This window comes from Clarias gariepinus, chromosome 4, assembly GCF_024256425.1.
Source record: "Clarias gariepinus isolate MV-2021 ecotype Netherlands chromosome 4, CGAR_prim_01v2, whole genome shotgun sequence".
NCBI classification, from domain to species: Eukaryota; Metazoa; Chordata; class Actinopteri; order Siluriformes; family Clariidae; genus Clarias; species Clarias gariepinus.
The window spans coordinates 11,996,769-12,068,857 of record NC_071103.1 but is presented as its reverse complement, the minus strand read 5'-3'; the positions used below and the strand labels follow the sequence as shown (position 1 = coordinate 12,068,857).

The 72,089-nt window shown below is 40.1% G+C and overlaps 1 protein-coding gene across 1 annotated transcript; it reads right to left on the bottom strand.

Moving 5' to 3' along the window:
* Positions 1-37,549: 37,549 nt before the first annotated feature.
* On the bottom strand, positions 37,550-47,493 carry LOC128520030 (carcinoembryonic antigen-related cell adhesion molecule 5-like). The gene is made up of 7 exons (XM_053494039.1): positions 47,328-47,493; positions 46,350-46,667; positions 45,953-46,231; positions 45,554-45,820; positions 38,893-39,210; positions 37,967-38,248; positions 37,550-37,836 (listed from the first exon to the last, which is right to left on the bottom strand). Exons 1-7 carry the CDS (start codon positions 47,374-47,376, stop codon positions 37,550-37,552), a joined length of 1,800 nt encoding a protein of 599 aa, XP_053350014.1. The 5' UTR covers positions 47,377-47,493.
* Between the last annotated feature and the right edge of the window lie 24,596 nt (positions 47,494-72,089).

The window sequence follows — 72,089 nt, the reverse complement described above, 5'->3', positions numbered from 1 at the left end:
GGAAAGACATTCCGACCAAAGTCCTGCCATGCAGTGAGTGCTCTCATGATACATTGTGGATCCAACACGATACTAACCAGGTTCAAATGTGTACAGTGAACAGTTGTGCACTTTAAACCACTTTTAATTTATTTATTAATGCATTTATTACATATAAAGTATATGGAGTGTTCAAGTCAAATCAGAAGCTTTGGTGAAATGTCTTCTAAATGAAGGTATAAATCTGAATGACATTTACAGAAGACTTCAAGCATCATATGGTGATGAGGCTCTTAGCCGCAGTAAAACATTTGAATGGTGCAAACATTTTAAAGAAGGCCATATATCCATGAATGATGAACCTGTCTCGGAACTCACTGCGATTGTTCCCGCAATCATTCAGCAAGTAGAATGCCTGACTGTCCAGTGACTGGTTGCCAACTTCAATTCAATTCAATTCAATTTTATTTGTATAGCGCTTTTAGCATTTTTCATTGCCGCAAAGCAGCTTTACACAGTCAAAAGAATTATTTAAGTTTGTATGAAATGTGAATTTGTATGAATCAAAATGGTCAGTTTGTCCCTGGTGAGCAAGCCGAGGGCGACAGTGGCAAGGAAAAACTCCCTGAGATGGTAATAGGAAGAAACCTTAAGAGGAAACAGACTCAACAGGGAACCCATCCTCATCTGGGTAAAAACAGAAAGCAGTAAATGATCTGCATTTATACAGTGAGTAGGGTGGGAGGCAGTTCAGCTATAATAGCTGATGTTAATTGATGTTAATATGGAGTCCAGGTAGTTATTGAAGACCCAGGTAGACTTGTAGGAAGTTCCAGTTATGAACTATCAAACTGTCAAGTCCCCAGAGAAACAGTTGCCAACACCAGTCAAGGCCAGAACCAATTACTAGGTAGAGAGAATCATTCCCAGACACCAGACGCATCCCAGAGAGACACACGGGGCATCCATGTGACGAGATCTTCAGCCAGAAGCGGGGCACCAGGATGGGTCAGACAGGTCCGGAGGGCAGAGGGAGTCTGGATCACTGGCAGCTCAGGAACGACATGTGTAGCTCGACAGAGAGAGAGAGAAAGAGTGAAAGGGGGAGACAGGAGGAGAGAGGAAAAAGAAAGAGGTGGGGAAAGAGAAGAAGAGGAGAGATGGCAGTTAGGTATGGTCACAGTCACACAATGTATAATGTAAATGTATATTAACTGTAGAGTGCAAGCAGAGACTCCGGCAGGACTAACTATGACAGCATAACTAAAAGGGAGAGCCAGAAGGAAACACAAACATGAGGGCTTCCTGACATGTAAAGCAAACAATCACCTCACCGTCAGCAAACCTGAGTGATCAATGAGAGTGAGGAAGACAGCATCCAAACATACCAGTTCACCATAATACTCTACGTCCATGAGTCCCCCAGATCTGCTCCTTTACCTATGGCAAATCTATTTATAACTTGAAGAGACGCATCTGTCTGTGGGTACTGTACACACAATCATTCACAAAGATCACTTGCACATTACAGGAACTCAGCTGGGAGTTATTGCCACATCCACTGTACAGCACTGACCTCACTCCAAGCCATTTCCACATGTTTGAACTGTTAACGGTCAGAATTGAAGTCCAAATACATTGCTCCAACATGTTAAAAAAACTTTTTACTTTGACTTTCTACTTTGATGGTGTCCAAGCACTATAAAAAGCTGCAATAATATAGCATGCAAAACTGTTTTGTTACTCTGCACAGTCAAAAGTTCCTGAACGTTCCTCTGAGTTTTTATCCTAAAAACACTGAGACAACTGGAAATTTAGAAGAAATATTCTAAGTCTAACCTTTTTTTCTTTTTCAACAAATTCCTTCAATTTTCCTTCAGAATATAGACAAAACGTAGACAGCTCTGCTAGGAGCCAATTCTCTGGGAATTTGTGTAAGTAATGTTGATCATAGGTGACATGGATAAGATCCACATCTGCTCCATGCAAACTATCCACGGTGTCCCACAAGACTTAGTACTCGGTCTTCCTCTTTTCTTGCACTATACTTCATATCTTCACATGAGTTCGCATACCACTGGTTTGTAGATGACACTTAATTCATCACCTCCTTCCGCCCCTCATACACTTCTGCTCAGATCTCAGCACGTCTGGCAGACGCCTCATCATGGATGGCAGTTTATCAGCTAAAAGTTAATCAAAGCAAAATTAAGCCGCTGTTCATCCCAGGTAATTTATTTCATGTCAGGACAATTTGACCAACATGGACAACTCTCAGCTTTTACCCTCTTCTTACCCAAAACCCTAGGTTAACCAGGGACTATGAACTGAGCTTTTACTTTCATATCATTCATTTGACATGTCCATGTCAATTTCCCCTCAAAATCACCAGAAGATTACATCCATTTCTACCCACACAGGATACTACAGTATATTGTTTTTCAGGACTGACCCACTGCAACTTGCTCCTGGCAGGTCTGCTTCTGTAACTTATGCTGGATACAGCTGCACGACTTGTTTTTAACCTTTCTATGTTCTCCCACACCACCCCATTGTTACACTCCCTCCTCTGGCTTCTGTAGCTCCCTGCATCAGATTTAACACACTGATGCTTGGCTACAAAGCCAAAAACGAACAAGCACCCACTTACCTCAAAGCACTTTTCACACCCCGCACTGCACCACTCTAACACTGCTCATCTGGTCCCACCATCATTCAGGGTACAAAGAAGACATGCCTTAGGACGTTTCTTTATTCTTTATTCTAGGACGTAAGTGTACTGTATTACTGCGGTTTTTTATGTATATAAATTATGTCTAAAAATCATGATTTTATTCAAAACCTATTTTAATGAAGAATCATAGGGGTCATTGCCCCAGAAGTTGTTTTGATAGACTTACTGTATGTTTTGTAAATAAAATTCAATATAACAAATGTGTATAAAGAATTTATACATAATGTAGCCAGATCATAATCAGATCTTTCCACTATGAATTGAAATAGAATCACGTTGTTGGATGCCTAGAAATGATTTTTGTTGCAGGGTTTTCTTTACATCTATGAGAAAAAAGTTTGTGGTAGGAGGGAAATCATACCTCGTCTGTTTCAGCAGAGCGCCGTGTGGACCACACAAACTCCATCACCGCCACAAACACTGAGATGATCAATCCACAGATCAATACCACAAAAATCCCACCAATATTCTCCATTCCCAGACCTGTACCACACAAAGACACTCAGACACCTTATTAATCCTACCCATCAGAAATATTTGTGGAAAAGACATTAGTATAAATAGCATTTATTTGAACTGGAGCACCAAATACACAATTGTTATTTACAGAGCCAAGACCTGAATTAATTATCGGGAAACAATTTGACATCATGCTGTGTAGAGTATATGGTATGATTATGTGTGAGAAATGTCAAACCTTTAGCTCTGTGATCCTCTTCTTTGGGGCACTGCCCTCCTTCCCACCACCTTCGCTTCAAAATCTCCAGCCTGTTATTCTCCTGCAGCTGTAGAACAGCCAGACTGATCTCATCTCTAAAGGGAGAGCCTGAGAAAAAGAGGAAGTGTGTGTGAGTGATGGCAATATGTAATTCAAAATACATTGCTGAGACAGGGAGAAATACTTTTTTTTTTTTGCTTTGGCTTTTGTGGCATGTCTCTATTATCGTCTCGCTATGTTTATGAATATTTGAATAGTGCATTGGCGTGGATTCCTTTACCCATGGTGAAATTCATCTGGTCATGGTTGAGCAAATACATTATGTGTGTATAGCAGTGTGTGTGAATGTTAAGATGATCTCTTTTAACTCCTCTAAAATAAGATATTTCTTTGCATACCTTATAACACTCTCACTCATTCTCTTCACTGCTTATCCTGAACAGAATTATAGGCCTAGAGCCTATACCAGGGGACCCGGGGCATTAAGCAGGGTACATCCTGGATGGTGTGCCAGTCCATTGCATGGCACACAAGCACACATACTCAAACACCACGGGCAATTTGGAGACACAAATTAGCCTACTCTGCACGTGTTTAGACTGTGAGAGGAAACTGGAGTATCCAGAGGAAACCCACCAAGCACAATTCCAACACATAGACCCGGGGGGTGGCGTCTAACCCTCAACCCTGGAGGTGCAAGGCCACAGTGCTAGTCACCACACCACCATGCACACAACAAATGGCATAAAAATACACTGGCACTGTATTAGATAGCAGATAGACAAACCCTATTTTAATATTATTCAAAGCTTTGTTTGAAGATAGACATCCAAGCCTCCTCTTAATAAAAAAAACTGTGTAATGTTTGATATATACTGTACAGTCATTTCCAAAAGTAGAGAACTTTTTTAAGAACTATTGGAGAGAGGCAAGCTATTTAAAATCTGACAAAAGAGGGGAAATCGATCAGAACCATTGCACAAGAATTGGACACAGCCAATACAGCAATTTCAAATGTCCAGGAAAAAAAAGAAAGAAACTACTGGTGTACTAACAACACCTTTGAACAAGTTGGCTGAGGAAAACAACAGCAGTTCACGATAGGAAAAAAATAGAAAATCAACATTGTTGACCAACAATTTCACAGTTACCACAACCCACCATTCGAAGAAATCTACAGAAACATTCTTTCTGCCAGTGTACAGAGTAATGCATCCACTGTAATTAAAACAAACTTCATTTATCTTCACTACCAAGACAACAAAGGACTTCATAAGAGGAAAAATGGAAGGTTTTAGACTGGCCACGTTAATCACCAGACCCTAACCCAACTGAGAATATATTTCACCTACTAAAGAGGAGACTGAAATGAGAAACATTAATACTAAAGAATCTGCAATACAAGTTTGAGAAAGCTTTACAAGTAAAAGGAATGCAACAGCTTGTTAAAAGTGAGGGATATAAAAAAATATTAAGGGCCTCTTACTTTAAGACTATCTGTTCCAAAATTTTTGCTCACCCAAAATTAGGTGGTATGTCACGAAACATGGTGTGTTCTAAGTTGTTTAACACAACAAATATAAATTCAGTAAGTCTCTGACTTACAAACCTTCGAGTTACGAATTTCGAAGTCATGAAAATAGCTCACGTGCATTGTACAAAAAAATAAATCATGCAATGCACCAGATACCAATATTTACAATTATATATAATATTTTCATGAGTAAATGAAATGGATAAAATGTCTTTAGTCTGTGTGTACTGTATGTGTGTATGGACATGCGGGAGAAATGCAGGAACACGATAATAAAAAAAGTCTGTCCTGTGAGGCTGTCCTGATAGTGAATAATCCTAATTTCAGAAAATCCCTATCAAGACAGAGAGTTTACAGTCTGAAACAACACAGAGACAGAATGGCGTCTGGTCAAGCACGCAGTAAACACCATTTAGCGTTACCCTCCCCCTGACGTCTTCCTGTGTTCCTTTTAAACAAGGTTAGCAGACCCCGCTGCGTCACCGGGATTCCCCTTGAGAGAGTATAATGCAGAACCAAAACACCAAACCTTTGCCAGACTTACAAATAAATCTGACTTACAAACAACATGACTCCCGGAACGGAACATGTTGAAATTTGTCTCATGTTTATCTTCTGATCTCAACCCCAAATGTCTCCAGTGTAAAGCAAAAAGAACATAACTGATCTTCCTGTCATTCCAATACTTTTGGTTACATCATGTTTACATCATGTTTCATTTTTAATTGATTTTATCATAAACTGGATATGTACAGGGATAAACCCTTATCAAAATATTATTAAAAACTCATTGCTATAGTTCCTGATTAATGGTATAACAGTGTTTCTCTCAGTCTCACCCAGAGGCATGCCAATGCCGTAGCCCTTGGTGTCCAGGAGGCCCCCGATCTGTGTGAGATTGCAGTTGAGACTGCGATGGTACTCATTCATAGTGCTCTCCAGCAGAAAGGCGTATTTGGAGTTCAGGACACGGGCAATGCCTTCCTCCGTGATTTTCACAAACACACTGGGCTGCTTGGAGTACATGTAGTTCCACATCTGCTAATATGTCTGATAATGTGAGTTCTAGAACAAAGACAGAAATGAAGAGTAACTGAGATGGACATTTGTCCTGCATAGTTTTAGCAACTGTGCTCTTTTTTCCAACAGTCCCTTAGCTGTTTGACACATGATACAACAGGTTTTTGCCCTTATAAAGCAGAAACGCTAAATGATTTTCTTCATATATTCATAAAATATTCATCAACTGTACCACACTATGGTATATGGTTCTATCATGGTACATACTGTACTTTGATATAGCAGTATGTGTACTATATTTGGCAGGATGAGGCTCCACATACTTACACCTAATTGGTTACTCAATTTATTGGTTGTCCTATGATGGGGCAGTGGGGAGATATATAAGTACAGATCTGGCCTTTAAAAACGCACGTTTTGAGAAAAGGGATCCCGCGACTTGCCGCGACAAGCTGTGAAAATGCCCTTCTTTACCTGTAGGGGCAGTCGTGTTTCAGTCTGAAGTATTGTGTGTCTACTGAAGCCAAAAAATGTGTTATGTCTCTTAGGCGCCCATTGACACCAAACGACAGAGCTCATAAACGTGTCAAGCTCAAACTGATATGTATTTATTCTTCATTTTCTTCTCTCCTTCAATGATGGTACTTCTTTGACTGCATTTTCTCCATTCAGAATTATTATCATTATTAGTAGTAGTTCCCTGAATTTATTATTGTTATTATTATTATTATTGTAACGCACCCGCGTGTGTGTGCAAAAGGACTACAAAGATGTATGCTATGTTAGCCTATAACATTATTGTTTTATTGTTTTTATGCGCTTTAAATATACACGGGCGCTGGTGGCTCAGGGGTAGGTGATTCGCCTGCCATGCGGAAAGCCTGGGTTCGATTCCCAGCCAGTGCCCAAAGTGCCGGTGTTATGCGCTAAAATGCCCCCCTGCCACGATATAACCATGCCATTACATTATCAAGTTATGCTTCGGTACTAAATGCATGTTTGCAATTGAGAATTTTTTTTTTTAAGCTATGAAACACATTAGCACTCACCTCACAGTTGCTATAATTTAATGATAATCATAAGCAAAAAGTGTAAAACAAAGGATTCACATTTATTACATTTTCACCCAGAGCGGGATTCGAACCAGGGTCTGGACGATTTTATACTATTATTTAAGCAACGCCACACCACGTGGAAAGCCGCAAAAATGCTTAAATTTCATTGGCTGTCACTGAGTGACAGCTATTGACGACTGGCCCCCGCAGAACGCAAAATCCCCGGGCTTTGACTGCGCTTTCTTTATTCATTATTACCAGGTGCGGACTGGGACCAAAAAGTGGCCCTGGACTTCCTGGCCCACAGCAGCCCACACCATAATACATTGGCTCATTAATGTGGAGATACATTTTTAACACCAGTTACTAGTATAAAAATATAACACAATCCAGAAATCAATGCTATTTAAACATATTATTTGAAGTATCACTGAACGTATATTGGGTCATATTAGTAAAACAAAGAAACGAAGAAAAGAACATTAAGACAAACAACATATAAACCTATAAAGACAATATTTTAAAAGGAATGGAAATAAAACTGAACAGGTAAGCTGAAATAAAATCAGTAGCAGCATTTGCTTCCGCTAGTAAACTACTTAATTATTTTAATAAGGGGGGGGAAGGGGGTTAGAAGTGGCGCTGACGGGGGGGCGCCAGGAGGGAGTCTCGCCCGGGAAGCAATTCAGTGTAGAACCGCCACTGCCTGTTCTCCACCGCATCACGTACTTCCCGGACCTCGGACTAAACTTTGCTTTTATAATGTGGAGCAAGTACGAGATCATATTAACATTAATTATCGCCAGTCGGAACAAATAGGTGGCTCTGTCTCTTTGCCGCCTATTCAGGGAGCCTACGGAGTGAGCGAGTAGCAATAGTAGATTTGGGCGCACACACACCACAGGCACACGCCGTGCCAGATCATCATAATTTTCTTTAATAGTAAATGATGACTCCCGTTGCGCTGTACCACCGCTGGCAAAACCTTATGAAATACAAGTTAAACATTAAACGAATTTACAAAACTTTATGCGTGCAGTTAAGCGCTGATTCAGTAGGAAGCGCTGACGTACAGTAGGAAAAAAAAAGAGAAGCAGTGGCGGACTGGCCATCTGGAGCACCGGGAGTTTTCCCGGTGGGCCGCTGGCCAATGTGGGCCAGCCCAGTCAGTACGCAAATATATGTATATTAAAAAAATGATGGAAACCATAATATTGCATCTCTTTTCTACGCATATGGATGCACAAGTGCGCCGCCGTCAAAGAGCGTGTGTTCATGTTACCGCGGATGCGGATGTAAAAAATAAAAGTATCACTGAACATATATTGGGTAATATTTGTAAAACAAAGAAACAAAGGAAACAACAATAAGACAAACAACATATAAAACTACGTATAAAGAAAATATTTTCAGTGTCTAGTAGCACCAGTCTCACAGAGACCCAGGAGGCTTATAAACAGTTTGACAGCAAAAAGAGCCATTTTCGCAGTATTGAGATTGAGATTTTTTTTTTTTTTAAAGATGCACGACAATACTGCTAAAATGTATAATTTACAGGCTGTTAAAAAAATATTCAGTGCATTGTCTCTTATTGAATCATAAGGGTGCTAAAAAGCATTCATCATTCAAAGTTATTTATATAAGTGTAAAGTGAGTGTGATTTTGAAAGTGCTATAACTCCACCTGGCACAGTTCCATCCCAGTGGAACAATCTGACTACATGTGCAGTGCCATGAAAACGTATTTGCCCCTTCCTAATTTTTTTCTTTGCATATTTGTCACACTCGTATAGGTGGAATTTCACCTAAACACTTTATGTGGAAAAGACAAATTGGCCTTTTAGATTAAAAACAATGCAATTTATGCTATCATAAGGAAAATATCAATTTCTTCCATTCCAAGGATTAAAAACGGTAACAATGTCAACTTTAGAATCTAGAATCCAGAAGATTAAATTTACACAAATTTAAAAAGAGGCCTTAAATCACTGAAAGTCTTCAGAAGAGTCTCAGATTCAAGAGGTTTTTAAAGTGTGGAGAGGTGCATTATAGTTTCTCTGAATGTATAGGTGAGAACAGATGATTCACATTTGGGGAGAGTGAATAATTTGCATTTGAATGTTGTCTGGCATTGTAAAGCTCACACAGTGACACTAAAAGAACAATAGGATTAATAGGAATAGGAGGCAATAAAGAGGAGGATTTTACTATAAAAGACTATAAAAAAAAATTAACCTGCGTCTATTTTTAGGCATGCCAGCTTTTTTTTGTTAGAAGTTTTCAATACAAATCTTATAATGCCCACATGACATGACGGAATTGGTGAGCTATCCTTGCTAATGATCCTGGGCTTGCACCCCGCGCTATAAAATACGAGTACGACGGCCATCCGCGGGCAGCAGCTCCTGCCTCTGTCCTCTTGCGCTGGCTCTTCTTTGAAGTCCCTGGGGCGCATTTCATTTGCCCTGCTTGCATGCTCACTCACACCGCGTAGTAAAATCCGCTGTAAACCAACAAACTCCGAGTATTTTATAGTGCGGGGTGCAAGCCCGGGATCATTAGCAAGGAGAGCTCTCCAGCCGTGCCTAATTCCCGAGCCTTGCTCCTTCGCATATCTGAAGGGGAGGCCGCCTAACTAGTGAGTGAGGAGCGATATTGATTTGGGCGCACGCCGTGACAGGCTGTAAAAACTATTGTCCTCAAAAATTTAACAGACAAGGACTCAGATTAATGTGCAAAAACTATATAATAAAACTATATAAGACTACATAGCCTCTATAAGACTCAACTTTTATTTAACTCACAATAACAAAAAAACTTTGGGATTTTGTAAATGTTTGAAAGCAAATAAGGTGCGCTGTTCTGTATTGTTTTTGGTGAACTTGAGCGCATCAGAAAATGAACGCAAACGTTTTTTAAAAATGTTCAGAGTCAGTCTGCTTGCTGTTTTCCCTCATAATCATTAGCCTACTTCTGCCGGTGCGCTCTGAAAAACTTTATGCATGCGGCTGAGCACTGAGTAAAACTATGTAGTAAATTAAAGAGGGGGATCACGATGCCGAATCGAAGTCCTGAGCCCAAACCTTATTTAAATTAAATTAACAAATATTATAAGTAAAAAAAACAATAGCCCACGTTTAGAAACCGTTTATAAATTCTTTCCGACATGAGTTGGCCCGGTGTTATGCGCAAAGCGCCGGGAGATTTCCTGAAGCTCCGAAATCGCTGGGGCATTTTTTCTAAATAGATGCTATCTTTAATAACTGATGGAGGTTTTGAGCTGTATACGCCCGCATTTTTGAGGGGTTTGAAACTAATTAATAAGTCCGAGCAGACCTACATGAAAGGTGAGAAGTGGGATTACGGTAACCGAGCGCGCTGTCTCGTTGTATAAACTGTACAACACGCATTTATCAACCTTTTGATAAAAACGCTGCCTTTTGTAAAGTGAAAGTACTTTACAAAAGACAAACAGCTTTATTTCAGTCATAAATTCACAATCACATCACATTCCAGCCATTATTTCCGGCCGTGGTTAAATAATGGATGAAATAATTACTCAATAATGGACACAAACAGCAAATATGATGATTATTGTAAAAAACCCGAAGAACTTTGTGTTCATAAAATAATATTTACTTAATATGATAATATATATATTGTTCATTCATGTCTTCTGATGATGTCAACACATTTTTACGTTTTAAATAAGATATGTTGGCATATTCATGAATCAGGACATTCGCATAGTTAAGACTATCAGGAAATTAAATTAATTTCAACACCATTTAAACAGAGGCATTGCCATGTCTTTCACTGTTTTGTCCCTGTTAAGACATTACAAAAAATATATACTGTAAGAAACTTATTAGGAATTTTAAAGCACGAATTTGGGCCTCTCATTTCATTATTATGAAAATAATATGAAGCACATATACACACATTCATCATGAAAGATCTGTTGTAAAACAAAATAAAATTCATGTTTGCTTCAGCATTGGAAAAAATATTGTTTTAGGCCAGTGGTTCTCAAACATTTTCTGCTATTCCCCACTTAAGGGGGTGGGCGAATTTTTAAGCCCCACTTGTCAACAAAATGATAACGAAAACGGCTTAGTGTACTATTTATTGAACTATCAATTTCTAAACCAATAAGATCAAATAACACCAAGTTCAAAACAAATAAAATACACGTGCTATTGTTATAACAGACTTACTTCGTCACTTATCTAGAGCTTTCTTTCAAAGAAGTTGAGTGGCTTATTAACGTGACTGGGGTGTGTTGTCTCTAAGTGTCTTCCTACCTTGTTGGGTCTCATGCTGTCTGCTGCCAGCGGTTTAAGACACAAAACACACATGGGTCTCTCCTCTGCCCCACCATGAATCCAAGCGCAACATAGGCTTCATCATGTTTTCCTTTCGGCTGACTTTTTGGTTAATTAGGCTGATAGTGCTGAATCACCTGCTTTTTTGTGGTCCATGTAACAAATATATCCATTGACGTTATTGTGCTCATTACACACTGCGCGCTACTGACCCGGTGTTATGCTCTAAAATGCCCCCCCCCCCCACATAATCTCTTTCAAATAATATATTAGAACATAAATTAATAGGTTTATGGTTTACAAATTATAACAAATGAATTTTATTATAAAATAAGCAATATAAAAATGCATAGGGAAAAAAATATATAAATTATATATTTTTTTTCATATGCAACATGTATATTTTTATATTGCTTATATTATAATAAAAATCGTTTTCTGCAATTTTTCACCACAAACAATATTTATTTAGTGGAATTTGTGATAAATAATTTGTTATTTGTACATTGACAAACCCCTACAAAATAAATGTGCCATAAAATAATCATTTTTGGGGATTTGTATTAATCGTCTCGATGGCTGTCACGTGCCTAGGGTTAATTATAATAGTAATAATATATTTGATAATAATAAACCTTTGAATGTATGTCCTAATTTAATATTTGATAGAGACTATGTAAAGGGGCAATCCGTGGCAGGGGGGCATTTTAGCGCATAACACCTGTTTGTGTCCGCGGTAAAGTTAGTTTGATATTCGCATCTCCGAATTCAATAGCTGCGTAAATAACCCTACAAATAAGATACTCACATATATTTTCTCTCTACATTGTCTTTAAGCAACATCCGCCTTAAGTTATAAATGTTTAAAAGCATAAACACCATTATTCTCTACGGCACAACGAATGATTTAGGGATCATCGCAGAAACATTAGCATACACATTGGAATAAATGAAATTACATATATAATACCAAATGTTTTCCTATATATTGTTCCTCTGCAATTAACATGCCGACGTTAAACCGTTATTGTTGCACTATGGTTCCACTTTTACTCTAATTTTATTTTAATTTACTTGTATTAATGCCATGAAAGATACGCATCAACATATGAACCAGTAAAGTCTCTTATTAGAGTTATATATGGGCGAGTTAGTGATATCCTTGATGACTGTGTCCAAATATTCATTCTTGTCTGTTGTTGCTAGGAAATGCTGTTAAATTTAGAAAACCTTTGGTTAAATATAAATAACATTCATAAATTTCATTAGACACAGTAAAGTCACCCATTAACTGCTTCAAGAAAATTTCTGCATTTGGAATAAAAGAGAACGTTGTTTAGTGGCATTACACATTGTCATAATTTGTTTAAGGCTTGCTTCCTTCTTGTGCCCTTTTCTTGTTGAGGAAATTAAAATTAGTTGTTGCTGCTGCTGTTTTATCTATAAAGTCAATATAGTTTTGTTTAAACAGAAATGCATTTATACAACATAGCGGACATGAATCGTTGTCACATATAATCTGTACAAATGTTTGTCCGGTCAATTGTGTCAGGGGAAAACTGGTCGAAGTCAGTCAGTCAGTCAGTCTCGTCTGTATCAGAAGTGGGATGCTGCTCTCAAGCAGATTCTCATATTTAATTTGGAGCAGCCGAGTGTTCAACGCTGCGCAATTTGGTATCCAATTTATGCCAATAGTTGGTTATTTTCCAATAAGGATTTAATTTCTTTGTACTCTTGTTACTATTGGATGTTGGGTTCTCCTTTCTTTCTGCCTTCTTTTTCGGTACTCATGTTTTGGGAATTCTCGTGCGATGGTTCAAGTGATACCATGTGGTTTTGCCTTTCACTTGAATCACTGTTGGAGTGGCTACCACAAATTTGTGGGGCCCCTTCCTCCTGGGCTTGTGTCACTTCCTCCTGAACACTCGCAGATAGACCTGGTCTCCTGGAGTTGTGGGACACGGAGCGTCTTTTCCTTCTTCGTCTCCTTGCTCTTTTTCTGCACATAGATGGGCTTCATGTATTGCGGTTAGTTTCTTTACATAAGATTGTTGCAGTTGTTTTAGCGGTGGGCCTTTATATGGCTTCTACAGAATGGCACAGGCATGGGTCGACCCATAAGCATTTCATGCGGGGTTAGGTGTGTATTTCTGTTAGTTTGCATGCTTGTTAGCTCATTGGTGCAAAAAGTGAAGCCTCAACCCAGTTAAGCTTTGTACTACTACAACTATTATTAATCTTGGCTTTGAGATTGCCATTCATACTTTCTATCTTCTCCTGGGACTGTGGACATACCCAAATCTTTGCTTTGTTCCCAACCGTTGTAATACCTGCCTTCCTTTTTTTGCATGAATACTGATCCATTATCGTAACTGATCTCTAACGGAATTTCAAATCTCGGTATCACTTCCCTTGTGATTTGATAACTGTTCCGGCTCCTTCATCTGCAGAAGGTATTGCTTCTACCCATCTACCAAACCTGTCAGTTATTACAAGCATGTACCTTTCGCCTGTACGGTTCACAACTAAGTGCTTAAATGGTTGTTCTGGTACCAGTATATGGCCTATAGGTGTCGCTGTTTCCTTCCTGACATTATGCTTAGCACATATCTCACATAAAGCTAGGAACTCATCAACCATAGTATGCAGATATAAAGACCAATACCCTTGTTGCTTGATTTTGCTCACAACCTCTCCTCTTGCACAACAGTCAAATCTATGAGCATCTGAAATCAAAATGTTTAACAGTGCTGTTGTTCATGTGAATGCCAAATAACCTGTGCATCCTTCTGAGCTCCCCTCTGGAGCCACATCGAGCGCTCGTAAGGACTTGCTTGATGTTGAATACAAATAATATCCTCCAACTGAGGCTGCGGTTCTATAAGGACTATTGGCACCTGCACTGCCAGTTGACACTTGGATGCTTGCTTTGCTTCTAAGTCTGCTATATTGTTACCCTTAGTGACATAGTCGTTTCCCTTTTTATGGGCCTGACATTTAACGACAGCCAATCGTCCTGGTAGCATCAGAGTAGACATTGGGTTACTTATTTGTTCAGCATGTTAAATGGGAGTCCATACACTCCTTTTAAACCCTTTTTGCTTCCATACTGCTCCAACCAGATGATCTGGTCTTCCTGCCATGGCTACCCAAAGTTTTTGGCATGACTTTTTTCTGTTGTTTTTTCTCCCCCTTTGTCCATCTAGGAGCTTCGTACTATAACAAAAAGGAAAGCTCTATTTAATTATATATCGTTTTGAGGAAATTTATTAGTTTGTTTATTCTATTTGAATGCGAGTATACAAGTTACATGTAACTTCTGAACGTCTCGGAGCAGCGATTTAGTTCTGAACTCGCTTCTGTGAAATTATCGCTAAAACAATATAGAATTTTAATAAATCAGATCTATCACAGCATATAATAAACTATGCTATGTCATAACATAAGCATAAGCAAACACCATGATTATGCCTCGTTTCGTTCAATGTTGCTAGGCAACGGACCACGCACCTAATCGGCGGGAAGGTGGTTCACTTGGCTGCGGTCTATTATAAACCTGCAGATTGTTTCACTGTTTATGGTCACATAAGATTCATGTAATAAAGGCGAGGGTAATGTGGAAGTGATGTGTGGCTACTCGATTAGAACTAAACCAAAGATTTCGGTAACTACACTGAGTGTAACATCTGCATAGTGACACTAAACAGCTGAACAACTTCACTTTTCCGTTTACCTCTGAGAAAAAAAGCTGTATTTTGTTTGTTCACGCGCGTGCACACACACACAGATACATACACACACACCTCCCCTGAGCCCTTGGTAAACATTCAATCACTGTCGGTATGCAAATGAGTCAAGACGTAGCCTCATGTAGTGTCGTGTCGGATTTCAGCGGTCACGGAGTGGAAAGACTTTGAAGAAATTGCAGCGTTTTTTCAGTTACAACAAGCACAGCGATGAGTCCACGTCCAGGAGGTGTGCCGGTGGTCGGCGCTGGCGTTGTGAACGCCGGAGTCTCTTTGCGGAGGAAGGAGGGGTGCAACAGTCCTCCTGAGGCGGCCCGGCCTCCACAGAGTTCGATGTCTCACTGGCGTTGGGCTGATAGGGAGCGAGACGGTCCCGGTGGAGCATGACCACTCGTGACCGCCCCGTCAACCGCACCCGGTAGACTACATCGGAGAGCTGGGCCAGTACCGTGCAGGGCCCCACCCAGTGAGACATAAACTTAGGCAAAAGCCCCCTTTTCCTTCCGGGGGAATACACCCAAACCTGCTCCCCAATAGCGAAGTCTCGTCCCCGGCTGTGGGTGTCATACACGCTGCTTAACACCAGCGTCTCGTAGGCAAATCCACCTGTGGAGGGGGACCGAACACAAGGTCCACGGGCGTGCGCAATTCGCGACCGAACATTAACGCCGCTGGCGTCAACTGTGAGGACTCCTGCACTGCTGTGCGATAAGCCCACAGCACGAGGGGCAAATGTTCGTCCCAATCCTTCTGCCGGGCGCTGGTAAGCACGGCGAGCTGGGTGGTGAGTGTCCGGTTGAAACGCTCCACGAGGCCGTCACTCTGCGGATGGAGGGGCGTGGTGCGGGTCTTTTTCACCCCGAGGCGCTCGCACACCGCCGCAAACACGTCCGCCTCGAAGTTACGCCCCTGATCGCTGTGCAACTACTCCGGGACACCAAAACGGCTAAACACCTCATCCACCAGCACTCGAGCCGTGGTGGGAGCGCTCTGGTCAGGAACAGCAAACGCCTCCGGCCACTTGGTGAAGTAGTCCATGGCCACGAGCACATACCGGTTCCCGCGATCGGAGATGGGAAACGGCCCGAGAATGTCCACGCCCATACAGTCTATGGGTGCCCCCACCCGAAAGTCTTGCAGGGGTGCTCGCGAGCACTGCATAGGGCCCTTCTTTGCCATGCAGACGTCGCATCTGTGCACAAAGAGTTCGTTGTCAGTGTGACAGCCCGGCCAGTAAAAACGAGCGTGCAGCCGCCGCAAAGTTTTCGTTACGCCAAAGTGTCCCGCGCCCGCGTGCCCATGGACCATCCCTAACACACGTGCCCGCAAAGTCCGCGGCACCAGCAGCTGAAAATACTCGCCAGCGCCGCACAGCCGTTCCCAGTGGCGATAGAGTAGGCCCCCCCGCAACGATAGTCTGTCAAACTGTGAATGAAGAGCTTTTACCTTTAGACCCAGGTGGGCGACCGCGGTATACTTCGGTCTCCGGCCCGCTTTAACCCAACCTAGTACCTGCTGCAGCGCCGGATCCTTCTCCTGCTCGGCGATTAGCTGTTCACATTCCAGCTGTGGCACAGGCGCAACGACTATAGGCGATGGTTTAGGCACTGCAGTAACTCGGCTGCACGCCGGCTCGGACGGTTGGTTACCGACGGGGGCTCCGGAGGACTGCGCAGGGAAAATGTTCTGACTCACGGGGTTCAGAGAGTGCTCGACGTTGCAATCACCCGCGCGCGCTTCCACCCTCTCGCAGTACCGACAACGCTCGTTGCTGCACGGCTGGCGGAATAAAGCATCGGCGTTAGCATGCAGTTTTCCCGCTCGGTGCTGAACGATAAAATCGTAATTCTGCAACCGCTCGAGCCAGCGCGCTAACTGCCCTTCAGGCTCTTTAAAGCTAAGCAGCCACACTAACGAAGCGTGATCGGTCCGCAGCAAGAAAGACTGCCCATATAAATACGGCCTAAAATGTTTTAGAGCCGCGACGACCGCTAGCAGCTCGCGCCGCGTGACGCAGTAGCTCCTCTCCGGTCTAGACAACGCGCGGCTGAAGTAGGCGATAGCACGCTCTTTGCCCTCGGAAACCTGAGACAGGACGGCCCCCAGCCCTACATCGCTTGCGTCCGTGTCGAGGATAAACATACGAGACGCGTCAGGATATTCGAGAACGGGCGACGTGACCAGAGCTTCCCGTAACTGGGTGAACGCTCGCGCGTGCACCCAGTCCCAGCGAAACGGCTGGTTCTTTCTCGGAAGCCCATGCAGCGGGCTGGCGATCGTGGCAAAATCCTTTCACGAACCGGCGATAGTACGAGGCTAACCCAAGAAAGGTGCGTAGCTGCGACACGTTTAACGGTTCAGGCCAGTTCTGTACCGCAGCAATTTTGGCCAGATCGGTGGCAATCCCTTGGGCGCTAATCACGTGTCCCAAAAATACGGTCTCTTGCCGCAACAGCTGACACTTTTTTGGGATTGAGCCGCAAGTTCGCCAGCCTGATGGCTAAAAATACCTCCCGTAGGTTAGCTAGCGCGACGTCAAATTCCTTGCCGTGCACCAGTAAATCGTCTAAGTAAACGACACACCGGTTACGAGGAATATCTGCCAATACTTTCTCCATTAAGCGTTCAAACGTATCTGGAGCGTTACATAGGCCAAATGGCATGCGCCGAAATTGCCATAGCCCCTGCCCGATAGAGAACGCAGTTTTAGAACGTGCTTCCGGGGCGAGTTTTACTTGCCAAAACCCGCTACGCAAATCCAGCGAGCTAAACCAGGCCGAGCCCGCAACGTGTTCAAGCGCATCATCTATTCGCGGTAACGGATAAGAATCTTTGCGTGTTACCTCGTTTAACCGCCGGTAATCCACACAAAACCGCCACGATTCGTCCTTCTTACGCACAAGCACAACCAGCGAAGACCACAGCCCAGACGCTGGCTCTATGACGCCCGAGTCAGCCATCTCACGCAGCTTCTGCTCGGCGATAGCCCGATTAGCTAATGGGAGGCGTCTCGGATGTAGCCGCACAGGAGCTGCGTTGCCCGTATCGATTGTGTGCTGCACCAAGTTGGTATGAGTGCACTCGCGCTCGTCTATCGCGAAAATATCCGCGAACTCGTGCAAAAGGGACTTCATGGCGTCGGTTTGTGTCGGACTTAGCCCCACACTGCTACGCTCTATCAGCTCGGCCATTATCCTTGCTCGGTCAGCTACCGGATGTTTACCTGGCGCGTCCACCGGAAGTTCCGCCCCCCTGGTGCACGTCCGGCTGCGCTTTGGGCACTAGCAACCTAGCTAACACGAAGTTACCGCGCAGAGTCCCGTCCGCGAGATTCAGTACCGCACCCCACCTTTGCAAAATGTCTAAACCTAGGATACAATCATCCTCAATGTCTGACACAAAGAATGGATGAGAAAGAATGATTGCACCTACTTGTATTCGCACTGTGCGACAGGCCAGTCGGAGGTCGCGCTGCATAGGGCCCTTCTTTGCCATGCAGACGTCGCATCTGTGCACAAAGAGTTCGTTGTCAGTGTGACAGCCCGGCCAGTAAAAACGAGCGCGCAGCCGCCGCAAAGTTTTCGTTACGCCAAAGTGTCCCGCGCCCGCGTGCCCATGAACCATCCCTAACACACGTGCCCGCAAAGTCCGCGGCACCAGCAGCTGAAAATACTCGCCAGCGCCGCACAGCCGTTCCCAGTGGCGATAGAGTAGGCCCCCCCGCAACGATAGTCTGTCAAACTGTGAATGAAGAGCTTTTACCTCTAGACCCAGGTGGGCGACCGCGGTATACTTCGGTCTCCAGCCCGCTTTAACCCAACCTAGTACCTGCTGCAGCGCCGGATCCTTCTCCTGCTCGGCGATTAGCTGTTTACAGTCCAGCTGTGGCACAGGTGCAACGACTAAAGGCGATGGTTTAGGCACTGCAGTAACTCGGCTGCATGCCGGCTCGGACGGTTGATTACCGACGGGGGCTCCGGAGGACTGCGCAGGGAAAATGTTCTGACTCACGGGGTTCAGAGAGTGCTCAACATTGCAATCACCCGCGCGCGCTTCCACCCTCTCGCAGTACCGACAACGCTCGTTGCTGCACGGCTGGCGGGATAAAGCATCGGCATTAGCATGCAGTTTTCCCGCTCGGTGCTGAACGATAAAATCGTAATTCTGCAACCGCTCGAGCCAGCGCGCTAACTGCCCTTCAGGCTCTTTAAAGCTAAGCAGCCACACTAACGAAGCGTGATCGGTCCGCAGCAAGAAAGACTGCCCATATAAATACGGCCTAAAATGTTTTAGAGCCGCGACGGCCGCTAGCAGCTCGCGCCGCGTGACGCAGTAGTTCCTCTCCGGTCTAGACAACGCGCGGCTGAAGAGCTGGCTCTATGACACCCGAGTCAGCCATCTCACGCAGCTTCTGCTCGGCGATAGCCCGATTAGCTAACGGGAGGCGTCTCGGATGTAGTCGCACAGGAGCTGCGTTGCCCGTATCGATTGTGTGCTGCACCAAGTTGGTATGAGTGCACTCGCGCTCGTCTATCGCGAAAATATCCGCGAACTCGTGCAAAAGGGACTTCACGGCGTCGGTTTGTGTCGGACTTAGCCCCACACTGCTACGCTCTATCAGCTCGGCCATTATCCTCGCTCGGTCAGCTACCGGATGTTTACCTGGCGCGTCCACCGGAAGTTCCGCCCCCCCCTGGTGCATGTCCGGCTGCGCTTTGGGCACTAGCAACCTAGCTAACACGAAGTTACCGCGCAGAGTCCCGTCCGCGAGATTCAGTACCGCACCCCACCTTTGCAAAATGTTTAAACCTAGGATACAATCATCCTCAATGTCTGCCACAAAGAATGGATGGGGCGAATGGATTGAATCCTCCGGATTTCCTCCAGGGTGCGCTCTAACCCGCGACTCTCCATCCCACTTCTGACACCAAGATACAATCATCCTCAATGTCTGCCACAAAGAATGGATGAGAAAGAATGATTGCACCTACTTGTATTCGCACTGTGCGACAGGCCCGTTTCCTCAGATAACTCCCCGACACGGTGCGAATGTTCAAAGCTGGGTCCGGCAGCATACAACCGCGCTCGCCGCGCTCCAATAATCCCCAGCGCAGCAGCGAAACTGTACAGCCGTTGTCCACGAGCGCTCGTAGCAAAACGTTGTCCAGGCCACAGTTAACGTAGACCCCCGCGCGATTTCCTACACGTCCTGACCGGAGGTTGAAACCAGCTGTAGGGGAAACAAAGAAAGCTGTGGGAGGCGGCTTCCCCTCGGCGCCCCCCAAAGCTAGTTTAACGGCTGCTGGGGTACGTTGTCCTCAGGCCTGAGAATATTGCAGCGGTAATCCGGCGGTCCCTGGCCTCGGCGTCGTTGCGGAATTTCGGAAGCGGTGTCGAGGCCTAGCCGCGACGGGTAGCCCTGTCCCCGGCCAGGTTCACCTACCAAGCGGCCCTGAGCCACGGGAGGTCGCTCGGCTCTTTCGCCGTGGCGTTCTGCCATGATGGGCTCGGCGCGCTCAGCCTCGCGCAGCGCCTCAGCCAGGGAAGCCGGTGCCGCTAACCGGATGTGCTCACGAAGCCGCCACGGCCGGATTCCCCACAGGAACGCATGGCGCGCTAGCTCCTCCTGCTGGGCGGGCCCGAACTCCAGGTAGCCTCTGCGCGCGAGAGACCTCAGGTTCATGGCGAATGCCCCCAGTGGCTCGGAGGCGCTCTGCACGCGGGTTGCCAGCTCCTCGCACACGGCCTCCTTACGGTCACCTGCGCCGAACCGGAAGCGGAGCAACTGCTGCAGCTTCACCCAATCCTCCCGCTCATCAGCCCGGAGGTCTTCCAACGCCCGCAGCGCGTCACCCTCCAACGAGAGGGCCACCCGGACGGCTGTTTCTGCCGGGGACCAGCCCGCGAATTTGGCGGCTAGCTCTACTTGGGCGAGGAACGCGTGGGGATCGACGGCGCCGTTGTAGGCCGGCAGGTCGCTTCGCTGGCGGACGGGGCACGGAGCTGTAGCTTGCTCCGGTGCCGGCGCTGCGTCACTGGAGGAATCCTCTCCGAGGTCCAGTGCCGGAACCTGGAATGCGCCGCTCCGCTCCGGTCACCGCTCTTTGCCCGCGCTGGCCCCATCAGGGAGGGTCTTCTTCCTCCTCAGCTGCTCTGCTACTCGGCGGCCTATTTGAATCCTCCGGATTTCCTCCAGGGTGCGCTCTAACCCGCGACTCTCCATCCCACTTCTGACACCAATGTAGCGTTTTTATCGCCGGAAAGGATGGTGGAGAGACGAGTGAGCTTATTTGCTGCCCAATGCAATGGCTGGGAGTACTTTATTAACAGTAGTCGCACGGAATCACTAATCTGTTACATTAAACCTCAAACACACACACTCACCCCAATTTCAGTTTTGTAAATATTCTAGTTACAGTATGACAAGTCTTACTTTAGGTTAAACATTTTTGAGAATTAGAACATCCAGCTAAGATAAATGTTATGTCGTTGATTGATAAAATCTGGATTAAGGATATATATATATATATATATATATATATATATATATATATATATATATTTTTTATGTTTCCAGGTTAGTTTTTTTTATTTATTATTAAACTAATTATCACAACATAATTCAATATTGTTTTAGCGATAATTTCACGGAAGCGAGTTTAGAACTAAATCGCTGCTCCGAGACGTTCAGAAGCTTCAAATAGAATGAACAAACTAATAAATTTTCTCAAAACGATATAAAATGAAGTAGAGCTAAATCCCCTAAATCTCCTTATGAAATATCGCTGATTAGCAACGCGGGATAATATATATATATATATATATATATATATATATATATATATATAAACTGCATATATGAAACCTGAGATGGCTACATATACACACTGAATGACGCATAGATAGTATGCGCGATCCCTTGCGTCATCTGCTGAGAGAAATGAGAATTGCGGGTTGGAAAAGGCAGGAAACGTCATGACCGCCGCGCAGCTGCCAGCGATTTCCTGTAAATAAGAGCAAAGAAGCTTTATACTGGCTTTTACTGGTGCGATTTTGAAAAGTTAAGCATGCTGGGCGATTAAGCTCGCAGATCTAGGAAAAGTCATAAAAGGAGGGTCCTGGAGTTTGATCGAGTGTGAAGTTTTGTTATGTTTTTTTAGATTGCCAAAAAGCACAGTATTCTTATACACAGTGAACACTTGCCACGGTATTAATATGGGGTTCAGACACACTTACCACTCCACACTATTTATTTATTTATTTATAGGCTTATGCACTCACACTTGTCCCTTTTATTGATTAATATTTATCTATTTAGATATTTATTATTTTTTTTTTTTATTTAATAAGGGCTCATACACACACACATCTCCGATCTGGCAAAAAGCTGCTCCCCCCTCTGAGGGTTGTACATACAATTTCCTCGGAAGGTCCAGGCCTTTTTGCTGGACACGGAGTTTATGGTTCTCACTCAACCAAACTCTCTCTCTCTCTTTTTCTCCCTCCCTCTCAGACACACACACTTAGGTGAACATAGAGCTCTCACACACTCAGACAGTAACAGACAGACACAACACTAATTAGACACAAACAATTTCAATTGCATTCAACTCAATGGCACAAAATAGTGCTCTTCATAAAAGATATATACAGTGGAACCTCGGATTACGAGCTTAATTCGTTCCGGAAGTGGGCTCGTATTCCAAAACACTCGTAAACCAAATTTAATTTACCCATAGGAAATAATGGAAACTTAAATTATTTGTTCTACAGCCCCAAAAAATAAATACATAAAAAATAATTAATACAAAATATAAAGTAAAAATAAAACAAATTAACCTGTACTTTACCTTAAAAATTTTTTAAAATAAATCCCGACAGATAAGGGTTTTCGTTTGTGCACGCAGGGTGTATGTGTGTAAAATGTGCATGCGCACACACACACACACACACACACACATTAACAGATAGACCGTTTTTAAAAATTAGCAAGGAACATTCCTAGTCACACTCACGTGAGCGCATACTAACAGGATCACTGCTGTAAGTAAAACAACAACAACAACAACAAAAAAAAAAAAAATAATTAAACCGCTCCTCACCTTTGAAAACAATCGCGACCGAGAGGAGTTTGTGTTTATTTGGCAACCTGAAAGGGGGGGCTGAAGGGGTGCTCGCTCGCGTTTACAGCCCCCTTCTCTCAGGTTGCCAAACAAACACACAAACTCTCTGCCTTACACAGACACAAATACACACACGCACACTCAAAAACACTGCAAGCACTAAGACCCAACAGGGGAGACGATAGGTAGCTATCCTATTTATAGCTCCCCTCCTCTCAGGTTGCCAAACAAACACACAAACTTCTCTCTGTCGCGATTGTTTTCAAAGGTGAGAAGCTGTTTAATTTTTGTTGTTGTTGTTGTTTTACTTTACAGTAGTGATCCTGTTAGTATGCGCTCACGTGAGTGTGACTAGGAATGTTCCTTGCTCATTTTTAAACGGTTTTTAAAATGGTCTCTCCGTTAATGTGTGTGTGTGCGCATGCACGTACATCACACACACACAGCGTGTGTGTGTGTATGTATTCACCCAGCAGGAGAGGCGATTACCTACAATTCTGCTGCTGCAAGAGAGAAAAACCGTTGGCTCACTTGTGATGATGTAACGCTTGTTGTTAAAACAAGAAGCGCATGTGTGATACTTGGTGCTCGTAAACTAAGACAATGCTCGTTTTTCAAGTCAAAAATTATTAAAAATTGTTGCTCGTCCTGCGAAACACTCATAATCCCAGGTTCCACTGTATAATGGTAGAAACGGACCAGAGATTCAGTTGTTCCATGGTCCGGCTCCGGCCGTTATTGCATGATAATAAAGGTCGTAATCTTCTGGAAGCAAAGCCTGACTCTGAGTATTTTTCCACAACATCTTGGCGCTGCGAGCAGGGTGGTAAAGGGGCAAAGGTGACTGATCAGTAGGGGCTTTCTTGGCGAGCAGCACAAACAGGTGGCCACTTACAAAGGTAAGCAACTTTTGCTTATTTACTTAGTTTGTGTTGTTTGCTGGGGATCACCCATGGTGGGGCCAGGGGTAGCTCAGTGGTTAAGGCATTGGACTATGGTTGGAAGATCCCAGGTTCAAAACCCACAACCACCAAGTTGCCACTGTCATCAAGGCCCTTAACCCCTTAACTGCTCAGATGTGTATTGAGATAAAAATGTAAGTCGCTCTGAATAAGAGCATCTGCTAAATGCCTAAGTGTAAATGTAAGGACGCCTGATAATGACCTTTCCAAATTAAGTAATTTTAATGGGCTTTGTTTCCAGACGGAAATGCATGCATCAGCTTACTAAGTGTTGTACTGATAGTAAATTAATAAAATAAGCATTTCATTGGTCTGTTTTGTTGTCAATAGGGCTTTGATAGATGACAGCATAAGCAAGACGTGTATGAGTGAGCGCATTTGAGTGTCTATTTGTGTTGATAAGAGGGCAAGACAAAACAAAGGTAGATAATCTCGATATTAATTTGTACGCATTGTCAAGAGGGCCTAGATTGGATAGCAAGGAAGAAAGCAGTTAATAAGGAATTGCGCTTAATTAGTAATATTGCTTGTGTAAGGATATGCAGCGATTAATAAAATATACCCTTTTTATGAGAAACATACTAAGGTATGTCATAAGCATTTTGTAGCCACCTTAAAATTTGTATTGTATGAGGTTTTGTGGCTTTTATAGATATATTTTTATGAGGAATGTACTGTTGTACGTCATAAGAATTGTGTAGCCACCCAAAATTGGTATTGTATGAGTTGTTGTGGCTTTTAAAAAAGGCCGGATCGGTGCTAGGCATGGAGCTTGACTCTGTGGATGTAGTAGCAAAGAGGAGGATTCTATCCAAAGTACAATCCATTTTGAACAATCCTTCTCACCCGCTACACAGTGTCCTTGCTGAACAGAGGAGCAGTTTCAGCCAGAGACTGATTACTATCAAGTGTTCCACAGAGCGCCACAGGAGATCCTTTCTCCCAACAGCCATAAAAATTTACAACTCCTCCCTGTAACTCATACACACATGTATGTGGATTTTTTACTAACTGTCAGTGTTGCCAACTATTTTCAAAGGAAAGTAGCTAAAGTCTGCTCGAAAAGTCGCCAAATGACGCTAGATGACGTCATGCGTATATTTGCATATTGATGACGTAATTACGTCGTATTTGCATTTTGCGTGTTTTCCCTAATCCTTCCTCATGTGTCCAATATAATTATGAACTTAAGCTTTGTAACAGTGAGTAATATAAGTGCATCAGAAGAAAAAATAAATAAATGAGAAAAAAATGAAAAAAAAAGAAAATGGTCAAATTAAAAAGTTTTATTTCAAGCAAAGAAGAAGCAGGTAAGTGATAGGTCCGTTGCAACACCGTTTGCACATGTGCAGCTCATTCACATCCATGTTAGCTGCTGTGCAGTCACGGGAATATGCTGCGCCTTTCAGCCGGAGCTAGCGCTCACTGATCAGGGCATACACAGGGAGATGAGTAACTGTACCGGAAAAGCAAGACCTCGTGCTTACAGGACAGTATTGGCGACATTTGGAAACTTGTCCAAAAGTTGTTGGATTTTTGAAAAAAAGTCGTCAAGGGAATCCGACAAGTCGCTAAGTTGGCAACACTGAATGCAGCAATTTATTTTAGACAAAGAACATTTTTTAATATGCATCGGAACAGGATATTTTTAATTTACATCCCTTACAAGCCAGGGCGGGGTCACTTAACGGCGGATTCGCGCATGGGCAATTCATTTGCAGTCGAGACTCGTAGGAGTGCGCATCTCCTGCTGTAACTGCAGCTGGGGGGGGGGACTCCTGCGAGAGGACAGGCCTGTCTGTGAGTGCTTTGGGACGGGGGAGGGGCCGGCGGCGGCAGCTGCTGTGGCAAGTTGAGAAGAGTCAGTACAGACACATCAGAGTCTCCAAAAGTCTCCAGTAACACAAGAAAAAGTCACCAGATTTGTCGCTAGTCGCTTTTTAAAAAAATTGTCGCTAGAGGGATTTGAAAAGTCGCTAAATATAGCGACAAAGTCGCCAAGTTGGCAACACTGCTAACTGTTACACAACAGGACATTATCACATACCATATTAAAAATATAACTACTGCAATACAAGATCACACACAATAATACAATATTACATAAACAATACTAGATTACTGTGCAATACTTACAAGTGGCCCTGAGTCATATTCTTATGGTACTTACTGTTTCAAGACTTTTTTTTTTTTTTTAAGATTATTATTATTATTATTTATTACCTTTATTCTTTATTACCTTTCTTAGTTAACAACTGTGAGCACCTGTAACCAAGCATAAGCAATTTCCCTCTGGGATTAATAAAGTTATTTGAATCTTGAATCTTGAAATCTTTATTTACAGTGGAACCTCGGATTACGAGTAACGCGGTTTACGAGTGTTTCGCAGGACGAGCAACAATTTTTAATAATTTTTGACTTGAAAAACGAGCATTGTCTTAGTTTACGAGCACCGAGTATCATGTTTCACGCATGCGCTTCTTGTTTTAACAACAAGCGTTACATCATCACAAGTGAGCCAACGGTTTTTCTCTCTTGCAGCAGCAGAATTGTAGGTAATCGTCTCTCCTGCTGGGTAAATACATACACACACACACACGCTGTGTGTGTGTGTGTGTGTGTGATGTACGTGCACGCGCACACACACACATTAACGGAGAGACCATTTTTAAAACCGTTTAAAAATTAGCAAGGAACATTCCTAGTCACACTCACGTGAGCGCATACTAACGGGATCACTACTGTAAAGTAAAACAACAACAACAACAAAAATTAAACAGCTCCTCACCTTTGAAAACAATCGCGACAGAGAGAAGTTTGTGTGTTTGTTTGGCAACCTGAGAGGAGGAAGCTGTAAAGCTAAGACCTATCGTCTCCCCTGCTGGGTCTTAGTGCTTACAGTGTTTTTGAGTGTGCGTGTGTGTATTTGTGTCTGTGTAAGGCAGAGAGTTTGTGTGTTTGTTTGGCAACCTGAGAGAAGGGGGCTGTAAACGCGAGCAAGCCCCCCTTCAGCCCCCCTCCTCTCAGGTTGCCAAATAAACACACAAACTCCTCTCTGTCGCGATTGTTTTCAAAGGTGAGGAGCTGTTTATTTTTTTTGTTGTTGTTGTTGTTGTTTTACTTACAGCAGTGATCCTGTTGGTATGTGCTCACGTGAGTGTTACTAGGAATGTTCCTTGCTAATTTTTAAAAACGGTCTATCCGTTAATGTGTGTGTGTGTGTGTGTGTGTGCGCATGCACATTTTACACACATACACCCTGCGTGCACAAACGAAAACCCTTATCTGTCGGGATTTATTTTTAATTTTTTTTTAAGGTAAAGTACAGGTTAATTTGTTTTATTTTTACTTTATATTTTGTATTAATTATTTTTATGTATTTATTTTTTTGGGCTGTAGAACAAATAATTTAAGTTTCCATTATTTCCTATGGGTAAATTAAATTTGGTTTACGAGTGTTTTGGAATACGAGCCCGCTTCCGGAACGAATTAAGCTCGTAATCCGAGGTTCCACTGTATATGCAGGGCTTGCTGTACATCCCACCAACATCTCTTTCCTATTAGGGGCCCTCTTTAGCTCACAATGAAGGTGCCCCAATGTGCTCTGGTTTCTTATGCAAGCGCACACAAAGAAGCCTATGTCTCTGCTTCGCACGCACATCCCCGATTATATCCAGATATTGTACCTTCTACCCACCAAGAGTAAGTAAAATCAAATGAAATCAAATAAAACATTTCCCATAGTTCTGGCTCAGGACAAACCACTCTTGGTGTTAAAAAGATCAGTATGGAGATGATTTAAAACTCACCTTAGAATAAGTTGTTAAGAATGTAGCCTCTCTCCCACACTCAAGAGTGTTCTACTGGGACAAAGCACTTGTGGCACTAGCCTTGCAAGGGGACGTAGTCTTTTTATTGACTTTATAAGCAAGCAGATACAAGTTAAGCAAAATAAAGCAATGTAAGATAGACGTGGATATCTAAGCAAAATAGTTCTAAATAAAAAATTAAATTAAATTAAATTTTATTTATAGCGCTTTTAACAATTGCCATTGTTGCAAAGCAAACAATTAAAATAATTATTTAAGTTTGTATGAAATGTAAATGATAAGATTGTCCTTGATGAGCAAGCTGAGGACGACAGCGATAGTGGCAAGGATTGTTTGATTATTGCAGTGTGTGAAATGGTGTACGGGAGAGATGGCTTGGCCTCACCGGTAAAGATATTGTATCGGGGAGCACGAGAAACGGAATGAGAGGTGAAATGTAAGTGTCCACAAAGAATAATCCAACCAGGTAAAAGTAATCCTTTGGAAGCAACAAACAAACTCTCTCTCTTTATCAACAGCGCTGTGTGCCGAGCCATCTCTCCCGTACACCATTACACAGACTCTGGACTTTCAAACATACACACATACACACACACGCATACACCTCACACATTATTTGTATTTGTATATATTTTGTATATATTGGTTTTGGTGCACCTTGTTTGTTTGTTGGTTTGGTTTGTTTAATACACTTTGGTTTGGTTTAAAAATGTACTTGTTTCGCCACGACTGCGCAATACCGGAAGCAATTTTAATAAACCCGTATTTAGATTCACGACCCCGTAGCATTGTGACTAGTGGTTTAAGTAAATCCAAACATTACAATATGTTTATATAATAAAAAATGCATAATTATTAATAACATAGGGCAAGGGTGGCTCAGTGGTTAAGGTCTCGGGCCACTGTTGGACCCTTGAGAGAGGTCCTTCACCCCCTAAGTGCTCAGATACAATCAGGAGTTTTGCTGGCAACCCAACCCTGTAAATAATTCCCACAGAAATGGCGGATGTATATATGTTGCCTGATGTGCCGGGCAGCCTGTACACGGAACTATTCATTAACAACATATTCTGTTTGCAGTAAGAAGAAACAAATCTTTACAGCTATTAGATGTGCATTTAATCAATTTTGGTCACTCCAAAACAATTTTACAGTATTATTCTACAAGTCATAGTAACTATGCAGGAACTAACAGGAACAAATGAACAGTTTTTCTTTAACAGATTTATTTCTAATCAAAGGTCGTCTTCATGCCACATGAGTCCTTTCGATTCCTGTCCAATAGCTTATTTATTATTTCTGTAGAAGCTCGCAGCAAAATGTTACCAGAATGCATATTATTTAGGAGATTATGTTATAATCTCATCATCCAGTTTGTTAGGAACACATGTACAGCTATCTAAATCTGAATATATAACTTTTTTGGAAACTGCTAATTACCTGAGATATTTGCACATAGCAGTCTCTAGAGTTTACTGAATCTCATTAGACTACTGTAAATCTGGATGATTTTATGCATAGATAAACGATGGTGCAGGTGTATAGATGTTCCTTATAAAGTGGATGTTGATGATTTGTACTGTATATATTTATAGAATTTTCCTTTATAATCTTTCTAATTTAATGTACAGTATATAACATTTATTTTAAGGAAACTACATTTTAATACATTTGCACCTACTATAAAGCAAAACATATAAGAAATAAATTCAGACCCAACACTGAAGGTTGTATTGAAATAAGACAACAATAGATACACAATCAAGCAGAATCTGCAAAGAAAAATATTTGGATAATATTAAAGATCTCAAAAAAAAAATTCCACTGGTTGTTTAAATTTACAGTCCCCATTTTTTAAGCAGGGATTGGCAGAATTGGTCATTGTGGTCCACATTTAATGCTGTAGCATAATTTTATATGTTCCACACATCAGAATAAATGATTTGAGCTGCAGGATTAGATGTTGAGTCTGAAAAAAAATAAGTGTCATCAGCTGCAGGTTGCAGTCCTACTAAACTTTAATAAAACTTTCCTTTAATACATTTTACAAAAAAAATCCTAATGGAATTAATAAGTTAAATCTTTGAAATAGTTTATAATTTTTTTCATAATAATGTAGAATAATAATAATAATAATAATAATAATAATAATAATAATAATAATAATTCATGTTTATAAATATTTATGGTTTATAAATCGTTATTTAACTATTTCAAAGAGTTTACTAACACATTTTGTGTATATACAGTATATAAATCATGACAATACTTCATTGGTCACAAACCTGTCATAATATATATGATTATTAGTGTGCTATCTACCCATCATCTGGACTTAACTATCTACCTATCGTTTTTACTCATTTTTACTTAACACTTTCCTACATTACCCGCATTGCTGTTAATCTACCTGCTGAGACTGGTAGTACTCCCTTCTTTTCTAGCTAAAGACAACAATTAGGCATTGCATTTAATCCATTCTTCTATCCAGTTCAGCAGTGGCATCAATTAAGCAGCATACCCAAATATAGATAATATAACAACCCAAGATAGTGATGGAAATAGATTATAAATTAAACAACTAACAAAAAGCTGCAATCCCCAAATCCATCAAAATTAGCAGGCTGTTCTAATGACATGACAGGTACAGTAAGAACAACAAATAATGCAATTACACTGGTTACTTAATCGGAATGTTGGTTCTACCATTGCGGCGCTCGGCAGTAGCATTTGGCTTTGTGCGTTTGCTGGCTTTTACCGCTGAGTGGCGCTATATAACTACAGACTGACGCCTCGTGCCTTAGTTCATTCTCTGCTGTATGAATGAGACGCGCTGCTTTAGAACTGCACGTAGTAGCGAATAAAATCAAGTAAAACATTGTAGTTAAACAAATTCATAATCACAGTACCAAAATTACAGTACAAATGTAGAATTCAAATTAAATTAAATCTTATTAGGATCAAATTTAAACAAAATAAATGTTAACACAGTGAGCCTTTAGATTTTATCACGTGTAATTAGAAAAGACGCGTGTAGGGTTTTGTGTCGTCTTATATCTTGTGTTTTTTAAATTTATAGTAGATTTATTAACTGAAATAAATGACCATAAAATTATAACATTGTCAGGACGTTCTACTGCGTCAGCTGATGTTGGTCATTCAGCCCCGCTTGTGTTTTTGCGTTATTATAAGAATGAAATGCAGTAGACTGTTATGATCTGTAACGGGTTCGACCCATGTTGCACGGGCGGCACCATAAAGCACGGACACGAGGCGAGGTCTTACGGGGGAAAGGGTAATTTATTTAGGTAAAATGGGAAAGGAAAGGGTTGAAGGCGAGAGAATGGAAAGAATGTGCAGTTCCGGGGGCTGTGCCACACTGGCATGCGGGCACACAGCTGACGATAAGTGTTGGTGCGCAGAGTGGCAGAACTGAGCACGAGGAGACAGCGCTCCTGAACGCTCCCTCATGACAGTGCTTCTCCCGCTGGGGGGGGTGTCAAGAGGTCTTACATACTCATAAAAAGTCATGGATTATTTGGTGAAACATTTTTTAAAATAAAAATACCAAAGAATATTATTGTGTATAGAGTGATTTAAAACAATGCAATTTATGCCATCATAAGGAAAATTTCAATTTCTTCCATTCCAAGGATTAAAAACGGTAACAATGTCAACTTTAGAGAATCTAGAATCCAGAAGATTAAATTGACACAAATTTAAAAAGAGGCCTTAATCACTGAAAGTCTTCAGAAGAGCCTCAGATTCAAGAGGTTTTTAAAGTGGGGAGAGGTGCATTTCAATTTCTCTGAATGTAAAGGTGAGAACAGCTGATTCACACCTGGGGAGGGTGAATAATTTGCATTTGAATGTTGTATGGCATTGTAAAGCACACAGTGACACTAAAAGAACAAAAACCCCTGATTATACTGCACAAATATTATTTAGCACAACAAAATTCCTCCGCGCACTGGAAAACTTTATGTGTGCGGTTGACTATAGGCTATAAAAAATTATCCTGCATCTATTTTTAGGCATGCCAGCTGCCACTTTTTAGTTAGAAGTTTTCAATACAAATTTTATAATGCCCACATGACATCAAACATTGCCCTTGTTAATATTTAAACATTTTACTATTTTAGCTATTACTGTTTCATTTACTTCAAAATAACTTTAAAACAAGCATAAAACGTTTATTTATTTATTTATTTTTATATTGTTGACTACATTTGGGCCGTGAAACGGGTTCGACCCTAAGTGCACGGGCGGCACCATGAAGCACGTCTTACGGGAAAAAATGGGAAGGAAAGTGTTAAAGGAGTGAGGAAAGCTCGCTCTGACTCTGCTCTCCGCGGATGGCCGGACCGGCCCCTCCCATCTCTCGCTGATTTAAAGTCCCTGGGGCGCGTTCCATTTGCCCCGCTTGCATGCCACACTTCCGCGTTGTTGCGTGCGCGTCGCACTCACAACGCGTACTAAAATCCACTATAAACCAACAAACACCGAGTATTTTATAGCGCAGGGTGCAAACCCGGGATCATTAGCAAGGATAGTTCACCAGCCGTGCCTAATTCCGCGGCCCCGCTGCTTCGCATATCTGAAGGAGAGGCCGCCTAACTAGTGAGCGAGGAGCGATATTGATTTGGGCGCACGCCGTGACAAAACTATTGTCCTCAGAAATGTAACAGATGAGGACTCTAATTAATGTGCAAAAACTATATAATAAAACTATATAAGAATGCATGCCTTTATAAGACTCAACTTTTATTTAAGCGCACTCACAATAACGAAAAAACTTTGTGATTTTGTAAATGTTTGAAAGCAAATAAACTGCGCTGTTCTGTATTGTTTTTGGTGAACTTGAGCGCGTCAGAAAATGAACGCAAACGTTTTTTAAAATGTTCAGAGTCAGTCTGCTTGTTGTTTTCCCGACGTATTCATAATCATTAGTCCACTTCTGCCGGTGCGCTCGGGAAAACTTCATGCATGCGGCTGAGTGCTGATTTAGACTACGTAGTAAATTAAAGAGGAGAATCACGATGCCGAATCGAAGTCCTGAGCCCAAACCTCATTTAAATTAAATTAACAAATATTATAAGTAAAAAAAACAATAGCCCACGTTTAGAAAACGTTCATGAATTCTTTTCGACATGAGTTGGCCCGGTGTTATGCGCAGAGCGCCGGGAGATTTCCTGAAGCTCAGAAATCGCTGGGGCATTTTTTCTAAATAGACGCTATCTTTAATAACTGATGGAGGTTTTGAGCTGTATACACACGCATTCCTGCCTAAACAACTCTTAAAACTACACCTTTGACACAATAACAGTAATATTTCGAACATTTTGCAGGCTGCCATTTGGAGAAATGGAAGAATAACGAATAAACCAGTTGTTAGGGCAAAATAACCCAACCAGGTGTTCATTTGTAAATGACCCACTACATCTCATATGACCCAACATGAGCAACACAACGTGTTTAAAGTACCTGAAATAATCCAGAACTTAAATAACAATAAACAGATACAGAGATACACTATATAACAGTCACTATTGTATTTACTGCAACGAGCAAAAATGTCACTTTGCGCCATCTTGCGGCCATTTTACGAATGACTTTGAAATGCAACTGATTTATTTTGACCGCTGATGTTTTTACATGGCGATGAGCGCGCCGGTAATAACCATTCCAATTGGGTAACTACTGTATACATAATAAAATATTCACAGATTACACTGCAACTAGAAATGTCGCAATCTATGTTGTTCTCTTTTTATTTGTTTTCTTATTTATACTGTAGTAATGTGTAGCACTAGAAAATGAAGAACTTTATACATAAAAAGATTTACATCATAAACTGCATAAGGTTACAGTTACTATTACCTGATTGCTTTAACTTAGTTGCTAGGTAATCATAAGAGTTGTGTTAGAGTTTACTTAAAGAGTTACTGTATGTCTACAGAATGCTTAACTCCTGCTCAGTTTGTATCTGGTGAAACATTCATTAACTTTTTTCTATATAATTTAATAAAAGTGATCACTGTGTCCATAGATGCCAGAGTGTGAAATAGCTCTGCCTATGTGGTGTATGAGGTCAAAGTTCTTAGTGGCTTTCGGCAAGACATCTATTTACATTAGAGTCTCTACAGGAAGAGACTTTGTCATAATTTGATTTCCAAGTAATTATTACAAAGTCTCATAGAAACTCTTGTCTTACATCTACACTGCATGGTGCATGGAGCACATGACTGGAAATTTAAGACAGTAACTTACACGCTGAGGTTCCTTTGGTATTGCTGTGGGGAAACATTAGCATTATTATCAATATACAATAGAATACTGGAATGTTTTAAGGAACCATTGGCTAATAATAAATAGGAATACTTTTTTTTATCACAATAAATATTATGTTTTTTTAAAATGGGTCTATATATAAATCTTATATTACTTTACTTTGGTGATCTAATCTATATTCTATGAAATGTATTGTGTTTTGTACAAGTAAGTTTATTCACATGTATAAATGACAAAAAATACTTCAAACATACCTGCATTCTTCTTTTTTCTCTAGAGGTTATTTTTGGCCTGCAAGATTATTTAAGATTATTTATTACAATAACTCAGATGTAAGAGTAATTGTTCACAAAAATTTGTGTCACAACTTTAGCAAAGTTTAGCAAACAATAAACTTTTTTGTAACAAAAGTTTTACATTTTGTTTAGAAAATAATACTTTGCATTTTATTCAGCTGTAAATTAAACTGGTAAATGCTGGAGCAACAAATTTAAACTGCATCTGCTCCTGACTTACAGTAAATAGCAGAGCTGGATTAACTAATTTATACAGTACAGGCCAAAAGTTTGGACACACCTTCTCATCTATCTGCCATTTACATTGGTAGATTCTCACTGAAGGCATCAAAACTATGAATTAACACATGTGGAGTTATGTACTTAACAAAAAAAGGTCTCCACAGTCACCGGACCTGAACCCAATCGAGATGGTTTGGGGTGAGCTGGACCGCAGAGTGAAGGCAAAGGGGCCAACAAGTGCTAAACACCTCTGGGAACTCCTTCAAGACTGTTGAAAACCATTTCAGGTGACTATCTCTTGAAGCTCATCGAGAGAATGCCAAGAGTGTGCAAAGCAGTAATCAGTACAAAGGGTGGCTATTTTAAAGAAACTAAAATATAAAACATGTTTTCAGTTATTTCACCTTTTTTTTGTTAAGTACATAACTCCACATGTTCATTTATATTTTTGATGCCTTCAGTGAGAATCTACCAATGTAAATGGTCATAAAAATAAAGAAAAAACATTGAATGAGTGAAGGTGTGTCCAAACTTTAGGCCTGTACTGTACATGGCCCATCTCACAACATATGTAGGTTACTAAACAATATTTCTACATCTCACCCTAATTTGAAATTTCAGGGCCACTTTAGAAATAGTGATAATTTTGTAAGTACAAAGAAAATTTGCTACAGTATTAAAGTTATGGACTAATGTACTTACATTTGTTTTTCACAAAGTAGAAAATCAAACCAGCAATACCAGCAACACCTAATAAAACTACAATAACAATTCTAGCTATAGCTTCCCCAGAAAGAGAATCTCCACCTCCATCAGTATGCCTCCCTTTTATGAGAACACAAAGAAATCATCATATCAGAATAAATAGTTTTCACCTATTACAGAACAAACATTTAAAGGTCTGATTTTTCATTCATAATCTCATTCAGGACCAGTTTATAAACTCTCAAATTAATAAGGTCTAATACTACTGAAGAACAAAATAAATTTAGAGAAAGTCTACATTTGTAGTCTACAAGTCATGAAAGTCTACAAGACTTGATATAAGAGTCAAATATTAGCATTAATCAGAATTTGACATACGGTATGTCCTTATTTAACCTGACCAACAGAAGTGAGAGAACATGACTTTTGCCACATTTATACAATTAAGCAGCTAAGGGTTAAGGGCATTGGCAGCACTGGGATTTGAAAACAAAACCTTACAATAGTAGAGCAATGCCTTTTAAAACTGTTTAAACATTTACAACTCATTATACTGTATTTGACTTAAAGAACCTCTATTAAGCACCATACCTCACATCAAATGCAATAATCCCCCAGATGCTAAAGAGACCTCCTGCCTATTGTTAATAAGAAATATTATTAAGTTTATGGGTAACAAATCAAAGTACATAACAGCAGGGGTGTGCATGAGTGTGCTAAATGAGATCCGTTCGCTAAATGGGCAAATTTCTTTGGTGAACGGTAAACTGAATGTCATGTCATTAACATGCAGGGTTATTTTTGTTTAGACTTGAACATTAATATCAGCTCCCCAATGCTCGCAAATCTATTTTTGAAAGATAGTGAACGAGCGAGCAAAAGAGAGAGTGACCAAAATGATACATCAGTCAAGGTGAGTCTTGTTCAATATTAAAAAATGCACTTCACCCTAAAACATAGTAAAGTGTCCTCTTGGTTGTGATACCAGTCAAATTAATGGCAGTTTTGTTGGCTGTATGTGTCTATTAACAATGGTGGGTTTACTATTTATGGGTGAGTTAATGCTTCAGTCCTTCATTAGCATTATGCGAAACGCATGTTTGCATAGGAAATTATGTAAATGAGGATAATATGTTCCAGCTAATCAAATTTAATTTTTTTTTTATACCAGTATTACCAATTTTTAACACTATAATTCTAGTTTACATATAAAAACAATTAAAAACATTTAGTAGTAAAATGATGAAGTAAAAGAATGAAGTAAAATATGAAATAAATACACAGTAAACCTCACTTAAGCTTAATTTATGATTCTTTTTGGGACCAGCTGCTTGAAAATGAAACTGTCTTGCAAAATGTTTTCAAGGTGAAAATTCGCAAGGCAGGGCTTTTGTATCCTGAGGTACCACTGTATTATGTTTTCTCTAAATATGTCAGTAGTCGCATCATGGTTGATGCTATCATGTAACAATCAGACATGATAGCATCAACCATGATGCGACTACTGACATATTCAAGTCAGTAATGATCAAGTTTAGAAACTGGGCCCATATATATGACGACCCCTATATAAGGCTCCTCAGGTTTTTCATAGTTCTTTTCACAAGCCAAAGTCTGACAAAGAGGAGATCACAATAGCTGAGGTACATTCTTTCTTACATTCTCAAGCACAACCTGCCATTGTACTGGTACTGATGAGTTTTTGCAAGGTGAAATGTCTACTAATATTCTATAGGCTCGACTCACATAAAATGTAGCGACTCACATAAGTATTAAATTTTTCAGGTAAAAGTGTTGGTGTTTAGTACACTGTAAACAATGCTACATTTTTGGTGATTATGGCTAGATGGGCTGGGGAGAGAGGGGTAGAAGGAACTTCTACTAAAAAGAAGGCTTTCTACTGCTCAAAGCAACAGAGCTTAGTTTCAAACCAAAATAAAATATTTAACTAAAAACTATAATAAAAAAATAAGGGGACAAATAAACACTAGCTAGTTCATATAGGCTGTGTCATACTGCTTGTTGCACAATAACTAGTACAGTGATGCTGATGGGTTCAGATGGGGAGTATAGGCTCTCTTTGTTATTGGCCATGAAGGTGTAATTGCTGCTATGACTGCACTGAATGTTGCTCAGTTTGAGCTCTTGGCCAATTTCACCAAGCTCTGCTCCATTCACAGCCCACTGAAACTCAGCAGCAGGACTGGAATCAGCTGAACAGGTCAATATGAGGTTTGACCCAGAGCTGTAGGAAGGTCCCACTGGAGCTGATATAACTCTGACATTTTCTGGACCATCTGTAATGGAATAGTCCATATTCAGTCAACTTTGGAGCCATATTGGTTTTGTGGAGACCAGGTATATCATGCAGATTTGTGAGGTAAACTTTATGATGGTCAACAAGTCACATGATGTAAGATAACTCTCAGTAAATGGTGAGGTTCAATAAAGGACTCGTTGCATTGCTGAAACTGTTGGATGATTCACATTGATATGGACCTGTGTCACTTCTGATCACACTGGTAATGATAAGACTTCTGTTGCTGTTTGTTAGCTGAACTCGCCCCCCTGCTGTTACCGCAAAGCTGCGATTCAGCCAAATAAATGAGAAGAGAGACGAGCCAGACTCAGAGCAGACGAGACTTACAGTGCTGTTAAACTCGACTAACTCTGTGTTATTTAAAATTATGGCAATGCTGGAGGCTGGAACTGGGGTAAAAAAGTAAGACAGGGCTCAGGTGAACACTAGTATAAATTAGATTTAGATGCTTATTCATCATAAAACATATGTGTCATCATTGCATGAGCACTATAAGCTGTTGTGATTTTAAACAATAATCACTAAATGTGAGCTAAAAATTTGGTGTGAGTAAAATGAGTATTATATTCCTCGCCAACTTATTTTTAGTCCAAAAAAAAAAGCCACCAGTCAAGGGGCTCTCAGAAAAGGACATTTCACTGCAGTATTGTCAAAATGGCACAAGTGGAGTGAACAATGACACAGGTATTTATACTCCAGTTAATAGGATGGCCATTAAGAAAATATATGTAAGGAATCAAAATTATGCATTTTCTGTAAGTTAAAAATATCAATCAAATAAAAATTTTTTATGAAATATTGTTTTACTGGTTTTACATCAACAGGTACACACCATGCACATTCTTAGTCATCTAATGCAAGAATAGCTAACATTTAAATATTTTTAGCAGTGTCCTACAATTTAAATGCATATTCTATTACTGTTTTTAAAGAACTGAAAAAAGCTGAAAAAACTTTGTCTTGTGTTTACAAAATGACTGTACAAGATTGAGGGGAAAACACCTTATTATATTCATGTTTTGTTCATACTCACCCAACACCTGCAGTGATGTTTGAGCAGTGAAAGTCCCTTTATCATTCTGTACAGTCAGAGTGTATTGTCCAGTATCTCTCTCAGTCAGGCTTCTGAGTGCCAGAGCTAAAGTGAAGGTGTTGAAACTGACTCTGCCTTGGTATGAATCTTGTATTGTTGTTCCACTAGGCTGTACAGTAATAATCAGGGCCCCATTGAACCTCCAACTGGTGATAGTATGTGGGAGATCAGGAATTTTGAGTGGCGTAAACAGCACATTTCCTCCAACTGTTCCACTTATTCTCTGAGGTAATATCACCTCTTGGCCAAAAGACATTCCTGTGTGAAGAAATGAATATGCCAAGCTCAAAAATAAAAAGAAACTTTGTTAGAAATACACAGAACACATGCACATAGGCTATCAATCAATCTTCATCAACAACAATAATAATAATAATAAGCAACAATGAGTGGGCCCAAGCAGCCTGTGCCATCGTCTCATCATGATTCACTGCGAGTTTTGATGCTCTGATTAGGTTTCCATCTTTCCACGCGTCTGTCCTTGCATAGTCAAACCGCATAGGTGAGATAGGGGTATAACAGCAGGAATAACAGAGGGGGGCGGGGTATCGGGGGTGGGGCTTGTAGGACGACTTTCACACACATACTAACGGAATCACTGCTGTCTGCCTCACGGATTACATAAATTTTCTGAATGACGGATTACATTTTTGAAAAAATAACTAAATAACTGAGCACTTAAATGGCGGACCTTACGCGTTAGATTACTTGTTACATTAAAAAAGTAATCCAAGTACTCTAACACCCAACACTGGTGATAAAGGTATTCAATGCTTTTTATGTTGGCTTTTAGCGGCTGCATTGGTCACCTGCCAACGCCCCGCTGTGGCCAGCATTTCAAAGGACTAGTTTTGACACGTAGGCTTTTGATTTTGGAGGCCAGGGTTGGTTGGTTGGAGGCATATTTAAGGAGAAGATACCGTCTCATCCGCCAACTGTCAACAGTTGCTGCATATTGGACAATAATCCACAAGTCTGCTGGAGACCATCCCACATCAACCATCGGACAATGTAAATTTTGTCTTTCCACCATTAGCCTCAACACCCCTGACTGACTGTACAGTACTCTTAAAGTGCAGATTGATCCAGAAAATTTTACATCAGTGGGTTCAACAACTCACCTTTGATTCAATTGATTCAATAATTGATTTTCACAGTTCACCAGTTCTGGAACATTCAGTGTGTCATCTGCCCAACAACTCACAAGATCATTCAGCAGTTTCATCATTCTGTTTGAGTTTCATCAATCTGATTGCCTGAAACTCCAAGAAACGCTTCAAGTTCTCACGATCCTGTTCGCCAGTCTCTTATACATGGGGTGATTTTACCTAATGTGATTTTAAATCACGTGACCATCGAGCTCAGGAAACAACTGTATCTGGATGCAGCAGGATCAGATAGCAGACCGAGGGCAGATTGATTCGCTGTTTGTTTGCTTAAAAGGTTAATTCCTCTTTTTTTTTTTAATGCTACTACACCGTTGCAAAGACTAGACTGTTGCAAAGAGTGACTATTTGCCATTTAATACAAAACTGTATTAAAATGTAATGTGTATTTTCCTTATTTTATATTAAGTAATACCCAGCAAACACAAGGGCTAATGTAAAATACTAAACTTAATGAAGCATATTCTTCGTCCAGGTCTGTAAAGCTGGTCATTAAAAAGTCCATATTATTGGGAATATTGATGTCCATACGTTTTATTTTTAATATGGAAAACAGTGGAAACCAAACACAAACAGAAAGAACGAAAAACAAAACATTAATACTTTTGCTGTGTTTGCCTGGTAGCAGCAGAATAGTCAAATAAATTAATTAAAATGACTAAATATTTATTGAATTATGTTTCAAGACTTCCTTAATTTACCTTTAGTACCTAATGTTTTGTCCAAATTATATGTCCACAAATACTTTGACAACATACACTTATCAGCCATAACATTAACACTGCAACATTGATTATCAATTATCCCCCTGTAAACTAAGGTAAATTAAGGCTGTCCTGAAACATAATGCAATGACTAGTTTTAAGGAAATCCTCAAATCTCTAGTACTGTTACTAGATGTGAGAAAGTTACAAGAGCAGAGCCTTAAGAGAGTTTAATCTTACTGTTTAGATTCTCACAAACAACTAAATTCTAACACTCAGAAAGAACTTTTTGGTTAGGGTAAAGTGACTGAGTTTTTTTCAGCGAAGCCACTGTTTCACTGAATAATCAAGGACTTAGAATGAATATGTAAGACCTATTGACACCTGATGACTCGTACTGATTTGTCAGCTGTTCAAACCTATACTGTACGCTCAGATTCCTCACACAAACATACATCTTTTAAGAGAAACAAAAACATAAAGCATGGTTTCTAAAACATTAATTAAAATGCAATTCTTATGCATACAAAAAAAAAAAACTTCACAGCACAATTATATTATATTATATTATGACTTGAATAATGCGGCTCACATTGGAGTGCACTGTCATGTTTGAAATGCCAGCGTTTATTTAGCGAGTAGCCTATATATTTGTGTTTCTTACATTTCTCAGGGAGTATTTCAGTATTTTTATCAACAAATCTGGTCATATCTGTGCGTGCGTTTATCAGCCTTTTGATCAAAACGCTACCTTTTGTAAAGTGAAAGTGAGCGCCGCGGATTTCAGTCATAAATTCACAACCACATTCCAGCCATTACTTTCAGCCATCGTCAAATAATAGATAAAATAATTATTCAATGCTAAACACAAACAGCAAAAAACTACGATGAATACAATGATAAAACGCCTAAAGTGCTTCGTGCGACAAGTCGTTTTCTTGGGGAAAGATTCTTACTGTATGTGCACATAAATATTTACTTAAAAACATAGATTTTTTTTTGTTTATTTGTTTTGATTGTTGAATGTTGTTTTTCACATATTCACAAATTGGCGGAACAAATTGTGGCCTTCCCCATCTCTGAGATGGGAGCACCACTCAGTGATGCCTATGAAGCATAAGACGACCAGCGCCCCCTGTGCTGTGATGTCGTTCATTGCACCTTTTTTTGTTTTTGAGGGCTTTAATTTGCACTCGATTTCTTGTGTGCTCAAAACGCTGGAGCTCCAGTATTCCTATCATAAAAGCCTACAGTGATCTAGCAGTGTCTCTTGCGACAAAGAGAGCTGACAGAATTCTCTAATTTGTGTTTTTGCTACATCCCACCACTGCTGTAAAGAGCTAAAAGCCACTTTCTCTAGCTTAAGAACAAAATGTATGAAAGACTCTTTAAAATTTGTATCTTCTAAAACGCCAGTGTTAAAATGCCAGTAGGCATGTTTAGGTTTTACATTGCTTTTGTTGATCGTGCACAGCACCATGCGGTGATCTGAAATGCCTACTGTGACAATAAAACACTTTGTAAATAGGGACTGGTGATGTTTAAAAGGATGTTATCTCCATAGTGAGCCCATGTGTATTGTTTTCCGTTAAAAGCTCTCCAAATGTCCCTTAGTTCTTGGGTCTTTATCAACTCCCACAGCTTCTTATGAGAGGCCATACAGTATGAGGTTCTGGGTGGTTCCTATATAGGTTGTCTGTTGTGCCTTTTAAAATTCACACCCAGAATAACTATGTCAGTGGTGTTGGAGTTGGTGATTATACTATTTAGTTTTTTCAAGAAAACCATTCTCTATGGCATTGGTGGAAGCATCTAAACAAAAACACAGCTAAAAACAAAATTCTTATTTTCATAAAAAGTTTTTACTTTTAAGAGAACATAATTCGAAAAAACAGTAGCGCAACCCCACCACTAAGTGATGTTTTGTGGATTAGAATTCTTTCAAACAATCAGCAGCATTGCTTACATCACTGTGCCTTTCTTTTATTAATGCGACATCAATATTTTTCACTGGTTCATATAGTTTTCTTCACTTTACATGGTTTCTTGCTCCATTCATATTCAGACTTGCAACATTCATACTACTTCTTAAAAAATAAAAAAGGAAAAAGTAAGCGTAGAAGAAAAAGGTTAAATTAACTGTAAGAATTAATTGAAAATAAGATGTAAAAATCATCTAAAAGTCATCAGCAGTTTCTTTTTTTATTTTTGTAAAAAAAAATTTCAAGCAAGCAATTTCTGAAGAATCGAAAGGTTTTTCCTTTCTAAAATGTTTAACATTGATGAAAAATTGGTCTCGGAAATGGTCTTCTACTCTAAGATGCTATCTCTGCTAGGTGCGCTTAGGAAACTCTTTGATGAAATCTCTGCTATGTGCAAGACTGCAAGTTGCTCTTCTTAAGGACTGCAATTAAAACAGAATCTGATAAATAACTTTCACTGTCTGATTCTCTCTCATCCATCCTAGAATATTTTGGGGGGTTTGATTGCCTTCCTGTGTAACGACATACTGTACAGCATAAATTGTACAGAACAGGCAGATCCGCAGGCTGGGCCACGCAGAGTTCTAGACAGGCAAAGGTGCGGCCATTTATACCCACGGTTGCCAGGCAACGCCACAATAAGTGTATACGCGCCGCACCAGGAGGCGTGTCTATATAAGAGTCCTGATACCTCGGCACTTCGTGGGATCATTTAGGTAACACAGGTAAGGTATCAGGACCAAACACCAAGACAAAGACAGAGGAGGAAAGAAAGAAAGAAAAAAAAGACACACAGACAAGCGCACTCAAGGGAGGGAGAGAGGCAAAGACCCAGCCTCTGTGTCCCTAAAATGAAAGAGAGAGAGAGAGAGAGAGAGAGAGAGAAGGAAGAGCAACACGCCTCAGTTCAGCAGTTCAGTGTACGCTCTTAGTTAAGTGCAAAGCACAAATTAAGAAACTCGCTCTCTTCTTTAAATCCTTGGTAAGGGCATAGGCCCCAAGAGGATAGAAGTTTTATTTTTAGTTTACAGAGCCCCGTCCGTTCTCGCGTAGACAGTCCTGGTTCCACAGAATACCGAGTAGTGTGCATGCTTTTTTCCTCCGTATAATTTCATATAATTTACCAGTTATCATAAGGAACCTATCTAATGACACTTGTTTTTCCTCCTTTTGAGAATTTCGTGGAAATGTGACATTACATTGTGGTTAAACAGATTCAGATCGCTTGCACTGCTACAGCCTTTTTAACTTTTTTGGTGTTTAAAAGGGGCATTGTTGCAGTACAGTTACTAAAGAACAGTCTTGGATTTCTCTTGGAACCCTTGGATCTCCGGGCCCAGGGGCCGGTCTGCCCTGGTGTGGTCGGCTGCCGGCGGAGCCTGCAGGCTTGCCGCCACGGCACCCTGGGACCCACCTTCGGGCTCTCCTCTGCCCTTTTCTGGGTGGGGGCCGCAGTTGTCCCTGCAGCGATTCTCCTGGGGGTCTCGTGCCCTGGGGGGCCTCCGGATGTTTGGGGCCCGGGTCTTTTCCATGTCTGCTTCATGCCTTGCGGGACGGGGCTGTTGTTCCCCACACACACTATCAAACATTTACATGGAGGAACCTTATGAACACAAGCGCGCTCATACCCACAGGTGTGCACACAGGTGTACACACAAGCATTCACATTGGTGTAAAAACGGGTTCACAGACACAGACTGTCTTGATCTGCTGTTGCTTCAAAACTTATTTTGTAATATTAGTTATGTGTGCTGCTCAATAACATTTAACATTTAGTATTTACCGTGATTCATACAGATGTTGGTTGTTGCTGCAGTTTCTCTGATGTTGTGTCCTCTGTTGTTTTCTCTTTTTCTGTTTTTTTGCTTTTTGAAGCAAATTATCTGTTTGTTTGTTTTTTCTTTCTATCCCCTATTCTCTTTTTTTTCTCTCCCTCTCTCCCCCTTCTCTGTTGACTTTCTCCACAACCCTTTTTTTTGTCTTCTTCTTTCCTTTTTTTTTTTTATATATATATATATATATATATATATATATATTCTCAATTTTTTTCTCTCTCTCTCTCCTGTTTTCCCCTGGTCTTGTCTGTCATAGTATGGTTAAATAAAAGGGTATATACAATTTAATTAATTCATTTTTTTTAATTAATTACAAAAAATTTAAAAGGCTGTGAATGATGATACCATAGCTACACATACGCATTGTCATGTGTTATCTGTGTTACTGACAGGCCGGGAAAAAAAAAAAAAAAAAAAAAAACAGTCAAACATTAGGAAACAAAATTGAAAAAATGCCTTATGCACACACACGTGATCACAATGTTATAGTAAACAATATACACGCACAAGAATATTGACCACACATGCATTGAGATTAACAATAGGAGATGATTACCCACAATCCTGCAGTGTGCGCACATGCAATTAAGGGTGAGAGAGACAGAGAGGGAGAGAGAGAGTAGGACCATTGACTGTAATCATCAATGTATTTATCAAAGTACAAAGTAAAATAATACTGGACCAGTTTTAAAGTCAGAATGCCTGTTTAACTATAAAATGTTCCAGCAGCTTCATACATCTCTGAAGATCCCACAGATTTTTCACATTCCACCTATAGAATTAAAAGTGTGATGAAGCAGACTTTTATTTTATTACAATAAATATGATGAAATGAGCCTAAAATGAGTTTTAGCTTGATTTAGTGAATCAAATGTTTTGCTGCACATAAATTCAATAACTAGATTATAACCCACCTAGTACAGTGATGATGATGGGTTCAGATGTGGAGTATCTAAGGCTCTGTTTGTTATGAGCCATGCAGATGTAATTACCGCTATGACTGCTCTGAATGTTGCTCAATTTGAGCTCTTGGCCCATTTCACCAAGCTCTGTTCCATTCACAGCCCACTGAAACTCAGCAGCAGGACTGGAATCAGCTGAACAGGTCAATATGAGGTTTGACCCAGAGCTGTAGGAAGGTCCCACTGGAGCTGATATAACTCTGACATTTTCTGGACCATCTGTAATGGAATAGTCCATATTTAGTCAGCTTCAGAGCCATATTGGTCTTATGAAAATCAGGTATACCATGCAGGCTTGATGGAAAAACTTTATCCATCTGTCTACAAGTCACATGATGTAAGATAACTTACAGTAAATGGTGAGGCTCAATGGAGGACTCTTTGCATTGCTGAAACTGTTGGATGCTTCACATTGGTATGGTCCTGTATCACCTCTCATCACACTGGTAATGATCAGATTGCTGTTGCTGTTTGTTAGCTGAACTCGCTCCCCTGCTGTGACCTCAGAGCTGCCATTCAGCCAAATAAACGAAGGAGAGGAGCCAGACGCAGAGCAGACGAGACTTACAGTGCTGTTGAACTCAACCAGCTCTGTGTTACTTGGTATTATGATAATGTTGGATACTGGCACTGAGGTTAAAAAGTAAGACAGGGCTCAGGTGAACACTAGTATAAATAAGATTTGAATGCTAATGTACCAGATAGAGGGGAAAACACTTTATTACATTCAGGTTTTGTTCATACTCACCCAACACCTGCAGTGATGTTTGAGCAGTGATATTCCCTTTATCAGTCTGTACAGTCAGAGTGTATTGTCCAGTATCACTTTCAGTCAGGCTTCTGAGTGCCAGAGCTAAAGTGAAGGTGTTGAAACTGACTCTGCCTTGGTATGAATCTGTTATTGTAGTTCCACTAGGCTGTGCAGAAATAATCAGGGCCCCATTAAACCTCCAACTGCTGATAGTAGGTGGGGGATCAGGAATTTTGAGTGGCGTAAACAGCACATCTCCTCCAACTGTTCCATTTATTCTCTCAGGTAATATCAGCTCTTGGCCAAAACACACTCCTGTGTGAAGAAATAAATATGCCAAGCACAAAAACAAAACAAAAACACATGCACACAGGTAAATTTATCATTTTTTTAACAACAACAACAACAATAATAATAATAATAATAATAATAATAATAATAATAATAATTAATTAATTAGTTAATTAATTAATCAATCATGTAATATAAAATAGGGAAAAAGTGGTGAACCGTTGAGTTTTATGCATTATTATGCTAAATTAAGCCACACTGCTGTGTTACATGCTGAGTTCTTAGTAACAAAATATCCGGAGAAAGTGACCGCTGTAAAGTTAGTTTGGTATTCGTACATTATACAGATATTCGGAAGCGGCGTTTAAGGAGATTGTGGGGATCATCAAGTAGATTATGTAAGCGCTAGTTCACAGGGTCACATGACCACGAAGGTCCTGAAAGAAGTGCAGTAAATATGTACTTCAAATTCATTCCTACAACTATGAATTACTATGTACACGCATGATATATTATTATTATTATTATTATTATTATTATTATTACGGAAGAATTAAGAATAACCAGGGAAGTGAGAAGCCTGGTAAATAAAAAAAAATCCCACAATTTATTCTTACAGACACCTTAAAATGCATCCGATTGTCTAATGTCCGCTAATATCGTGACCGCGGTGAGAGAGCTCACCTGTGCATGTCAGGAGAATCAGAAAGCAGCTCACAGCGTGTAAATCCATCAGGAGAGATCCGGAGCTCCACCACTGCTTCTCAATAAACGTCTCTCCAGAGACACCAGCACGGATTCAGCACCTGATCTACCCCGAAATGAACCCTGCCGACTAAACTCAAGTTTGAGGAAGTGAACTGAGTAAGCAGAAAAGACAGCAGGTCTGTAAACACTGTTATTAAAACACATGCAGGAGGAGACAGTCTACAGGAAAAGAGTAATTGTCCACTGCTTTGTCCCAGATCGTCACATTCAGGTTCCGCCCTTTATAAGCAAGTCAGGTGATTAGTTCTAAATCCACTGATTATTAATCAGGATTTTAAGAAATGTTTAGTTCAATTTTATTTGATAAAAAACTATTTAAAAGACAACAACAGCAATAATGATAATAATAATAATAATAATAATAGAGCTATTACTGTATAATATTTATATGAGAAAGGCTATCTAACTTTAGGGATACTGTGCTGTTATTAAAATGAAAAGGGTTATAATATGTAATCTTGGGTGAAGTGATGTATAAGTTACAAAGAACTTATAAAGTTTTGTGACATGCTTTGCTAAATGCTAGAGCTGATGTGGTGTGTGGTGGAAAATAATTTAAATTATTTTTGGTGATTACTGAAGATTGGAGGCTGATTTTTATTTTGTGTAAGTTAGAATTCTAAGGGATCAGTATTATTATAGGGGAAGTGTTTTTAATTAATGAATTACTTGCAAATTTTTGCTTAGAAATGAGTGGAACAATGTGTGTTAGGCTCGTCTGGTAGAGAATACAGAATGGTTGTTCAAGTTTCATAAAAATGAGTCAGTGTTGAAATCTGGTCATAAACATGTTAAAAGTAAACATAAATAAATAATAATAATTAGAAATTCACACAGATGATAAATATGCACTATGCCACAATGCAAATGTAAATGCACTGGCTATGGATGTTCACTATGCGAGTGTTTCACACTTTAAAACAATCCTGAACAATCCTGCATTAGAGGTAAAACCAGTTTTCACACATCATGTTTTAATCAAATTGATATAACTTTTTTTTCAAAATAAATAATAATAATAATAATGATTATTATTTTTATTAATTATTATTATTATTATTATCGTCATCATTATTCATTTGATTGTTTTTACAGAAGGTGGTGCTAGACAATATTATGTATTAACTGCATCATGACCACTGGCATATCCACCTGTAAATAAGGTAAACATGAACGAGAATTACTTTCACTTACAATATAGCTCCATTCTACAGTGAATAAAGAACACAACACCATAGTGCCACCATCAGTTTCATTAAGCTCACACTGTGTCTCTGCATGAAAAACAGAAATGAATACTACACACTGAACATGTAAGGATTTCTTGAATTTTGGTAGACCCCCTTTGGTCTACTCAGTGTTTCGCCTGTATTCTGCTGTTCCGCCTGAGCTCAGGGAACCCCTCAATGAAGCACACAAGTCAGTGTTCAGTGAGACGTTCAAAGTTTATTGTGGGAGACAGGAGTATATATACGCACACACACAAAACCAAAAAAAAAGGTGGGTGCAAGAGTGTTTACATCTGGTCTGGAATGTTTATAAAAGATAAGGTGAAGAAGAACATAAACTTAGGAGTAGCTCTGCATTTACGAGCGTTCAACAGTTTTACGACCTTTAACATAAACTACTATAGAATGTGTTTATTGAAAGTGCAGCTCGTGTCGTGGTAAAGAAAGACACTCTGTTCTCACGCACACAGAATATCATAAAACACACTTAAAGTTCACTATTCCCTACAATTCCCCCCTTTTATTCATAAGAAACATTGTTAAATAAAACCAGCGGACAATAGGCCATCGGACGCGGCGCAGAAACATAACCTGAAACATACTCATACAAAAAATTTTGCACACAACGAAGAAACAGGTTGTCAAAGATTTTACCAGAACAGTGTCTCCCACATTAAAAGGATGTGTGGGTTCTGTTGAGGGTATTGGAGTCACATCAGCAATTTGTTCATAATGTTTAGTTAGAGTATCTATTAGAGCAGCAGAATATTTAGCAATATGTACATCAAGATCAGTTGTTCCTATCGCGGGTTTACCTTTCCTCCATGGCACGGGAAAGGGTCTGCCAAATATAATTTCATGTGGTGACATGTGCACGTCTTTTCTTGGTGTCATTCTCATTTCAGCTAAAACAGCAGGTAACAGATCAACCCAGTTTTTACTCCCCATGGTTTGCATTGCTTTAGTCAATTTTTCTTTCAGTGTCCTATTTGTTCTTTCTACTATACCTGATGACTGTGGATGATAAGGAATGTGAGGAATGTAAGGACAGGGGAAGATATTTACACAAATTCTGTGTTACCTGTGATGTAAAAGGTGTTCCTTTATCTGAGTCAATAGCATGAGGCACGCCATAACAAGATATTATTTCTTTCGCTAGGACTCGGGTCACCACCTTTGCATTCTCTCGAGCACATGGAAAAGCTTCCACCCTCCTAGAAAACTTGTCGACCAAAACCAGAAGATATTTTAACGTATTCTAAGCATACACCAAGCATCCACATATTAATAAATCAATTGTTCCAAGCATGCAAAAGAGTTCTTTCATATCTTCCTTAAGGAACGGAAGACAATGAGACGGCAGGCACAAACGACCATCAGCACAATACCATAAACTATCAGAAGCAACGTAGGCACCCTGAGCTTGCCAAAAAGAGGAATCATTCAGGCTGGCTGAAGCTTGTAAAGACAATTCGAGACTCTAGGAGCTTGTGGCAGGGATTAAGGACAATAACGGATTATAAAGCACCAACAACCGGTATGACGAACGCGGACGTGTCTCTGGCGAGCTGAAAACTTTCTATGCTAGCTTTGCAGCTAAAGACGCTAGCGATGCTAATGCTAGCGGCGCTAACGGCTGAAGACAGGAAGATACTGCCAGTACCGGAAACGCGCTTATCATCTCCGAGCATGACGTGAGGAGAGCCTTCAAGAGAGTGAACACCAGGAAAGCAGCAGGACCAGACGGCATCTCAGGTCGTATCCTCAGAGTCTGCGCAGACCAGCTAGCACCTGTGTTCACTGAGATATTCAACATCTCTTTATCTCAGTCGGTGATCCCCACATGCTTTAAAGAGTCCATCATTGTTCCTGTCCCGAAGAAACCTCACCCTGCTTCTCTCAATGACTATCGCCCTGTAGCCCTCACCTCAGTAGTGATGAAGTGCTTTGAACGCCTGGTCAGAGACTTCATCATTTCTTCACTACCAGACACACTGGACCCACTACAGTTCGCTTACCCTCCAAATCGTTCCACAGACGATGGCATCTCTCATCTCCTCCACACATCACTTACTCACTTGAACACGCTCTTCAAAATGCTCTTCATCGACTACAGCTCTTCATTTAATACCATAATTCCCTCCACACTCACCACCAAGCTGGAGCACCTGGGACTCAGCTCATCTATGTGTCAGTGGATCTCCAACTTCCTAACTGGCAGACAACAGGCAGTAAGGATGGGCGACATGTCTCAGCCTTCATCCCCCCCTTCTTATAAAATGTTCAGTAAAATAAATATAGGTGCTCAGTTTGCTGCTATACTTTGCTTTAAAATCCCATTATTTTCTAAGTTAAAATGTGTCTCTAGGCTAATCTTTTTAATTATAAAGTTAGTATTTTAAACTTCTTTTAGACTTAGTTGGAGATGATATTATGCAAAGTAACTTACAAGAGAGGTGGTAACAAAATATACACTAGCTGGGCAGTGTAAAGGTTAATAGGGTGAAACAGTCAATTACAAACCTGACTATGTTATGTTTTTCCTGAAATATCAAAGACAAGATGCCTAATTAAATCAATACTTCAGCTGTTAAAAGTTGTGTGGTGTAAGTGCTTTTTGAATTACAGAATCTAAATAGAAATAGAGCTACTACAAAGTGTTCTGTTTACAGAAAATATTTTTAGCACTCACTGAAACTTCTACTGTCTTTTTTGATTATTAATTTTTAAATAAATAAATTGAAACATTTAACAAACCGCACGAAACAGAGCTAAGACAGTTTCAGGAACCTGGTTTAGTAAACTAGTTTTCTGTTGCTTTAAATGGACAGTAAATGGGTTTTGAGACATCTAAAGAAGGAAACTGTTACAGTAATAATTTCTGCATGCGGTTATGGTGGTGAAAACATAGAATATGAAAGTGCGAGAAAGATATTAAGTGTTAATAGGCATTGCAATATGCAGTCCCCAACCCTATGCAGTACTTAAACTTAAAAATGCACCTAAAATTACATAAACAATCATATAAGTAAGTAGATAGTATTATACCACTTTTTAAATCATTTTTCTTTGTTTTACACACACATGTAACTGTAATAAATTAGCTGTCAAAGAAGTTTCATACTTGCAATTAGACTTACACCATCACTGCAACATGTCCCTGTGCAAAATGATATGGACAAAGTCTGTGGACAAAGTATTGCTGAAACTCTATGTTTTTACATACTTTAGTGACTATAGTGCTATATTGCACAAATATACACACTATTGAAGAAAAAGCTTGACTGAACGTGTTTTCCCATCATTTTACGTTTTGTATATAGTGAAAATAAAAGTGACATTTAGAAGCTTATAAACTCCTGGGCCCATATTCACAAAGCCTCTTAGAATTCTTTTAGAGAGCTCCTATCTTAGCCTAAAAGGTCCTTGCTGGGAGTCTTAGACTAAAAGTGATTTAGAAAACCTCTTAGGGCAACTCTGAGTAAGGAAAGTACAAAAACCTTTATCTTAGTGAGGGGGTGTGGTTGACCCCGTTGCTAGGGATGATGCAGCAATTTAAGGACTGTGATTGATTGATACAAAATAACCTGTGACTTCTGCAAAAAAAAAGTTCTTACATTTATTTACCATAATTCCCCCTTCATGATTTTATTACATGTAATCCATTTCAGATTGATGGGAGCAAAATGGTTCAGGTTTTACCAATTTACATGATTGCAGGACAGTCTATTTTAGTTGCACTTTTGAATGATATGTAGTCCAATCCAATCCAAGAGAGATGTAAGGAAGTAAAACAACAAGAAAACCAAATTGGACAGAAGAGCAGTGTTAACATTTAGCTTTATGGTTAGTATTCTGAGAATATTTTTTCTTTCCACTATTTTGTCCTCTGCTATATAAACTCTTAAGCCTCTTAAAAGTCCTCCTCTCTACTCTTAAAATTTTTACCTTAGGAGCTGTTTTTAGGGCTAAGATGTTTTGTGAATCATTTTTATCTTAACTATGATTTAATCCCAAAATTAACGGGAAATTCTAAGAAAATGTCATAATTCTACGAATTTTCTTAGAATTCCATCAGTAGGAGCAACTTTTTGTGAAAGTCCTCCTACAAGCCCCGCCCCCGATAACCTGAGGAATCACAAAGGAGTTTTCATTTTCTGCAATGAAAAAGTACTTTAACTAATTACTTTTTTCCAGAAAGTAACACTGTAAAACGAGCATCAGAATGTTTCTCAACCAGAAGCTGTGGTTGGATAAAACCATCCGCGACGCTCTGAGATCTCGCACCGCTGCCTATAACGCGGGGCTTGCATCGGTGATGCATACAAGGCTGCGTCATACAACATCCGGAAGGCGGTAAAAGAGGCGAAGCAGCGCTATAAGAGGAAACTAGAGTCACAACTCCAACAGAGTGACTCTAGGAGCCTGTGGCAGGGACTAAGAACAATAAGAGACTATAAAGCACCAACAACCGGTATGACAAACGTGTTTTTGACAGACGAGCTGAACACATTCTTCGAGGCTCCAGCTAAAGACGCTGGCGATGCTAATGCTAAAGAAACCCCATCCTGCTTCCCTCAATGACTATCGCCATGTAGCCCTCTACTCAGTAGTGATGAAGTGCTTTTAACAGCTGGTCAGAGACTTCATCATCTCCTCACTACCGGACACACTGGACCCACTACAGTTTGCATACCGCCCGAACCACTCTACTTACTATCACACATCACTTACTCACCTGGGCACTAGAAGGGGGAATTATGTTCAAATGATCTGCATTGACTACAGCTTAGCAGTTAATAGGATAAATCCGTCGACACTCACCACCAAGCTGGACCACCTGGGACTCAGCTCATCTCTGTGTCAGTGGATCTCCAATTTCCTGACTGGCAGACCACAGGCAGTAAGGATGGGTGGACATGTCTCAGCCTCCCTCATTCTCAGCACTGGAGCCCCTAGGGCTGTGTTCTGAGCCCCCTGCTGTACTTATTGTATACGTACGACTGCGTGGCCACTACCAACTTTACCACCGTCATCAAGTTTGCTGACGACATTGTCGTGGTGGGCCTGATCATGAACAACGATGAAACGGCCTACCTAGAGGAGATTGGAAATCTGGAGAACTGGTGCAAGAGGACCAATCTCCTCCTGAACATTAGCAAGACAAAGGAGCTGATAGTGGACTTTAGTACAGTACAAAGCAGGAGAGGAACTACCAGACCCCCATCATCAACAGGAGCCCAGTGGAGAGAGCGGACAGCTTCCGATACCTTAGTGTTCACATCACGCAGGACCTGTCATGGTCCTGTCACATCAACACCGTGGTGAAAAAGGCCTGGCAGCACCTTTACCAGCTCAGACGCTTAAGAGACTTTAGACTGCCCTTCAAGGTGCTCAGGAATTTCTACTCCTGCACCATAGAGAACATCCTGATGGGAAACATCACAACCTGGTTCGGAAACAGCACCATGCAGGACAGATAAGCTCTACAGAGGGTGGTGCGATCAGCTGAGCGCATCATCCGCACCAAGCTCCCTAACCTGCACTCAATCTACAGCAAGCGGTGCTGGACCAAGGCCAGGAAGATTGTAAAGGACCTCAGCCATCCCAACAACGGACTGTTCTCTTTGTTGCGGTCTGAGAAGCGATTCCGCTCCCTGAAGGCCAACCAGAGAGCCTGAGGAGCTTCTTCCCGCAGGCAAAAATGTCTCTCAACCACAGCACAACACAGGACTAATACCATCTTATTACCATCCAAAATTGACTGGACACTTATGGACACATTCATGCACACTTACACTTACATATTCATATTTTCATTTCTGGACCATTGCACAAGACACTTTAATAAGACACTTTTTATGCATATTTGCACACAGTCATTTTTACCTCGTTTTTTTCCCCCTATATTTTCTATATTGTGCTGACTACCAGGGAAAAAAATATTTTCAAATTACTTTTATTTTTCCTTTTTCTAATTGTTTGAAAGGCAATGAGCATACTGACAAGTTTTTTTTGTTTTGTTTTTTTTGTTTTATTTTCACAATATGTTGTGTCCACTACACTGGACAACGGAAGTTAGTATATCTGAAAACGAACCATGAACACAACAAGGAAATTACAAAGAAAATATCAAGAATCAGTATAAACTTTGACTGGAACTAACACATCATTGTTAGTGTGGTGTTTGTATTTTGAAATTTTTTGTGGTGCTTGCGAAGCACTACTATTGTTATCTCTCAGGCTTATTCTTCTTTTTTTTTCTTCTTTTTCCGTACAAAAGTTTGGCACGTAACTAGTTCCACACCGTTTGTCGTAGACAAATGAATGAGGTGTCAAATCATGCGCCTTATTCGGGAATGGGGTGCTATGACTTTTCTAAGGGGTGGGTGGTTAATTGCCCCCGCCCCAAAAAGTCCCATAGACTTATCATTGAGACCAACATCAGCTATGACATCATGGAAATGACATCATAGCTATGTTTATGATGCCACGGCAAGCACCACTCACATTTTCTTCAGAAAATTTACCTCTCTAGTATGTTTTTCTTGGTTTGGGGTATGATATTTCAAGAAGCGATAGCCCCTTCTCCACCAGGGTGTTCAAAAGATTGACGGTCATAAAGTATTGTTCAAAGAACAAGTGGGTTTCTCTGGGAATAGATTTAGTCAAATGAAGAACAGCTTGTGCTCCGATGCCCTGTCCTGTTGTGATTGGGAAGGTGGTCTTGCCTTGGTACACAACAAAATCTAAGACCACGCCTTTTGGTGTGGCCAAGACAAACACCTTCAGTCCAGTTGGGTATGGTTTCCCCGGAGGAGAAGATGACCAGATGTGGATGGTTGTTCTCTCGCTGTCTCTTGTCTCTGTCTGCCCTATCTGAACATCATCTGTGCTTTCTGACTTCTTTGACTCTGCCTCAAACTCTGCATTTTCATCTTCCTCATTTGACAACTTATTATCTGAGTTTTCACCAACAATTTGCAGCAAAATTCACTCTGCCTCTGAAAGTGACTCCCTTCCTGCTTACGATAATCAAAATTTTGGTAATAAATACAACTGTCCACTAAGGAGGACATTTTTAAAATGCTCACTTATGATGGAAAAACATTCATACATTACATTAGAAAATTCATTAAATTGTTTTTTAGAGATTCATGTAAAATAAAACAACAACATTTCAAGATAAAATTTTATCAATAAAAAAGATTAAGCACTACTTTCTTTCCATAAAATGTCCTGGTGGTGATATATGCCATTTTCCAAAAGGAGAAGGAGGAAGTTCCCAAAGCCCCACCCCTATAAATCTGGTATCATTTAAAAGTCCTGAATGTCCTCTTTAAAGCACAAGAGGAGTCAATTAGGTAGCATGCAGGATATGGGAGATATTCAAGTTTACAAATGTCCTCTAGAGAGGACAAATTTTAACTGCTGGTAGTCAGGAGGTCCTTATTTGTACAATATATTTTTATTTTATCCTAGTTAAATTTATTTTCTATCGTATTTATTTTAAATTATATTTATTTCCTATCTATAAGCTTTTATTATTTAAGGTCACTGGCGGTCGTATAAGCATTTCACTACATATCGTACTGTGTATGAAATTTAAATTAATGTACAGTAACTGATTACTTTTTAAAGACAGTAATTTTGTAATGTAAATAATTGGTATTTTTCACCCTCAACATTCCCTGCAGGGGGACATGATCTTGTGACCAGGGACAAGTGCCATCCTTTTAGATAACACCTGAGCTCATCAACCTGATGGCAAGGGCTTCTTGCTTGATACCAGCATACTTCTGCTCCACTGGTTTGAGTTTCCTAGTCACGTACAGGACCAGATGTTCTTCGTCAAACTCCTGTAAAAGCACAGCCCCGAATCAAATCTCAGAGGCACAATGAATTGTCAAGCGAAATCAGGGTTCCGGAGGATGGGGGAGCGGCCAAGGTAGGTTTTTAACAGCTAAATTGAGTGCTCTGTCTCTGCCATCCACTATGAGTTAGTAATAACCAGCTAGGTCTAAGAATGTAAAAGCCTGTTTTTCTCAGTTGTGGGCATGTGTTCATTACCACTACCTTTTTTTCCCTGGGATTGAGTAGACCACTGCCAATTCGGTACTCTAGGTAGTGCACTTCTGTCAGGCAGAGGTGACATTTTTGGGGGGTTTACTGTCAGCCCAGCTTTCCAGAGCTCTTCAAGGATTTGGCGAAGGTGGTGTAGATGATCTTCCCAGCTACATAAGTAATTGATGACATCGTCCAGGTAAGCGGCGATATAGAGGCAATTTTACCGGTGCACAAGGTCCATTGCAATGTGGCTGTGGCTCCATGCAACCCAAAGGACAGAACCCTATACTGCCAGTTGCTGCATTTAGTGCTAAAAGCAGCCTTTTCTTTTTTAGCCGTTTCTGGAGTGAGTGCCACTTGCCAGTACCCCTGAAGTCATCTAACCTAAGACCTGGTTCAGCCTTTCTCAGTTCATTACAAAGCATTACAAGATGAATACCTAAGCACAAATGGTTCTAAAGAAAATAAAATTAATACAAGGACAAATGTATCCAGAATCCTCTAATCTAAGGGCAAAATCTAAGTACATCAGAGCTCCGTATATGTATTGACTATGTGACTGAAGTTCTTACAACATTTTATTTACTGTTTCTTATACCTTTGCTTTTATGATGTTAAAAAATTTATTCATGCTTTTATCATCTATGGGTTGGATTAGTAATGTCTTACTGTCTGGTTGTTCAACTAGTGTCACGAACTAACCTGTGTTGACCAAAAGCCGTAGCTTTGGCGGTTAGCCCCCTTTGTAGCGTGAATGGTAAACCCAAACGCGGAGTGACATGAGTAGGCAGGATAATCACGCGATTTAATCTAAGGACTCTCACAAATGGGGAGCAAGAGATAGACCAAATCTAACCCACGTCCTATAAACACACACTCAATCTGAAAGCAAACCCAAGAAAGTGAGTACTCACAAATCAGCAAATGAATGCGAAGTGGCATGGGCAAACTCAATGACTGAGCAATGTGCTGTGCCATCTTGTCTCCTTTTATGCTTCCTGGTTCGCGACCATATTACTTCCGGGTCCTAGTGCCGGTCGCGGACCGAGTGTGCATGACAGTACCCCCCTGTCCAGGACCGGCTCCAGACGGCCTCCGCAGCCTGTGCCTGGCGGACCCTTGTCTCCGAGTCCCAGTGGAGGCGTGCGATGATCCGTGAGGAGGAAATGACAGGCACGGGGTCGCCCCGGGGGAGGTCTTCCTCATGTTGTCGTGATAGGGCATTGGCCTTGGTATTTTTGGACCCCGGGCGGTATGACAGATGGAAGTTGTATTGTTCGAAAAATAACACCTACTGTGCCTGTCATGGGTTGAGCTGTTTTAAATTTCGGATAGTTATGAGGTTCTGGTGATCGGTCCAAACGATGAACGGCTCACTAGCGCCCTGGAGCCAGTGATGCCATTCCTCTAAGGAACTAAGAGCACTTTATGCTGAACAGCGCGCGGTCCCCTACCCCGTATCGCTGCTGAGTGGGGTCAAATTTCTTGGACCAGAAACTGCAAGGGTGTAGTTTCTGGTCTGGACCTCGCTAAAAGACGGAAGGTTTGTTGGCATCTGGACCTTACAGACCTACTGTACAGTGGAACCTTGGATTACATAATTCGTAAGAAGGATGGAGAAGGATAGGAGCGGTGGTGAAGCAAGTTCTTGGAATGCAGAAATGGCAGCCGGGGTAAGTTGAAATGGGTGAAAGAAGGGCCTAGTCAATGTGGTTAGTGGTGCTGCAACTGTACTGTAGCGCCGGATAAAGCAACAATAGAAGTTCGCAAACCCGAGAAACCGTTGAAGCAGTTTGAGAGTCCTGGGTAGGGACCAGTGAAACACAACTTCTAGCTTCTGCGGGTCCATGGCCACACCTTGGGGCGAGATGATAAAACCAAGGAAAGTGCTTGTAAAAAGTGTTCCAGCTTTCAGTACAGTTGGTGAGCGAGCAATCTCTTTAGAACAGCCCGGATGTGTTGGATGTGTTCTTCGAGGGTGTGAGAGTAAATAAGAATGTCGTCTAGGTAGACAATCACCCATTGGCCCAGCATGTCTCTGAGGACGTCATTATCGAATTGTTGGAAGGCCGAGGGTGTGTTGCAGAGTCCAAATGGTATGACCAGGCTTTCGTAATGTCCGGTGGGTGTGATGATTGCTGTCTTCCACTCATCACCCTCTCTGATACGCACCAAGTTGTAGGCGCTTCGGATGTCCAACTTTGGGAGCACGGTGGCACCAAAGAAGGTGTCCAGGGCTGAGTTGGTATTCGGCAATGGGTGTCTGTTTTTAATAGTGATGTTATTTCGCCCCCGATAGTCGACACACGGGCGAAGTTCGTCCCCTTTTTTCTTGACGAAGAAGAACCCCTCAGCCGCTGTTGAGGAGGAGGGCCGGATGGTCCCATGACGAAGGGCATTGGCGACGTATTCCTCCATAGCTTGTGTCTCGGTGACTGCAAGCGAGTGGGGTGGGGGTCGGCGGAACCCGGCTGAAGCTCCATCGCCAGGTCATAAGGGCGATGAGGTGGGAGGTGGGTGGCTTATCTTTTGCAAAAAGCCTCAGCCAGGTCCCGATAGGCAGTGGGGATGGCGTTGATGTCGACCTCGGGGGCCTCAGACTCCTTGGAACACGTACCAGACTGAGCCCACAGGCAAAGTTCGGTGCAGGTTGGCCCCCACTGGAGAATCCGGTTCCGCGTCCACGAGATGAGGGCGTCGTGTTGCAGCAGCCAGGGATAGCCGAGTATGATGGGAGGTGATGAGATGGGGGTGATGTGAAACTGGAGCTGTTTTTGATGTTAGTCGATGGTAAGAGTGATGGGTTGGGTCTGGTGAGTGATGGGGCTGCAAGAAAGGGGCCGACCGTCGACGGATGTGATACGAACTGGCTGGTATAACACCTCGATTTTCACCCCCATTTCTTTGGCATGAGTAGAGTCAATGAAGTTACCTGCGGCACCGGAATCGATGAACGCGGTGCTTCGGACCCATTTGTGGCCAAATTGGAGGGATATCTGAACCGTAAGGCAAGAGATGGTGGTGCTGGTAGCGGTGGAGATTTGGAGGGGGCCCGGTGAGTCTCCCCTCCTGTTCACCGGGGCTGCACGTTTCCCGGATGGAGTGGGCAGACCGGTGGTGTGCCGCCGACCCACAGTAGGCACACAACCCCTCTCGAAACCGGCGTTCGCGTTCTGCCACGGTCTGGGAGGCGCATCCTAATTGCATGGGCTCCCAGGCTCCGGTGTCAACCACGGCAGGAGGTGGAGATCCGACATGTCCGGTGGTGGTGGTGGTGGTGGTGAAGGTTGTAGGTGGTCGTAGTGTGGCGTAGGCCACTAGGGTGGCAGGGTTCCTCGGGGCTGGCTTTGGACAAAAGAGAAGGCGCTGATCAATATGAAGGGCGAGCTGGATTAGTTCTTCCAGTGTGGCGGGGAGCTCTCGTCCAGCGAGCTCGTCCTCAATTCGTGGAGCCAGTCCCTCGTAATAGAATGTCCGGAGCGCGGCCTCCCCCCAGGATTATAACCACATCACCCCTATCTTAGCCACACTGCGCTGACTCCCAGTGAAAATTCTCATTGTAAAACAGTGTTTCCGTTGTGTGCGCACGCGTGTGTGAAAAGAGTGGAGGAAGGGTAACTGTGTAAGACAAGAAGGGGGAGAGGGGAGTTTAATTTAGATTCACACACAGTGGCTGCGCGCACAAACGGAAACACTTATCTGTCTGGATTTATTTTTACTTTTTTTTTTTAAGATAAAGTGCAGGTTATTTTTATGTATTTATTTTTTTTGGGCTGTGTAATGAATAATTAGAGTTTCTTTTATTTCTTATGAGAAAATTAGATTTGGTTTACAAGTGTTTTGGAATACGAGCCCACTTTCGGAACGAATTATGTAATCCAAGGTTCCACTGTACAGTAGGTCTGTAAGGTCCACAATGCTAAGGACAGAGCAACTGCCTGCCGAAAACCACATTTAAAACCAATCACAGAAGCACTTTTACCAAGAAGACAAATCTGATAATGACATTATCAAATTGCAATTTGCTCTCCACCTTCGATCAGTTACACTACTTTGGGTGTTTGAGACAATGAAATCTACAACTCTAATGCAGTAGCTTTTCATTTAATGCTATTTGGGATCCAACCACAGAACACGAAAGTTAATGGAACTGATATTCTGCAATGGAATAAGTGAAATATGAACATAAATTTAGAAGATATACAGGGCTGTCCCAAAATTTCATGTCTTATTCTCGTCAGCTAGGATTTTTACGAATTTTACACTACTGTATTTTCACCTCTGTGAATTAAACTAACTTTGGGTCACTGTCGGTCACCATCTTTGCCAGTCTGGGTGACTGTAGTTCTGCCAGTCAGAACAGCTGTGCTATAACCAGCAGTACACCACAACATTAAGTGTGATATTTCTTAAATATATAAGTGTTGTTTATATTTCTTTCCATCTATCATGAAGAACATTAAGGGACAAGTTTTAGTCACATTTTCTCCTTTTGATTTTCAATAAATCTTATAATTTATTATGAAAACAAATATTATAATGATAATTATTAATTATAATAAAATAGACTTATTTATGTGTTGCTTTATGAGAAAGAATAAAGACAAACAAACCACTAGCTTGTAATATAATATGGTGTATAAACTCCACATTTTTTAAATACGTTATAGCCTAAACAAACAAAATATCCCAGGAGTGTCATTAAACTGTTTAATCCCAGTTCATTCTTCTTCTTCTTATTATTATTATTATTATTATTATTGTTATTACTATTATAAAATAAACAATATCAACAATGACATAAGTATTATTTGCCATCAGCTACATTTTATGATTTTTATTGCGGTCATCACACATACCTGTAACTCTGTAACATTTTGATTATTCCCTCTGGACTTCGTTCTTGGCCTAAATAACAGTAAAATATAGGTCAGATTTTACAGTCACACCTATTTCAGTGCATTTCTTTCACAAGATAACGTTTGTGTGACATAAATCTTAAATAGATTAGGTTATAAAAATTTTATTAACAAATTTAGTTAAATTTTAGTTAATTTCCATAAACAGGTCCTGCAGACATGGAATCTCCATTTCCACCGACAGTCCTTTTTTAAAAACAAAAAACAAACAGATCATTCTTTCACAGCTAAAAAACAGGCCTGGGATGTGGTAGCTTTTGTAAATTTTAGGATAACCTCTAAATACCCAACTTTATTTACTAACATTAATTTTTCCTAACAAGATTAATTAAAAATGTGTAAACCTGGTTACAAAAAAACAAGGAATTGATCCAGATTTTTTTTCTTATGCTAATGTAAAGTCAATGTATTACAACTACAAAAAAAATAAAAAATCAGCCGACTGAATTCCTGTTTAACTATAAAATGTTCAATGTTTTCTAAACTTTTTTATGCTTTATCAGCTTTTATGAATTCAATAACTAAATTATAACCCACCTAATACAGTGATGATGATGGGTTCAGATGTGGAGTATATCAGGCTCTGTTTGTTCTGGGCCATGCAGATGTAATTATCACTCAGTTTGAGCTTTTGGCCCATTTCACTAAGCTCTGCTTCAGCCATTCTGTTGAACTCAACCAGCTCTTTGTTACTTGGTATTATGGCAATGTTGGAGGGTGGCACTGGGGTAAACAGTAATACAGGCTCAGGTGAACAGTATAAATAAGATTTGAATGCTAATTTATCATAAAACATATGAGTTATCACTGTACAAGTACTATTAGCTTTCACGATTTTGAACAATAATCACTAAATGCAAACAAAAGGTTAGATGAGAGTAAAATAAGTGTTACTGTATATTTCTCGACAACTTGGTTTTTAGACAAAAAAAATCCCTGCTTTTATAGTACTACTGATGTGAGTACCAGTAATCAGTCTTTGTGAACAAATCAAGTTGCTTTCAGAAAAGGACATTTCACTGCAGTGGAAAAGGGTTTCACAAGTAAAGTGAACAATGACACAAGAATTCTAGCTCAATGCTAATGCAGTATACCATTTGCAGAATAATCATGACAGAAATTTATGTAACCAAAAAAATGCTCCTAATGATGCATTTTCTTCTAACCTCAGCATCCTTCTTCCAATATGCTCACAATCTCTCCTCTGATGTCCAAACCACCTTAATCTGGCCTCTCTGACTTTATCTCCAAAACATCTAACATGGGTTGTCCCTCTGATGAACTCATTCTTGATCCTATTTATCCTTGTCACTCCCAAAGAGAACCTCAGCATCTTCATCTCTGCTACCTCCAACTCTTCCTCCTGTCTTTTCTTTAGTGCCACTGTCTCTAATCCATAGACCATCACTGGTCTCACCACTCGCTGATACTCTTTTGTCACATAACACACCTGACACTTTTCTCCACCCATTCCAACCTGCCTGTATTTGCCTCTTCACCTCTTTCCACACTCTCTGTTGCTCTGGACCGTTGACCCTACAGTAAGTACTTAAAGTCCTGCACCTTTTTCACCTTTGCTCCCTGTAGCCTTACCATACCACTTAAGTTCCTCTTATTCACACACATGTATTCCGTCTTGCTACGGCTAACCTTCATTCCTCTGTTTTCCAAAGTCTACCTCCACCACTTTAGATTTTCCTCCACCTGTTCCCTGCTTTCATTACAAGGCACAATGTTATCTGCAAACATCATTGTCCATGGAGAATCCTGTCTAACCTCATCTGTCATCCTGTCCATCACCAGAGCAAACAAAAAGGGGCTTAGAGCCAATCCTTGATGCAGACCCACCTCCACCTTGAACTCTTCTGTCACACCTACAGCACATCTTACCACTGTCTTACAGCTCTCATACATGTCCTGCACCACTCTAACATACTTCTCTGCCTCTTCAGACTTCCTTATACAATACCACAGCTCCTCTCTCGGCACCCTGTCATACGCTTTCTCTAAATCTACAAAGACACAATGCAACTCCCTATTACCTTCTCTGTACTTCTCCATCAGCATCCTCAAAGCAAATACTGCATCTGTTTTACTCTTTCTGGGCATAAACCATATTGCTGCTCACATCTCCTCTTAACCTAGCTTCCACTACTCTTTCCCAAAGCTTCATTGTATGGCTAATCAGCTTTATTCCCCTGTAGTTGCCATAGCACTGCACATCCCCCTTGTTCTTAAAGATTGGCACTAATACACTTCTCCATTCCTCTGGGATCCTCTCATTCTTCAAAATCTTGTTAAACAAACTAGTCAGAAACTCTACTGCAACCTCTCATAAGCACTTCCATACCTCCACAGGTATGTCATCAGGACCAACTGCCTTTCCACTCTTCATCCTCTTTAACGGCCTTTTCACCTCACTTCTAACTGATTATTTCTACTTCCTGCTCCACAACAGTCACCTCTTCTACCCTTTGTTCTCTTTTATTTTCTTCATTCATCAAGTATTCCTTCCATCTTCCCATCACCCTTTTCTTTAAGTTATGTTGCCATAGTTAGCCCTGCTTGGACTCATAATAAAATATACATTTACTTTATGTGACTGTGACCAAACCTAATTGTTATCATGTTCCTGAGCTGCCAGTGATCCAGAACCCCTCTGCCCCCTGGACCTGTCCGACTCATCCTGGTGCCCTACTTCTGGTTGGAGATGTTGTCGCATGAAGGCACTGTGTGGTCGCATGGGTGTGTGTGGAAAAAGGTTTTATTTTTCATTTCAAGGTTCAAGGTTCCATTTTACCTTGAACATGTTCCTAGTCTCAGCTGATAAAGACAGCTGCTTTTTGAGGACTTGTGACTACTGTTGTTTAATAGTTCTGTACTGGAATTTCCTAACATTTTTGTACCTGAGCCTCTAATAATAACCTGAACTCCATTTTAACTTGAAGACCTTATATAGTATATTGAACTTCCTAGAGCTAAACACACAGCATGAAGGCAGATATTTGGAGTGCTCTCTATATACAGCATATTTTTATTCAACTGAATATTATTTGCCAGTGGCTGCTGATTTAAAAAGACAAGTTGCATCTCTGCTGTGTTTATAATTTTGATACCCACCTGGCATAGGTTACATTATCTGCTTATTGATATCATATACCAGTGGATCCTAAACTTTTTAGGTCAGACACACCACAACCAGTGATGGGTTGTTCATGAACGATTTGTTCTTTTTGAACGAATCTTTAACATGACTTTAACATGACTCCATAGACGCTATGCAGTGCAGTACACAGGAAACAGAATTGAATGGTTCTAACGAATCTTCAAGTCCCGAGTTGTTCGTTCTTTTTTCCTGTGACTCCCATAGATGCTATGCAGTGCAATAGATTCAAAAGAACCAGACTGAAAATATAAGAAGGTGACCTACTCATTCTATTTATCATAGTATGTGCTAAGCTGCATTGTAATATATTCATTACTGGAACTATAGTCAAAATTTGTGTATGTAGACGTATTGGGGGTCTTTTTATTAAAAATTCAACATTTTATTTTATTTCTTATCAAAAAAATCAAATGAACTAAATGACTCAAAAAAAATTTGTTCATTTTGATGAACAAGATTCAAAGAACCGAGGCACTAAAACCTTTATTAGCTGACTTTGATGTAAAAATTATGTACAAAAATATTTCTAAAACACATATTAACATATTTGAGTTACTGTTTAATACTGTATAAAACCTTATCATTATTAAAAAGTAGATCTTAAATGTTTGCACTTAATAAATATTTTGCTATTTTTACTTGTAACAAAGTGCTTTTAGGTTCTACTATAAGTCATCAAATAAAAATAAGTATGATGCATGAACAACATTTTATGAAATTATTTATAAGCAAGTAAAACAATTAATGATATTACAACAAAATAACAATTTACTATATAAATGTTCTTAAAGCTTATGTGTACAAGGAAGTACAAGGAAAAGCATTTAATTCTCTATCCCACAGATGCACATCCTTTAACACATCCTGTTCACACTTTAATTATTAATACAGAAATATTTAGGAAATACAAAATCTTTTTTACAGCTGTCAGTCAAAAATGTAGGAATGCATTATACACTTTGTTTTTTATTGTGGCTTAACCTGTAATTTAGTCAATGTTTAACCAAATATGCACGTCCTCTTCCACATCCTCAGGGTCCTCTGGAAAACATTAATCCCTGTTTAACATCTGGGTTAATGTGTTCTAAACTGAATTATAAGTAACAAATGTGTGATTTGTAAAAAAAAAAAAAAAAAAAAAAAAAGCATGTACAAATCACACATGCACACAGTCTAGACTAGAATAGCTGAATTCTGGTTAAGGAAAAAAAGGATTTGTTTTTAAAACTACCAACATCACTAACAAGGAAGTAGGTAAGACGAAAGAGCATGGAACAGTAAACACACAGATGGTTGTTAACCTGAATCGCTGTATGGTTATAAAATGCATTAATAATGAAACCTTGTTAAGAGCAATCTGAGACATAAAAGCTCAAATGGACATACTGCCTCCTGAGAACAGTGAAGGAGTCAAAAATAGACCCCAAAGACCCCCATTTCAAAACTGTACAGATTGGATGGATGCTTTAAGTAGTTTGGAGCTTCTTCATAAAAGCAACTAATAAAATAAGTTCACCAAATACCTCCAAGCAACACTAACAATACAGATAGAACTGTGTGTTGTTCTCAAATACTGTAAGTCTAAAAGAGTTCCCGTGAATAATGAATGATGCATTTCTGAAGAAAGGTTTGGGTTTTATATATGTAATATTATACCACACAATTTTTTCATATGATTAAGCTTAGTTTACACAACACTTAGTTCTAGTCTACTAATTTAACTTGATAAGCGATACTGAAAGAGTGACACTATTTTATGAAACAGCTCTAGAACATTTTCATTTTCATCACCCCACTCATTTCCAAATAATTTCATTACATTGAAACTGTTACTACACTGACTGCTGGTTGTGATATAATGCATTGACAAATATTTGGCCATATTGTGTCTGAAATGTCAAATATTCCGTATTAATTTGTTGTTTACAAAATTATTGTATAATCATCAATCTTGCTGCTGTAATGAATATCAGCACTCGGCCTGCAAGCTCATGTCCAAAGCCAAATTACAATAACGCACTGATATTCAGAATAAATGCATAATTGCTCAAAATGCTTATGAAATATTGCTTAAATACAACTAGTTTCTGGTTACTGGGGAAGAGACTCCATGTTAATGTTATTTCTGTCTTTTACAAATATTTAGAGTTAAGTTATTACCTAGTTCTAGATTAATTTGTTGAGATAAGATATACCTTTATTCCTTATTTGTCCTACAGTTGGAAAAGTTACAGCGGCAAAGAACAATGTGCAGACATAAAGTAGTCATATGGTTCCGTGTATAAGGACAAAAAGAGAAAAATAGACAATCAAAAATAAATAATTTATTTATACACAGTACAGTGTATAAATACAAAGGTAGTGAAAAAACAATACAACACTGTATTTACACTTTTAATCAAATCAAAATGCACTAGCTTTAATCGAATTGAAACGGCTTTATTTATCAAATGTTAATTATAGAAATAGCTAACTTCATAAACATTGGGGCTGAGATTAAACTAAAATTGGATTGCAAATAAATTAAATAGACTGCTTACATTATCAGGTTGAGCAATGTGACCCATCTGGGTGTCCGTTCTACTCATAGTCATATTTACGTAATCTGAATCCTAATAAAATAACAGTGAATTGGTTAGTAATAAACACATTCAGAAAATACATCCAATAAACTGCATTTAAAAAGATTCAAGATTCAAAGAATCTTTATTAATCCCAGAGGGAAATTGCTTTGAATGCATTTATCACTATAACTTATTAGCTGACTATTAGTTAGACTAATTTTGGTAATAAGGACTTCTGCATGCTGTGGAGGAAATATAAAATTCTAAGGTAAATATCTTGTTGTGTAGCAATAGAGTAGAATAACACTGGAATTCTGGGAATAATTATGTAAATTCAATGTAAAAAGTAGGTTGACAGTCTTACTGAGGAGAGAGCAACTGTCTGCTGAAAATCACATTCAACCCACTCACAGAAGTACTTTCACCCAGAATCTGGCGACATGAAACATCACTTTAAAACACTTTGACTGCTTAATAAATGCTTATTAGTCATTATGAAAGTGGATCTAAACTATAGTGTCCTTTTTATATAACCTAATTTTAAATCGCTCTTGACCCCCGATCAAGGGCATTACTTGGTGTGTGTGAGACCATTTTGTGCTATTTAGGTAATCTCAGGACACAGACATTAATAAAACTGATATTCTAAAGTAGAATAAGTGTAAATATAATATATAAATTTTTTTAAACATGCAAAATTTACTGCACTGCCTGCCCCCTCCTTGGTATATTCTCCTCACCTAGTACCGGTAAGGATTTAACTACTTTCAGCCCTGATCTTTAGACAAACTGTCAGTCACCAGTTGCAGGGTAGATACTGTAGTTCTGACAGTTCTGGAAGGATGTGCTGGGGGAGCAAAATAACTGATTAAATAAAGAAACAAAATCATAACTTGTTTTGTATATTTAGGTATACATATATTTAAGCAACATCACACTCAAGGTCATTTTGTATTGCTGGATATTGCACGGCTGTGATGCCTTCGGCACTCGGGCTGTGCCCGTATGCCTATATATATACACCCATGCTTTATCCAACAGTACAGAATGACCTTAAGTGTGATATTGCTTAAATATATTAGTTGTTTGTTTTTTTCATCCATCAGGAAACCTCTAAGGGACGTTTTAGTCACATTCTCTCCCTTTGATTTTGGTCAATTCATATTTTTTTATAAAAAAAATTATTATAATTATGTTTATTTATTATCATAAAGAACGGGACTTACTTGTTGTTGTGCATTACAGTATGTGTTGCTTTATAGGAAAGAATAAAGACACATTAACCCGAAGCTTGTAATACAATTTGGTATATGAGATAACAAAATATCACAGAAGTGTCATTATATTGTCTTATCCTACTGTACTTACTTGTTATTATTCTCAAATAGACAATATTAACAATGATGACGGTATATTTTGCCATAAGCATGTCTGGTTTTTAATGCGATCATCATACATACCTCCATTCTGCTGATTCCTTCTAGACTTTGTTCTTGGTCTAAATGACAGTAAAATGTATTATTAAATACTATTTATTTATATATTATTATATTATATTTATATTATATATAGATTGTATTATTATTTTAAATGATACATATGTAAAACACCAAGTACATGAGAAATTAATGTTTACTTGCATCTCTATTGCTTTCACAAAGTAGAAAATTAAACCAGCAATTCCAGCGAGACCTAATAAAGCTCCAATCACAATCCCAGCTACAGCTCCTGCAGACAGGGAAACCCCATTTCCACTGGTGGTCCCTTTATCTGTTAGAAAATTAAAACACAAAAACCAGCAGATCATTTTTTCACAGCTAATGAACAGGCTTGAGGTTTGGTAGCTTTTTGTTTCCTCAAAATATTCTATTCACTTAAATTTTATTTGTATTGTGCTTTTATCAAAAAAGCACTTATCACAAAGCAGCTTTATAGAATCAAAAGAATGGAAATTGGTATAGAATGTGTAAGAAAAATAATCAGATTTTCACTTATAAGAAAGCTGAGGGCAATGGTGGCAAGAAAACCCTCCCTGAGATTACAAAAGGAAGAAGCATTGAGAGGAACCAGACTCAACAGGGAACCCATCCTCATTTGAGTGAAAACGGATATTATAAATTGTTTTGCAATCATGCTGGAAGTTTAGTAGAGCAAAAAACGTGTTTAAGTTAATATGTAGTTCAGTTTGTTATTGGAGGCTCAGCTACAAAACAGTAGGAAATCCAGTGCTGCTGTCACAGGTGCTTAAAAAGCACCTGTCTGCATCAGCTGAGGCCATGACCGTCTTCATGATAAAACGTAACTGTTTCTGGTCACCACATGCATCCCAAACAGACCACACAGTGCCTCCATGCAAAAAGATGTCTAACCAAAAGCACATGGATGAGACAGATCCAGAGGACAGAGGGGGTCTAGATCACTGGCGGCTCATGAATAGCATGTGTAGCTCAGAGAGAGAGAGAGTAAGACAAAGAAGAGAAGAGAAGAGATACTGTACATACACCTCTGTTTCCTAACAATCTTATTTTCCCTAAAAAGATTCATAGCAATAATATGAAATGAATGATAACCTAAATAAATTTAATACTTTAAATATATATATACCTGGTAACAAGAAACCAAGAAATCTATCCAGGATTTTAATTTTCTTATGCTGATGTAAAGTAAATGTACAGTAGCACACTTCTGTTTTAAAATCAGTTAAGTGAATGTCTACTTTAAATAGACAGCACCAATTTAAATAAATAATGTTCCAGCAGCTTCATACTGTACATCTCTGAAGATCTGACAAATTTTTTTTACATATTGTGTCTTAAAATCATTTAGCCCTAGCGTTCTCCACATTTCACCTATAGAACTAAAAGTGTGATTAAGCAGCCTTTTATTTAAATACAATAAATAATGTAATACAATAAAATAGCTTTTAGCTTGATTTAGTGGAACAAGCTTTTTGCTTCACATGAATTCAATGACTAAATTATCACCCATCTAGTACAGTGATGCTGATGGGTTCAAATGTGACGTATCTTAGGCTATGTTTGTTATGGGCCATGCAGGTGTAACTGCCGCTATGATTGCTCTGAATGTTGCTCAGTCTGCGCTTTAGGCCCATTTCAACAAGCTCTGTTCCATTCACAGCCCACTGAAACTCAGCAGTACATTCCATACCCATTTCCCTATTTAGGACTAGAATCAGCTGAACAGGTCAATATAAGGTTTGACCCGGAGCTGTAGGAAGGTCCCACTGGAGCTGCTACAACTCTGACATTCATAACAGTTCATATTTAGTCAGCTTCAGAGCCATATTGGTCTTATGGAGACCAAATATATCATGCAGGTTTGTTGGATAAACTTTATGACTGTTAACAAGTCACATGATGTTAGATAACTCACAGTAAATGGTGAGGCTCAATGGAGGACTCGTTGCGTTGCTGAAACTGTTGGATGCTTCACATTGGTATGGACCTGTATCACCTCTGATCACACTGGTAATGGTCAGATTTCTGTTGTTGTTTATTAGCTGAACTCGCTCCAATGCTGTGACCTCAGAGCTGCGATTCACCCAAGTAAATGAAAGAAAGGAGCCAGATGCAGAGCAGTTGAGACTCACAGTGCTGTTGAACTCGACAAGCTCTGTGTTACTTGGTATTATGGTAACACTGGAGGCTGGAATAGGGGTAAAAAAGTAAGACAGGGCTCAGGTGAACACTAGTATAAATAGGATTTAAATGCTAATTTATCATAAAACATATGTGTAATTACTGTAAAATAAACAATAATCACTAAATACAAACAAAATTAGGTTTGAGTAAAAAATAAAAATAAAAATATAAAAATAAAAATTAGTTGTGAGTAAAATGAGTAGTACTGTATATTCCACACCAACTTAATTTTAGTCCAAGAACCCGCTATTATAGTACTACAAATGCTGGTTACAAATGCGGGTTATCTGTCTTCAGCCACCAGTGAAGGAGCTTTTAGAAAAGGACATTTTACTGCAGTATGGCAGCAGAGGTCAAAATGGCACAAGTGGAATGAACAACGACACAAGCAATCTAGCCCAGTGGTAATGTAGCATATTATTTAAAGGCTGATCATAATAGAAATAAATGTAACAAAAATGTTATTGTCTGTAGGGTTAAAATATCAATAGAATAAAACATTAATATTGTTTTACTGGTTTCGCATCAACAGGAACACTCAGTGCATGTTCAATGGAAACACTGCTTTATCGAAAAACTTCTTTAACAAGAAACCTCTCTAATGACACTCGAGTGCGCATACACTAAAGTAATCACTGCTCTAAAGTAAAAATAAAACAAATTAACCTGCAATTTACCTTTGAAAAGAAAGAATGTGTCCGTTAGAGTGTGTGTGCGTGCGTGTGTGTGTGTGTGTGTGTTTGAGTGTGTGAGCCTGTGAAGGCGAGAAAAGGAGGGAAAAGGCATGCTGTCCAAAGACACGCGCACACACTAACGGAATTAGTGCAGTCTGCTAGAGAGAGAGAAAATGGATCTTTAAACTCTCTAATGAGCCTTTCTTTTGCTTTACACACGCACACATGTGTGTTAAAATAAATAGTACACATGCGTGTGAAAGGACACACATGCACACATACAAACACAAAATAAAAGATGCTACGCGTACACATGTGGTCACAGTGTTATAGTAAACAGTACACATGTGCATGGATGTTGATTATACGAGTGAGAGACGCGGACTAAGACAGAGCA

Bases quoted from the DNA above. Each gene is read 5' to 3' on its own strand.
- LOC128520030 (XM_053494039.1), bottom strand. From the start codon at position 47,376: ATGGATTTACACGCTGTGAGCTGCTTTCTGATTCTCCTGACATGCACA. The intron at 46,232-46,349 runs GTGAGTATGAAC...TTTTAACCTCAG, and splicing joins AACATCACTGCAGGTGTTGG to TGCCAGTATCCAACATTATC. The intron at 39,211-45,553 runs GTGGGTTATAAT...TTCTTCACACAG, and splicing joins CATCATCATCACTGTACTAG to GAATGTCTTTTGGCCAAGAG.